The following is a 72,089-nucleotide window of genomic DNA, read 5'->3' on the forward strand; positions in this document are numbered from 1 at the left end:
AGATTTGTGAACAGCAACAACCACAATCCGTAAGGCACAAATAGCTAAATGAGAGAGCAGCAGTGTGATTCACATCAATGTGCTATGTAGATATCAATAATAAGTGATATCCGTATCGCCGTGGACTACAGCACTGCTGTCATCCTTACCTCCAAGCGTTTATTCAAGTTGGATAATCTTTGGATGCCGACAGCAGTCGCACCATTGGAAGACATAGTTTGGACTGTAGCCTAAAAAAGCCTATTCCTGCTCTTTTCCCGCGATCCATCAAACACATTTGATGTGTCATCATAGTGGTCTCTGACTTGTGGTCAGACTCACTCTTAACAAAGTTAATCTTGCTGTCACGCCCTGACCAGGTGAACTCGGGTATATTGGGTCAGGGTGTGTCATGTTAGGTATTTTTCATTGGTTTGTGTTTGGTTTACGTTTTAGCCTTGTGTAGGCTCTAGGTGGGTTATTTCTATGTTGGGTTCTGTCGATTCCCAATCAGAGACAGCTGTCGCTAATTGTCTCTGATTGGGATCACATTTAAGTTGCTGTTTTCCCCACGCTGTTTGTGGGGTGTTGTCTCTTTGTTTGAGCACGTAATGTATCTGCATTTTTCTTGATTTTTGTGTACATGTTTAATTCTAGTGTGTTGAATAAACATGTGTTCGCTCCCAGCTGCGTTTTGGTCCGCTTCCTCGTCATCAGGCGACGAACGTTACAGAACACCCCACCGAACCAGGACCAAGCAGCGGGAGGAAAAGGAGCGCGAGAGATGGGCTCGCGAGGGGAAGGAGTTCTGGACCTGGGAGGAGATCATGTCAGGGAAAGGACCCTGGCGGAAGGATTCCCAGGTCGAGGAGGTAAAGCCAGCCGGTAGACGGAGTCGCAGGCGGCGGTCGAGGAGGCCCGGAAAACACCCCCAAGAATTTTTTTTGGGGGGGCTAATGGGGTGGTCCGGAAGGGCAGAGGAAGAGCCCAGACCACTGCTCTCGTGGGGGATGACGACGGAGGAAGAGACGAAGATGATGAGGCAGTTGATTGAGGACCTGCAGAGGGAAGATCTGGAGGAGGAGCCATGGTATGCGGAGTTGCGTGCTGTGTCGCCAGTGCGCCCGCACAGCCCGGTGCGTCCGGTGGACATGCCCAGCACATGCCGTGCTAGGATGGGCATCCAGCCAGGACGAGTGGCTAAACCGGCTCCACGCTTCAGGTCACCAGTACGTGTTCACAGTCCTGTCTGGCCCGTCCCTGCTCCCCGCACCAGGTTGGTGGTGCGTGTCCCCAGTCCTGTCCGGCCCGTCCCTGCTCCCCGCACCAGGCTAGTGGTGCGTGTCCACAGTCCTGCCCGGCCCGTCCCTGCTCCCCGCACCAAGCCATGGTATGCGGAGTTGCGCGCTGTGTCGCCAGTGCGCCCGCACAGCCCGGTGTGTCCGGTGGACATGCCCAGCACATGCCGTGCTAGGATGGGCATCCAGCCAGGACGAGTGGCTAAACCGGCTCCACGCTTCAGGTCACCAGTACGTGTTCACAGTCCTGTCTGGCCCGTCCCTGCTCCCCCGCACCAGGTTGGTGGTGCGTGTCCCCAGTCCTGTCCGGCCCATCCCTGCTCCCCGCACCAAGTCAGTGGTGCATGTCCCCAGTCCTGTCCGGCCCGTCCCTGCTCCCCGCACCAGGTTAGTGGTGCGTGTCCCCAGTCCTGTCCGGCCCGTTCCTGCTCCCCGCACCAGCTTAGTGGTACGTGTCCCCAGTCCTGTCCGGCCCGTCCCTGCTCCCCGCACCAGGTTAGTGGTGTGTGTCCCCAGTCCTGTCCGGCCCGTTCCTGCTCCCCGCACCAGGTTAGTGGTGCGTGTCCCCAGTCCTGTCCGGCCCGTCCCTAGTCCCCCGCACCAGGTTAGTGGTGCGTGTCCCCAGTCCTGTCCGGCCCGTCCCTGTTCCCCGCACCAGGTTGGTGGTGCGTGTCCCCAGTCCTGTCCGGCCCGTCCCTGCTCCCCGCACCAAGTCAGTGGTGCGTGTCCCCAGTCCTGTCCGGCCCGTCCCTGCTCCCCAATCCTGTTCTGGTCGACGGCTCCGCTCCGGAGCCTGAGCATGCCGCTCCACAGTGGTCCAGTCCGGGCCAGAGGGGTAGGGTTTAGGTGAAGGCGGGGAGAGAACACGCCCGGGGCCAGAGCCTCCACCGAGGGTGAGGCGCCCACCCGGTCCCCCCTAATAGACTTAAGTTTGGGGCGCCGGGAGTACGCACCGTTGGGGGGGGGGGGGTTCTGTCACGCCCTGACCAGGTGAACTCGGGTATATTGGGTCAGGGTGTGTCATGTTAGGTATTTTTCATTGGTTTGTGTTTGGTTTACGTTTTAGCCTTGTGTAGGCTCTAGGTGGGTTATTTCTATGTTGGGTTCTGTCGATTCCCAATCAGAGACAGCTGTCGCTAATTGTCTCTGATTGGGATCACATTTAAGTTGCTGTTTTCCCCACGCTGTTTGTGGGGTGTTGTCTCTTTGTTTGAGCACGTAACGTATCTGCATTTTTCTTGATTTTTGTGTACATGTTTAATTCCAGTGTGTTGAATAAACATGTGTTCGCTCCCAGCTGCGTTTTGGTCCGCTTCCTCGTCACCAGGCGACGAACGTTACACTTGCGCCTTTTTTCAATGCTGATTTGAATGTCAAACATTTTTTTTTCTCGCAAACTTCCTTTCTGAATTTAAAATTAATCCTCAAAATAATCATCTAGTTTTTCTGTACATCTGATTACATTATTTATGCTGGTAACGTAATGGATTACAGTTACCGTTTTTTGTTGTCATCCCTTACATGTAACAGATTACATGTAATCCGTTGCTCCCCAAGACTGAATGTGATATTGTACCCCCAACTGTCCTTTATATATACTTGTATTCCCCCATATACTTTTTCAATTGATTTGTTGATAATAATAAATACAAAAAATGAAATGAATTACATTTTTCTTCCCTCACCCATTGCCCTGCAACTCATCATATGTCATGATAGGTTCAATGCATGAAGTGAACAGCTTTGATTTTTCAGAGCAGGGCACTGGTAGAATGTGTTATTTCTGGTGTCCGGTTGGACATTGATAATCAATATCTTAGGCTAAACATTACAGGAGTAGTTCATGCACGTTGATTGACCCGTATGGAGAACGGCGGAAAAGGAGCTATGTGGATCTGTATTATTCATGTTCTAAAGTTGGGATATAAAGAAGAAATGCTGTAAGAGCGGAAGGGCTAGAGAGGTAGCGAGAGAGATGAAGACAAGGCCCCCTATTCATGTCCCCTCTCCCCACCCTCCTCCCCCTTCTCTCCCCCACCCTCCTCACCTTCTCTCCCCCACCCTCCTCCCCCTTCTCTCCCCCACCCTCTGATGCAATTCAAGATTTGTAAAAAGTTTTGCCACGTGTCAAGTGTTTGCAGATGGAAGGATTATGTTATTGAAGAGTCTGAATGTAAAATGTTGCAACTGTGGTGGGGGTCATATTTTCCAAATTCCCTGAGTGACCTGTTAGGGGGAAAGAGGTTGAGGTGTCAAGGATCAGGGATGTACAGCAAATCTCCTATGTGGAGGTGGTGAAGAGCATGGAAGAGGCCACAGTTCTGAGGAAGACATTGTGGTGGATGCACTGCAACCAGTTGAAAATGTTATACACCAATCAAGTGATCTGGATACACTTACTGTGAAGAAGGTGGATTTTGTAGCATTTATAAATCAAATCAAATGTTATTGGTCACATACACATGGTTAGCAGATGTTAATGCAGGTGTAGCGAAATGCTTGTGCTTCTAGCCACAGTTATTAGTTGTACTGCACCAAGTGTCCAATAAGTCGAAGAAGCCGAGAAGTTTTTGGGCCTCCAAGAAGCACTGCAAGGACTACTGTCTCCTGGAAATGTCCCTCCATCACAGGATCCTTCTGAGCCTGTTTAGGGACCTGATTAAAACAGAAAAACAGGCTGATTTAGTTTAATTAACATTTCGTTACTGATAGTTTGTATATATACTGCTCAAAAAAATAAAGGGAACACTTAAACAACACAATGTAACTCCAAGTCAATCACACTTCTGTGAAATCAAACTGTCCACTTAGGAAGCAACACTGATTACCAATAAATTTCACATGCTGTTGTGCAAATGGAATAGACAACATGTGGAAATTATAGGCAATTAGCAAGACACCCCCAATAAAGGAGTGGTTCTGCAGGTGGTAACCACAGACAACTTCTCAGTTCCTATGCTTCCTGGCTGATGTTTTGGTCACTTTTGAATGCTGGCGGTGCTTTCACTCTAGTGGTAGAATGAGACGGAGTCTACAACCCACACAAGTGGCTCAGGTAGTGCAGCTCATCCAAGATGGCACATCAATGCGAGCTGTGGCACGAAGGTTTGCTGTGTCTGTTAGCGTAGTGTCCAGAGCATGGAGGCGCTACCAGGAGACAGGCCAGTACATCAGGAGACGTGGAGGAGGCCGTAGGAGGGCAACAACCCAGCAGCAGGACCGCTACCTCCGCCTTTGTGCAAGGAGGAGCAGGAGCAGCACTGGCAGAGCCCTGCAAAATGACCTCCAGCAGGCCACAAATGTGCATGTGTCTGCTCAAACGGTCAGAAACAGACTCCATGAGGGTGGTATGAGGGCCCGACGTCCACAGGTGGGGGTTGTGCTTACAGCCCAACACCGTGCAGGACGTTTGGCATTTGCCAGAGAACACCAAGATTGGCAAATTCGCCACTGGCTCCCTGTGCTCTTCACAGATGAAAGCAGGTTCACACTGAGCACATGTGACAGACGTGACAGTCTGGAGACGCCGTGGAAAACGTTCTGCTGCCTGCAACATCCTCCAGCATGACCGGTTTGGCGGTGGGTCAGTCATGGTGTGGGGTGGCATTTCTTTGGGGGGCCGCACAGCCCTCCATGTACTCGCCAGAGGTAGCCTGACTGCCATTAGGTACCGAGATGAGATCCTCAGACCCCTTGTGAGACCATATGCTGGTGTGGTTGGCCCTGGGTTCCTCCTAATGCAAGACAATGCTAGACCTCATGTGGCTGGAGTGTGTCAGCAGTTCCTGCAAGAGGAAGGCATTGATGCTATGGACTGGCCCGCCCGTTCCCCAGACCTGAATCCAATTGAGCACATCTGGGACATCATGTCTCGCTCCATCCACCAACGCCACGTTGCACCACAGACTGTCCAGGAGTTGGCGGATGCTTTAGTCCAGGTCTGGGAGGAGATCCCTCAGGAGACCATCTGCCACCTCATCAGGAGCATGCCCAGGCATTGTAGGGAGGTCATACAGGCACGTGGAGGCCACAAACACTACTGAGCCTCATTTTGACTTGTTTTAAGAACATTACATCAAAGTTGGATCCGCCTGTAGTGTGGTTTTCCACTTTAATTTTGAGTGTGACTCCAAATCCAGACCTCCATGAGTTGATAAATTGGATTTCCATTGATTATTTTTGTGTGATTTTGTTGTCAGCACATTCAACTATGTAAAGAAAAAAGTATTTAATAAGATTATTTCATTCATTCAGATCTAGGATGTGTTATTTTAGTGTTCCCTTAATTTTTTTGAGCAGTGTATATATATATATATATATATATATATTATTTTTTTTACACCACATTGTTTTCCTTTTTGGATCCTTCTTATCGACCTGTACAGTTGGTGGCGGAATGCACATATCATTGTTGCGAACGCCATTATACCAAAGAAGAAGAAGAAAAGGGTGCGTCTTTTACCTGTTTGGACCGCAACCTGTGAGTTACCTAATACATATTGAAAGTTAAAGTAAAAAGCACCTATGAGGCCGCCATTTGTAGACAACTGGATCATGAAGGTAGCTAACATTTTTGTTTTAATTTAAGATAACAAATATCGTGGTTTATTACAGGTCTAGAGACAAATTGGTTTACATGAGTATAATAATTTCGACAGAACTCAGTGCAGGTTTATTTCTATGGACATGTTATAACGACGTAACGTTGGAAACAAAAGTCTGAGCGAGGCCATGGGCTGCGGACTATATTGAATCAAGATAATTAATGTAAAGTTGTATAAAGGCTGTCATATTCTTAAAGTTATAACATTAAATATAGCTTGTAACCCACAAAAGCTGTAGGCATTTAACTAGTCTACATTTCAGTAAACCACTGTAGCCGAGTTTAGGTTACTATCTAATCTGCGGATGGGAAGCCAACGCATGGTTTTAGAAATAAACACAGCTATAGGCCACATATTTAGGCAATGGTTTGCATACAATAAAAGCCTAATATACTGGCAATTACAGAGAACAAATTAGTTTTGTTATTTATTAACTGCCCCTTAGTGTGTGAAATCATGTAATGTTAGGCCTTTAGTATCCTTTAGTCATGTATCCTATCGATTCCATGTTTTCTACATTTAGGAGGCCATATCTGAACGTCAACAACATCGTAGGATTCCTACTATTTTATATTATTTTATTTAAATCGCTGACTTCTGTTTTTCCACAATAGGAGAACAATCTATGTCTTTCTGTGAAATATGTTGAGCAACAGTAAACTGCCTTGGACTTTCATCCGCCGTCATTTCTGAGGAACCGATGGAAATCTCCTGACGGCCTGGGGAGAGTGAAGAAAATATGGAGGAAGACAGGTAAATTACTCTGACATTAGGCTTATCTGTATTGTTAGTTTATTTCATAATGTCTGTGAAATGTGTCCATTTCAAGTGCAGCTGTTCCAATAATTATAAAACAGCTCGAGGTGTGACACAGCTGGGTGTATTCATTAGGAACCAAACAAGCAAACGGGAAGGGATTTACATGAATATGTCCATTGGGAAACTGTCGTTTGTTGCAAAACGTTTTTCTACGGTGTGTTCTAATTCATACACCCCTGGCAGGTACCGTTGTAGCACACCTGCTGGTGATTACTGCAACACTGTCCCGTTCAGTAGCCAAACGTTGCCTATAGAAATGCCACCAGTAGCCAAGAGTCGACGCTATTTCACATGCTTACTGCGGTCCAAAACGTTTTTTTTTATATACATGGAAGTATAAGTGAAATACATCTACACACGAGCTAACGAGAGGGACCTACCTGTATTCGACCAATAGAAACTCTTGTTTTCTTTGCAAAACGTTTTTCTGTTGGTACTGTGTGCACTACTGAATACACCCCTTTTCAGTGGCGTTGATGCACAGCGAGCTCAGCCCCTGAGTGGATGAGTTCAGACTAGAAAATTGGCTCAACTGTCGCAACACTTTTCATAAATTTTGTCAACTTATTTTGTTCAGAAAAGCTAATTTGTATGTATATGTCTACCTGGTTTATGGGTTGTAGAAGGGTCAATATACTGCCAGACAGGTTGGTAGTAGGTATATATCTACCTGGTTTATGGGTTGTAGAAGGGTCAATATAATGCCAGACAGGTTGGTAGTAGGTACAGTATATATCTACCTGGTTTGTGGGTTGTAGAAGGGTCAATATACTACGAGACAGGTTGGTAGTAGGTATATATCTACCTGGTTAATGGGTTGTAGTAGTGTTGGGGCACTGGTGTCGAGGTAATTGAGGTAATTATGTACATGCAGATAATAACAGAGAGTAGCAGCAGTGTGGGGGGTGCAGATAGTCTGCGTAGCCATTTTGATTAGCTCTTCAGGAGTCTTATGGCTTGGGGGTAGAAGCTGTTTAAAAGCCTCTTGGACCCAGACTTGGCGCTCCGGTACCGCTTGCCGTGTGGTAGCAGAGAGAACAGTCTATGACTAGGGTGGCTGGAGTCTTTGACAATTTTAAGGGGATTCAAGTATAGGTTTGCTAGCTAGGCCTGTAATAGGACTATATTACTAGTGATATGGACTGGAATAGGACTATATTACTAGTGATATGGACTGGAATAGGACTATATTGCTAGGGATATGGACTGGAATAGGACTATATTACTAGTGATATGGACTGGAATAGGACTATATTACTAGTGATATGGACTGGAATAGGACTATATTACTAGTGATATGGACTGGAATAGTCATATATTACTAGTGATGTGGACTGGAATAGACCTATATTACTAGTGATGTGGACTGGAATAGACCTATATTACTAGTGATGTGGACTGGAATAGGACTATATTGCTAGGGATATGGACTGGAATAGGACTATATTACTAGTGATGTGGACTGGAATAGGACTATATTGCTAGTGATATGGACTGGAATAGGACTATATTACTAGTGATGTGGACTGGGATAGGACTATATTACTAGTGATGTGGACTGGAATAGGACTATATTACTAGTGATAGGGACTGGAATAGTCATATATTACTTTTTGAAGTAGGCTAATGAGCCCATATGCTAAATCAACACTGTCAAAAAGGATAAGGAGCTGAAGACCTCTCCTGCTTCCCCAAATCGGTTTTGTGCAGAAGTTGCAAAAATATAGACACTACTGTCATTTAATTCAGTTTGGAATAGCTCATGTTAGGTAATTAAGGGTTAAAATAACTTGAAACCACATCATGATTTAGCCACATTGTTCCATCATCTCTCTAACTGTTATTAGTTGGTCTGCAGACATATAATCTCTAACTGTTATTAGTTAGTCTACAGACCTATGTCCTACTGGTTATACTGTGTAATGTAATTTACTGGAATGATTTTAATATTTACCTGAATACTATACTCTGTGTCTGAAAGGCTATTGGGAGCAGCATCTCCTGCTCCAAGCCAACTCTCCTTGAGAAGTGACCATTCCATGTATCGACCAATCGGATTTACAAATGGTGATCTCAGGTACAGTACCAGTCAAAAGTTTGGACACACCTACTCATTCAAGGATTTTTCTTTATTTTGTATTAATTTCTACATTGTAGAATAATAGTGAAGATATGAACATAAAATAACACGTGGAATCATGTAGTAACAAAACATGTTAAACAAATAGGCCTATATTACTAGTGATGTGGACTGGAATAGGACTATATTACTAGTGATGTGGACTGGAATAGGACTATATTACTAGTGATGTGGACTGGAATAGACCTATATTACTAGTGATGTGGACTGGAATAGACCTATATTACTAGTGATGTGGACTGGAATAGGACTATATTACTAGTGATGTGGACTGGAATAGGACTATATTACTAGTGATGTGGACTGGAATAGACCTATATTACTAGTGATGTGGACTGGAATAGGACTATATTACTAGTGATATGGACTGGAATAGGACTATATTACTAGTGATATGGACTGGAATAGGACTATATTACTAGTGATATGGACTGGAATAGGACTATATTACTAGTGATATGGACTGGAATAGGACTATATTACTAGTGATGTGGACTGGAATAGGACTATATTGCTAGTGATGTGGACTGGAATAGGACTATATTGCTAGTGATGTGGACTGGAATAGGACTATATTGCTAGTGATGTGGACTGGAATAGGACTATATTAGTAGTGATGTGGACTGGAATAGGACTATATTACTAGTGATGTGGACTGGAATAGGACTATATTACTAGTGATGTGGACTGGAATAGGACTATATTACTAGTGATGTGGACTGGAATAGGACTATACTACTAGTGATGTGGACTGGAATAGGACTATACTACTAGTGATATGGACTGGAATAGGACTATATTACTAGTGATGTGGAATGGAATAGGACTATATTACTAGTGATGTGGACTGGAATAGGACTATATTACTCGTGATGTGGACTGGAATAGACCTATATTACTAGTGATGTGGACTGGAATAGGACTATATTACTAGTGATGTGGACTGGAATAGACCTATATTACTAGTGATGTGGACTGGAATAGGACTATATTACTAGTGATGTGGACTGGAATAGGACTATATTACTAGTGATGTGGACTGGAATAGGATTATATTACTAGTGATGTGGACTGGAATAGGACTATATTACTAGTGATGTGGACTGCAATAGGACTATATTACTAGTGATGTGGACTGCAATAGGACTATATTACTAGTGATGTGGACTGCAATAGGACTATATTACTAGTGATGTGGACTGGAATAGGACTATATTACTAGTGATGTGGACTGGAATAGAATTATATTACTAGTGATGTGGACTGGAATAGGACTATATTACTAGTGATGTGGACTGGAATAGGACTATATTACTAGTGATGTGGACTGGAATAGGACTATATTACTAGTGATGTGGACTGGAATAGGACTATATTACTAGTGATATGGACTGGAATAGGACTATATTACTAGTGATAGGGACTGGAATAGTGATATATTACTTTTTGAAGTCGGCTAATGAGCCCATATGCTAAATCAACACTGTCAAAAAGGATAAGGAGCTGAAGACCTCTCCTGCTTCCCCAAATCGGTTTTGTGCAGAAGTTGCAAAAATATAGACACTACTGTCATTTAATTCAGTTTGGAATAGCTCATGTTAGGTAATTAAGGGTTAAAATAACTTGAAACCACATCATGATTTAGCTACATTGTTCCATCATCTCTCTAACTGTTATTAGTTGGTCTGCAGACATATAATCTCTAACTGTTATTAGTTAGTCTACAGACCTATGTCCTACTGGTTATACTGTGTAATGTAATTTACTGGAATGATTTTAATATTGACCTGAACACTATTCTCTGTGTCTGAAAGGCTTTTGGGAGCAGCATCTCCTGCTCCAAGCCAACTCTCCTTGAGAAGTGACCATTCCATGTATCGACCAATCGGATTTACAAATGGTGATCTCAGGTACAGTACCAGTCAAAAGTTTGGACACACCTACTCATTCAAGGGTTTTTCTTTATTTTGTATTAATTTCTACATTGTAGAATAATAGTGAAGATATGAACATAAAATAACACGTGGAATCATGTAGTAACAAAACATGTTAAACAAATAGGCCTATATTACTAGTGATGTGGACTGGAATAGGACTATATTACTAGTGATGTGGACTGGAATAGACCTATATTACTAGTGATGTGGACTGGAATAGACCTATATTACTAGTGATGTGGACTGGAATAGGACTATATTACTAGTGATGTGGACTGGAATAGGACTATATTACTAGTGATATGGACTGGAATAGGACTATATTACTAGTGATATGGACTGGAATAGGACTATATTACTAGTGATGTGGACTGGAATGTACCTATATTACTAGTGATGTGGACTGGAATAGACCTATATTACTAGTGATGTGGACTGGAATAGGACTATATTACTAGTGATGTGGACTGGAATAGACCTATATTACTAGTGATGTGGACTGGAATAGGACTATATTACTAGTGATGTGGACTGGAATAGGACTATATTACTAGTGATGTGGACTGGAATAGGACTATATTAATAGTAATGTGGACTGGAATAGGACTATATTACTAGTGATATTGACTGGAATAGGACTATATTACTAGTGATATTGACTGGAATAGGACTATATTACTAGTGATGTGGACTGGAATAGGACTATATTACTAGTGATGTGGACTGGAATAGGACTATATTACTAGTGATGTGGACTGGAATAGACCTATATTACTGGTGATGTGGACTGGAATAGGACTATATTACTAGTGATGTGGACTGGAATAGGACTATATTACTAGTGATGTGGACTGGAATAGGACTATATTACTAGTGATGTGGACTGGAATAGGACTATATTACTAGTGATGTGGACTGGAATAGGACTATATTACTAGTGATGTGGACTGGAATAGGACTATACTACTAGTGATATGGACTGGAATAGGACTATATTACTAGTGATGTGGAATGGAATAGGACTATATTACTAGTGATGTGGACTGGAATAGGACAATATTACTAGTATTGTGGACTGGAATAGACTATATTACTCGTGGTGTGGACTGGAATAGGACTATACTACTAGTGATGTGGACTGGAATAGGACTATACTACTAGTGATGTGGAATAGGACTATATTACTAGTGATGTGGAATGGAATAGGACTATATTACTAGTGATGTGGACTGGAATAGGACTATATTACTAGTGATGTGGACTGGAATAGGACTATATTACTAGTGATGTGGACTGGAATAGGACTATATTACTAGTGATATTGACTGGAATAGGACTATATTACTAGTGATGTGGACTGGAATAGACCTATATTACTAGTGATGTGGACTGGAATAGGACTATATTACTAGTGATGTGGACTGGAATAGGACTATATTACTAGTGATGTGGACTGGAATAGGACTATATTACTAGTGATATTGACTGGAATAGGACTATATTACTAGTGATGTGGACTGGAATAGACCTATACTACTAGTGATGTGGACTGGAATAGGACTATACTAGAAGTGATGTGGACTGGAATAGGACTATATTACTAGTGATGTGGAATGGAATAGGACTATATTACTAGTGATGTGGACTGGAATAGGACTATATTGCTAGTGATGTGGACTGGAATAGGACTATATTACTAGTATTGTGGACTGGAATAGGACTATATTACTCGTGGTGTGGACTGGAATAGGACTATACTACTAGTGATGTGAACTTGAATAGGACAATACTACTAGTGATGTGGACTGGAATAGGACTATATTACTAGTGATGTGGAATGGAATAGGACTATATTACTAGTGATGTGGACTGGAATAGGACTATATTACTAGTGATGTGGACTGGAATAGGACTATATTACTAGTGATGTGGACTGGAATAGGACTATATTACTAGTAATGTGGACTGGAATAGGACTATATTACTAGTGATATTGACTGGAATAGGACTATATTACTAGTGATATGGACTGGAATAGACCTATATTACTAGTGATGTGGACTGGAATAGGACTATATTACTAGTGATGTGGACTGGAATAGGACTATATTACTAGTGATGTGGACTGGAATAGGACTATATTACTAGTGATGTGGACTGGAATAGGACTATATTACTAGTGATGTGGACTGGAATAGGATTATATTACTAGTGATGTGGACTGGAATAGGACTATATTGCTCGTGGTGTGGACTGGAATAGGACTATATTGCTCGTGGTGTGGACTGGAATAGGACTTTATTGCTCGTGGTGTGGACTGGAATAGGACTATATTGCTCGTGGTGTGGACTGGAATAGGACTATATTGCTAGTGATGTGGACTGGAATAGGACTATATTACTAGTGATGTGGACTGGAATAGGACTATATTACTAGTATTGTGGACTGGATTAGGACTATATTACTCGTGGTGTGGACTGGAATAGGACTATACTACTAGTGATGTGTCACGGTTGTCGTCGGTGAAGGAGGACCAATACGCAGCAGGTACGTGTATGCTCATCTTGAGAATTTATTAACTTCAAAAAATGAACGTACAAAATCACAAAACAAAAAGAACGAACGAACAACTACAAACAGTCTGGCTAGCATAGGCTCAACACAGAACAATCACCCACCAATAACACATACAAACACACCCTAATATATGGGACTCTCAATCAAAGGCAGATAGACAACACCTGCCTTCAACTGAGAGTCCCAACCCCGATCAACCAAACATAGAAACACACACACTAGACTAACCATAGAATTAACTAAACATAAACCAAAACCCGGAAATACTAAATCAAACACCCTTTACACAAACACACCACCCCGAACCACATAAAACAAATACCCCCTGCCACGCCCTAACCAAACTACAAAACAATTAACCTTATATACTGGCCAGGACGTGACATGATGTGAACTGGAATAGGACTATACTACTAGTGATGTGGACTGGAATAGGACTATATTACTAGTGATGTGGAATGGAATAGGACTATATTACTAGTGATGTGGACTGGAATAGGACTATATTTGATTTGATTTGAATTTGATATTACAAGTGATGTGGACTGGAATAGGACTATATTACTAGTGATATTGACTGGAATAGGACTATATTACTAGTGATGTGGACTGGAATAGACCTATATTACTAGTGATGTGGACTGGAATAGGACTATATTACTAGTGATGTGGACTGGAATAGGACTATATTACTAGTGATGTGGACTGGAATAGGACTATATTACTAGTGATGTGGACTGGAATAGGACTATATTACTAGTGATGTGGACTGGAATAGGACTATATTACTAGTGATGTGGACTGGAATAGGACTATATTACTAGTGATGTGGACTGGAATAGGATTATATTACTAGTGATGTGGACTGGAATAGGACTATATTGCTCGTGGTGTGGACTGGAATAGGACTATATTGCTCGTGGTGTGGACTGGAATAGGACTATATTGCTCGTGGTGTGGACTGGAATAGGACTATATTGCTCGTGGTGTGGACTGGAATAGGACTATATTACTAGTGATGTGGACTGGAATAGACCTATATTACTAGTGATGTGGACTGGAATAGGACTATATTACTAGTGATGTGGACTGGAATAGGACTATATTACTAGTGATGTGGACTGGAATAGGACTATATTACTAGTGATGTGGACTGGAATAGGACTATATTACTAGTGATGTGGACTGGAATAGGACTATATTACTAGTGATGTGGACTGGAATAGGACTATATTACTAGTGATGTGGACTGGAATAGGACTATATTACTAGTGATGTGGACTGGAATAGGACTATATTACTAGTGATGTGGACTGGAATAGGACTATGTTACTAGTGATGTGGACTGGAATAGGATTATATTACTAGTGATGTGGACTGGAATAGGACTATATTGCTCGTGGTGTGGACTGGAATAGGACTATATTGCTTGTGGTGTGGACTGGAATAGGACTATATTGCTCGTGGTGTGGACTGGAATAGGACTATATTACTAGTGATGTGGACTGGAATAGGACTATATTACTAGTGATGTGGACTGGAATAGGACTATATTACTAGTGATGTGGACTGGAATAGCACTATATTACTAGTGATGTGGACTGGAATAGGACTATATTACTAGTGATGTGGACTGGAATAGGACTATGTTACTAGTGATGTGGACTGGAATAGGACTATATTTGATTTGATTTGAATTTGATATTACAAGTGATGTGGACTGGAATAGGACTATATTACTAGTGATATTGACTGGAATAGGACTATATTACTAGTGATGTGGACTGGAATAGACCTATATTACTAGTGATGTGGACTGGAATAGGACTATTTTACTAGTGATGTGGACTGGAATAGGACTATATTACTAGTGATGTGGACTGGAATAGGACTATATTACTAGTGATGTGGACTGGAATAGGACTATATTACTAGTGATGTGGACTGGAATAGGACTATATTACTAGTGATGTGGACTGGAATAGGACTATATTACTAGTGATGTGGACTGGAATAGGACTATATTACTAGTGATGTGGACTGGAATAGGACTATATTACTAGTGATGTGGACTGGAATAGGACTATATTACTAGTGATGTGGACTGGAATAGGACTATATTACTAGTGATGTGGACTGGAATAGGACTATATTGCTCGTGGTGTGGACTGGAATAGGACTATATTGCTCGTGGTGTGGACTGGAATAGGACTATATTGCTCGTGGTGTGGACTGGAATAGGACTATATTGCTCGTGGTGTGGACTGGAATAGGACTATATTACTAGTGATGTGGACTGGAATAGACCTATATTACTAGTGATGTGGACTGGAATAGGACTATATTACTAGTGATGTGGACTGGAATAGGACTATATTACTAGTGATGTGGACTGGAATAGGACTATATTACTAGTGATGTGGACTGGAATAGGACTATGTTACTAGTGATGTGGACTGGAATAGGACTATATTACTAGTGATGTGGACTGGAATAGGACTATGTTACTAGTGATGTGGACTGGAATAGGATTATATTACTAGTGATGTGGACTGGAATAGGACTATATTGCTCGTGGTGTGGACTGGAATAGGACTATATTGCTTGTGGTTTGGACTGGAATAGGACTATATTGCTCGTGGTGTGGACTGGAATAGGACTATATTACTAGTGATGTGGACTGGAATAGGACTATATTACTAGTGATGTGGACTGGAATAGGACTATATTACTAGTGATGTGGACTGGAATAGGACTATATTACTAGTGATGTGGACTGGAATAGGACTATATTACTAGTGATGTGGACTGGAATAGGACTATGTTACTAGTGATGTGGACTGGAATAGCTTGTAAATGCTTCATGAGCTCAGTTCAACTGTCTACTCCATCAGAAACCAAAATATAAGCTTGTTTTACTCCAATGTTTGTTAACAACTGAATCGTCAACAAACATTGTGTAGCTTCATAATATGGTTAACTTTCATTTTGATGTCATGGATGGTCAGTCCAGTCCATATTTCTTCAACCCCATCCCTAAATTGTTCGTCCAAAAACTGTGTCAGCTTTCTTGTTGTTTGAACTACAGATTCTCCCTTTAAAAATTTAGATCCTGTCAGGAATCATGTTAAAACCTGTTTTAAGACTAAAAATAACTAGGTTTTAGGATGATGTTAAGACACTGCTCAGACAAGCTCTGAGCCAGGAGTAAAATTAACTAATATAAGTTTATCTCAGCTGATAATCACAACAGTTTGAGGTACTGCAAAGGAAAGATGGTGATGACACTTATTGACATTGTTGCAAATGATGAGGAATAACCAATCAGGATGAGGCATCGCCAACTGTGAACTCTACAGCACACTTTAGACAACCACAATGAATGTGACTGGACATCAAATGTTTGATATAATTTTCTCCTGACACGATAACTTTGCCTACTCTTAATTATTGTCTAATATGTTTCCATGAATAACCTTTTTTTAACCAATTCTGATGGTTGTTAAAAGCAGAATTTTGACAATATTACCGTTATACATCACTCCCGTTTAACAACACCAAATAGCTTGGGCACAGTAGGCATCAAGCCACTTACCGATTAATTTTGCGTACAATGTTTGAAAGGTATATTAGCATAAGCCCTAGATTCCTTCAATTGCCCAAATTAGACATATTTTTTAACATTGCGATGTTGCTCTCCAAATGGATAACTTGAAGTCACATGATGTAAGTAATTCAATAATCCAAGGAAAATTTGGTTTATTTATCAGCCTAGTGGTTATAAGTATTTAGGCATCATGTGAAATCATTCTCAAAAGCGCAAGTAGTTCTGTATTCTGTATTATTTATGGATCGATCATATAGAAATATCCAAATATTTGTGTTTCTGTCCATTTAGAAATATACAAACAGTCAACATGAAAGATGGATAGGTATTACATTCTGCATATTCACACAATGACAAAACCCTCCTTGATCTTTCCACAGTGGTAAACAGGAGAGGGTGGGGTCACCGTGTCTGTCCATGAAGAGTGATTGGTCCATGGACAGGCCCATTATGTTTGGAAAAGGTGCCAGGTAAGTGAAGAACCTGACATAGAAATAACAGCCGATAGAAGATTAGTGTTCTACAAACAATGATGAATAAGTAATTGGGGTTCAAAATGAAAGAAAGAACAACATTTATCATTCATAAACAAAATCCTTCTCGGGATACAGTACTGGTAGCTACCTTAACAATACTTTACCTTCTAGACAGACAGTACTGGTAGCTACCTTAAAAATACTTTACCTTCTAGACAGACAGTACTGGTAGCTACGTTAACAATACTTTACCTTCTATAAATATACAAATATTTATGTTTCTGTCCATTTAAAAATATCAACATAAACTCAGCAAAAAAAACATCCTCTCACTGTCAACTGTGTTTATTTTCAGCAATATTAACATGTGTAAGTAGTTGTATGAACATAACAAGATTCAACAACTGAGACATAAATTGAACAAGTTCCACAGACATGTGACTAACAGAAATGGAATAGTGTGTCCCTGAACAAAGGGGGGTGGGGGGGGTCAAAATCAAAAGTAACAGTCAGTATCTGGTGTGGCCACCAGCTGCATTAAGTACTGCAGTACATCTCCTCCTCATGGACTGCACCAGATTTGCCAGTTCTTGCTGTGAGATGTTACCCCACTCTTCCACCAAGGCACCTGCAAGTTCCTGGACAATTCTGGAGGGAATGGACCTAGCCCTCACCCTCTGATCCAACAGGTCCCAGATGTGCTCAATGGGATTGAGATCCGGGCTCTTCGCTGGCCATTGCAGAACACTGACATTCCTGTCTTGCAGGAAATCACACATGGAACGAGCAGTATGGCTGATGACATTGTCATGTTGGAGGGTCATGTCAGGATGAGCCTGCAGGAAGGGTACCACATGAGGGAGGAGGATGTCTTCCCTGTAACGCACAGCATTGAGATTGCCTGCAATGACACCAAGCTCAGTCCGATGATGCTGTGACACACCGCCCAAGATCATGACACCTCCACCTTCAAATCCATCCCGCTCCAGAGTACAGGCCTCGGTGTAAAGCTCATTCCTTAGACGATAAACGCGAATCCGACCATCACCCCTGGTGAGACAAAACTGCGACTCGTCAGTGAAGAGCACTTTTTGCAGGTCCTGTCTGGTCCAGCGATGGTGGGTTTGTGCCCGTAGACGACGTTGTTGCCAGTGATGTCTGGTGAGGACCTGCCTTACAACAGGCCTACAAGCCCTCAGTCCAGCCTCTCTCAGCCTATTGCGGACAGTCTGAGCACTGATGGAGGGATTGTGTGTTCCTGGTGTAACTCGGGCAGTTGTTGTTGTTGCCATCCTGTATCTGTCCTGCAGGTGTGATTTTCGGATGTACCGATCCTGTGCAGGTGTTGTTACACGTGGTCTGCCACTGCGAGGATGATCAGCTGTCTGTCCTGTCTCCCTGTAGCGCTGTCTTAGGGGTCTCACAGTACGGACATTGCAATTTATTGCCCTGGCCACATCTGCAGTCCTCATGCCTCCTTGCAGCATGCCTAAGGCACGTTCATGCAGATGAGCAGGGACCCTGGGCATATTTATTTTGGTGTTGTTCAGAGTCAGTAGAAAGGCCTCTTTAGTGTCCTAAGTTTTCATAACTGTGACCTTAATTGCCTGCCGTCTGTAAGCTGTTAGTGTCTTAACGACCGTTCCACATGTGTATGTTCATTAATTGTTTATGGTTCATTGAACAAGCATGGGAAACAGTGTTAAAACCCTTTACAGTGAAGATCTGTGAAGTTATTTGGATTTTTACGAATTATCTTTGAAAGACAGGATCCTGAAAAAGGGACGTTTCTTTTTTTGCTGAGTTTTATTTGTGTTTCTTTCCATTTAGAAATATGCAAATATTTATGTTTCTGTCCATTTAGAAATATACAAACAGTCAACATGAAAGATGGATAGGTATTATATCCTGCATATTCACACAATGACAAAACCCTCCTTGATCTTTCCACAGTTGTAATCAGGAGAGGGTGTGGTCACCGTGTCTGTCCATGAAGAGTGATTGGTCCATGGACAGGCCCATTATGTTTGGAAAAGATGACCGGTAAGTGAAAATTAGCTTCCACATTCCTGTAAATCTTGTAGGTTAGCCCCTGTATAATAGTGAGTCTTTAAAACAGCTTCTATATTCCTGTAAATCTTGTAGGTTAGCTCCTGTATAATAGTCTTTAAAACAGCAACCACATTCCTGTAAATCTAGTTGGTTCGATCCTGTATAATAGTCTTTAAAACAGCAACCACATTTCTCTACCACATTGTGTACAGTGAGCTGACAGCCAGTCTACTGACAGAGGACCACTTCAGATGTTCAGTGTGTACAGAGGTTCTCAAAGAGCCAGTCTCCATCCCATGTGGACACAGTTACTGCAGACAGTGCATTGAGACCTACTGGAACCAGCCTGACCAGACAGGAGAGTACGACTGCCCCCAGTGCAGCAAGAGATTCAGAACACGTCCTGACCTCCTCACTAACTCAGCCTTGGAGAAGGTGATTGAGAAACTCCACCAGGCAAGGTTCAAGGTCCCTGCTCTTCCCAAGTACTGCTACGCTGGACCTGGAGATGTGGCCTGTGATCTCTGCACTGAGAAACAGCTCAAAGCTGTGAAGTCCTGTCTGACCTGCACTGCCTCCTACTGTGAGAGCCATGTCAGACATCACTACACCGTAGCAGCTCTGCAGAGACACACCCTGGTGGAGGTGACTGGAAACCTGGAGCAGAAACTGTGCCAGCTGCACCACAGAGCTCTGGAGGTCTTCTGTAAGACAGACCAGGTTTCTGTTTGTCTGGTGTGTGCCTTGCAGGACCACAGAAACCATGATGTCATAAAGAATGAGAGAGATACTGAAGAGGTGGGTGTGTCTATAGTCTGGACCAGTGTGTGGTAGATAGTGAAGAGGTGGGTGTGTCTGTAGTCTGGACTAGTGTGTGGTAGATACTGAAGAGGTGGGTGTGTCTATAGTCTGGACCAGTGTGTGGTAGATAGTGAAGCGGTGGGTGTGTCTATAGTCTGGACTAGTGTGTGGTAGATAGTGAAGAGGTGGGTGTGTCTGTAGTCTGGACCAGTGTGTGGTAGATAGTGAAGAGGTGGGTGTGTCTATATTCTGGACCAGTGTGTGGTAGATAGTGAAGAGGTGGGTGTGTCTGTAGTCTGGACCAGTGTGTGGTAGATAGTGAAGAGGTGGGTGTGTCTATAGTCTGGACCAGTGTGTGGTAGATAGTGAAGAGGTGGGTGTGTCTATAGTCTGGACCAGTGTGTGGTAGATAGTGAAGAGGTGGGTGTGTCTATAGTCTGGACCAGTGTGTGTTAGATAGTGAAGAGGTGGGTGTGTCTATAGTCTGGACCAGTGTGTGTTAGATACTGTAGAGGTGGGTGTGTCTATAGTCTGGACCAGTGTGTGGTAGATAGTGAAGAGGTGGGTGTGTCTATAGTCTGGACCAGTGTGTGGTAGATACTGAAGAGGTGGGTGTGTCTATAGTCTGGACCAGTGTGTGTTAGATAGTGTAGAGGTGGGTGTGTCTATAGTCTGGACCAGTGTGTGTTAGATAGTGTAGAGGTGGGTGTGTCTGTAGTCTGGACCAGTGTGTGGTAGATAGTGAAGAGGTGGGTGTGTCTATAGTCTGGACCAGTGTGTGTTAGATAGTGTAGAGGTGGGTGTGTCTGTAGTCTGGACCAGTGTGTGGTAGATAGTGAAGAGGTGGGTGTGTCTATAGTCTGGACCAGTGTGTGTTAGATAGTGTAGAGGTGGGTGTGTCTGTAGTCTGGACCAGTGTGTGGTAGATAGTGAAGAGGTGGGTGTGTCTATAGTCTGGACCAGTGTGTGTTAGATAGTGAAGAGGTGGGTGTGTCTATAGTCTGGACCAGTGTGTGGTAGATACTGAAGAGGTGGGTGTGTCTATAGTCTGGACCAGTGTGTGTTAGATAGTGTAGAGGTGGGTGTGTCTATAGTCTGGACCAGTGTGTGTTAGATAGTGAAGAGGTTGGTGTGTATAGTTTCTTCTTGCCACCAGGACATTGGACAGTATATTAAACATAGTGAGGCAGTGGGTTAAAAAGTGACATGTTTCAGTTTTATTTTGCATTTTATTTTATTCAATTTTAACAAGCTCAAGTTGAATGTGCCTTTCCTGTCTTTCAGTAAGTTTTAGTTTAATATAATATATTATATTAATGTTGGCTGTAATTGTCTATCAAGGAAACCACCAAAACTCAGGAGGAACAGATTGCCTCCAGGCTGGAAGCTAGACTCCAGAGAGAGATCACGATTCTACAACATAATACAGAGGAGCTTCCTGCTGACAACTCTGAGCAGGTACCATTTAGTGTCAATACTTTACCTTCTAGACATACAGTACTGGTAGCTACCTTAACTATACTTTACCTTCTAGACAAACAGTACTGGTAGTTACCTTAACAATACTTTACCTTCTGGACATACAGTACTGGTAGCTACCTTAACAATACTTTACCTTCTAGACATACAGTACTGGTAGCTACCTTAACAATACTTTACCTTCTGGACAGACAGTACTGGTAGTTACCTTAACAATACTTTACCTTCTAGACAGACAGTACTGGTAGTTACCTTAACAATACTTTACCTTCTAGACATATAGTACTGGTAGCTACCTTAACAATACATTTTACATTTACATTACATTTTTAGTCATTTAGAGACGCTCTTATCCAGAGCGACTTACAGTAGTGAATGCATACATTTCATTTCATGCATATTTTTTTTGTACTGGCCCCCCGTGGGAATCGAACCCATAACCCTGGCGTTGCACACACCATGCTGGCGTTGCAAACACCATGCTCTACCAACTGAGCCACAGGGAAGGCCGATATACGTACACGTTTGTCATGGTTGTCGAAAGGAGCAGACCAAAGTGCAGCGTGGTTGTAGTTCCACATTTTATTCAATTCGTGAAACTTTGCAATACATAAATAACTGAATTGACAAAACAATAAACCATGACGCAGAGAGAAACAAACACTACTCAAAATATAATAACCCACAAAACCCAGGAAGAAAAACCCTACTTAAATATGACCTCCAATTAGAGACAACGAGGACCAGCTGCCTCCAATTGGAGATCACCCCAAAAAACAACAACATAGACATAGAAAACTAGAACTAAACATAGATATGGAAAACATAGAACAAAACACACCCCTTGTCACGCCCTGACGTACTCTACCATAGAAAATAACATCTTACTATGGTCAGGACGTGACAACTTTACCTTCTAGACATATAATACTGGTAGCTACCTTAACAATACTTTACCTTCTAGACAGTACTGGTAATTACCTTAAACAATACTTTACCTTCTAGACAGTACTGGTAACTACCTTAACAATACTTTACCTTCTAGACATACCGTACTGGCAGCTACCTTAACAATACTTTACCTTCTAGACATATAGTACTGGTAGCTACCTTAACAGATTAAAATAATAACTATTTATATCATCTCAACATAACTATTTTTGTGCCTGTTGTAACTGGTAGCACCGCTACTTTGATACACTTTCCTCTTAACTTTCCTGTCAACTCTCAACTATTTCCGTCTGTTCTTATCATTTTAATATCAGTTCAATAAAATACAGAAAAGTGTAATCTCCCACTATCCTTTATTGAGTAACTTCAAGTGATGACGTGTTCCTCAGAACGTCAAGAACACTACCATTGAGCTGAACAATCCTGCCAAGCATTTCTGCAGAGGTCTGACTGAAGGTGAGTTACATTACTGCTGCTGAATGACTACCTTTAATGATCTGTACCACAACATGTTATCATGTGTTTTCTGTGATTGTCAGACTGGACAGCAGACAGTGTTGTGGTGGCTGCCCTCGGTCGTCCTTTAGACCTGTACCACAACATGTTATCATGTGTTTTCTGTGATTGTCAGACTGGACAGCAGACAGTGTTGTGGTGGCTGCCCTCGGTCGTCCTTTAGACCTGTACCACAACATGTTATCATGTGTTTTCTGTGATTGTCAGACTGGACATCAGACAGTGTTGTGGTGGCTGCCCTCGGTCGTCCCTTAGATCTTGGGATGTTGTATGACTGCCGCAGTGACTCATTTTGTTCAGGTACCGTATGCTTTTCCAGTTTAAAGACTGGATGTAGTTATTGTTTAGCTCATGTACCATATGTGTGTAGAGTGCATAGTTTAAAGACAACTGTTTTATCTAATGTTTAAAAGCATGGACTGAGTCAGCGCTGGGCTAGCAATGGTATCCATTTTGTTGAGTGCTGGACTTTATAGTTTGTCTTGTGAATAGTTCATATTGTGAAATATGTATTATGATATATTGTGAAGTCCTGCAGTGAATGTAATATTGTTTTATCTCCTTAGATGTCAGTCTTTGGGATAACAGTACAATAGCCTTCATGCGTCAGTCTCTACCGCGGCCTCTCACAGAGGTGAAGTGTATTGAAGGAGACTCCCTTCAGGACAGATTCAGGGCTCTGGATGTGACCACTCCTCTCAGAGCCAGTGTCCTGTCTGGACTGGTGGAGGTTGGTGGTGCTGCTGGATACCTGAACCATCCTGTTCAGTCCACACTGCAGGACCGGGTCACTCTACAGTACAGAACCACTACCAGACTGGACATGCTCAGTCACAGGGTGCTTCAGGAGGAGACAGACAGAACACAACGAAAGGCAACTCATGTGGTCATGGCTGTCCTCTATGGAGCTCAAGCATTCTTTATCTTTGACAGCAAACAGATCAGCGGACAACACAGTGGTGCAGGAGAGGCGGATATGCACAATGTTGTGAAGAGGATGATGCCCACCTTCAGTGCAGATCAGATCTTTTCCGGCTTGAGTGACGATGAAAAACCAAACAGTTTGTTGTATCAGTGTACTCTCTACAGTGATGTAGACCATATCAATGGCTCCATGACGTGTGACAGAGCTCTGCAAGTCTATGAAACTCTCCCGAAGCACCTTGGACAGCAAGGAGAGAAAGCAGTGCCTCTGTACGCATGGCTCTATCCTCTGAAGAATCTGGGACATTCAGTTGAAATCATGCTCCTATTGTTCACCAAGGCAGAGTGTGTGCTGGACCATCTGAGGCAGGCCACCATGAGATGCCAGGAGATAATGACAGACTCCACCAATAGTTGTGTGATGAAATGGTTTCCTGATCTGACGTATAAACTGTCTAGATTATCAGAGCTTCTGCAGAAGTACTGGTCAGAGTTTAAGAGAGAGCTGTCCATGGCAGTAAAGACCATGAGAGAGAGTGAAGGGGTGGATGAAAACCGACTGAGAGACATTCTCCAGAACCATGACCAGTCTCCGTTCTGTCCTCAGTCCGTACAACTGTGGCTAAACAACAAGGCAGCGGAGGTGAAGGCTCTGAATGTCTGTAAAACAAGAAACATCCCCATAATGAAATCACAGGAAGAGCTGGACGGTGTCCTCAGATCCTTAAAGGACAGGATACTGTGTTTCACTCTGACCTCCCTGGAGGATGAAGATCCATTCCTCTCCACCATGGAGCAGCACAAACACTCTGTACCAGAGAACACAATGAACCAATCTGATCTCACTGGACAGCAGGAGACACACTATGTACAAGAGAACATCGTGAACCAATCTGATCTCACTGGACAGCAGGAGAAACACTATGTACAAGAGAACATCGTGAACCAATCTGATCTCACTGGACAGCAGCACAAACACTCTGTACAAGAGAACACCGTGAACCAATCTGATCTCACTGGACAGCAGGAGACACAGCGACCGTTCAAACCTCCAGATTTAACTCAGAAATTTAAATCTGACCTCCGCTTGTTCACCAAATCCTATGAAGACAGAAGAGATGGAGAGAACATCAAGTTCATTGCAGCAGTTATACCAGATATCAGTGCTCCTGGATCCTCCATTCGTCTGTATCAACAAGGCAGTCTCATCACCACCAACTTCCTGCTGGGATTAAAACCTGATCCAGTCCAGGTAGCAGAGATAAAACAGAGCTGTGTCCTCCTGAAGTTTCCACAGTCAACCATCAGAAGACCTGAGAGATACAGAGTAGAGTACAGAGTCATGACTACTGGTCTTATCAAGGTTAGCAAACGGCCATGGAATGAGGTAGTGACCCTGGCTCCTGCAGAAACCTGTGTAGTGCCTGGTTTGAAACCGTTCACACTGTACCAGATCAGGTACTCTGTTATAGAACACTCTGGTATGAGTGACTTCAGCAAGGTCATTGAGGTCAAGACCCTGAGATCCCCACCTGAACATCTGTATGTGAGCCGGCTGCTGAACAAAACAAAGGAAACCATCAAAGTGACTTGGCTCCAGCCTGAGTGTAATGATGGTGCCTCTGTACTCCACTACAAAGTGGACTATAAGGAGGCAGGACTGGAGGGCTGGTCTACCATGGTAACAGAGGGACCTGAATGTAAATGCATCATATCTCTGAACCTCAGTACCTGCTACAGAGTCAGAGTGTCAGCTGTCTATGGAGAAGGAGACACCAGTGAAACCAGCAGAGAGACAGATGTCCCAGTCAATGGTGAGCTACATCAAGTCAATCTATCTTGACATGCATGTGAAAAATATTTTAATATTTAAGACATCGTTCTGGCTGAAATTAAATGAAAATAATGAGTTGTCGATCTGTGAAGTATATTGGACTATCATAGATCGATAATCACTGTTACATAGTGTCTATCATTGTTATAACATCACATCATTACTGGTGTTACATAGGGACATTTATTTCGCTAGTTTGTTAATACCCTGACCAAATATTTAGGTACACAGGTATTTTAATCAACAATTTACTTCTTAGTCTGGTACATAGACCTCTCAGAGAGAAAGGCCTCCATCCTCCTAGAAGTGCTGAAACTCCAACCAGAGAAGAAACCAGTAGAGCTGAAGGGCTGGTCAGATGAAGAGAGTGAAGTGAGGAGTTTCCTTCAGTGTCTGTCCTACATCTCACAGCTGAGGTGAGTCTGAACATGTGTGGTGGTTAGTGATTATGTGATGCTAGTTGTTATTATCTTGTAGAAACATTTGACATATAAAACTACAAGTGTTTGTAAATCTTGTAGCGGTATTGTTAGAGAGGGGTGAAGGTAAAGATTTTGTTGGGGCGCCAGGCAGGTATTAACCCTGCAGAAAGGAAAAGAGTAGGATAGAGAGAGACCCACTACCAGACACACACACATCAGCAGAAGAGACTGTCTAGAGTGTAGCCTGTTAGCCAGATAGCCAGTGGAGAGAAAAGATAAGACACACCATATAAAACACCCATCACAGCACAGGGGAAACCCCACCAATAATACCTCATACAATAATGATGGCAGAGCAATTTAACGGCAACTTCATAGAAACAATTTACAAGAAAGGACCCAGTCATCAACATTAGAGGATTTGTAATAATCTGTATTACCTCCCAGTGGAGGAGTGCAGAGTGTATGAATGGTGGGGGGTCATAGACAAACAAAGGCCTTAAAATGTCCACAATCTTCTGGGCCACATGTCATTAGTACCACATCAATACAGTTCAAATAATAAGATACAATAAACTGGCAAGCAACCTCCCTTTAACCTCTCTAGGGTAGGGGGCAGTATTTTGACGTCCGGATGAAGAAGGTGCCCAGAGTAAACTGCCTGCTACTAAGGCCCAGAAGCTAAGATATGCATATTATTAGTGGATTTGGATAGAAAACACTGAAGTTCCTAAAACTGTTTGAATGATGTCTGTGAGTATAACAGAACTCATATGGCAGTCAAAAACCTGAGGAAATATCCAACCAGGAAGTGTGGAAATCTGAGGTTTGTAGTTTTTCAAGTGATTCCCTATCTAGTATACAGTGTCAGTGGGGTCATTTTGCACTTCCCAAAGGCTTCCACTAGATGTCAACAGTCTTTAGAACGTTGTAACATGCTTCTACTGTGAATGGGGAGAGAATAAGAGCCATTGGAATCAGATGACGGAGAAAATGACATGAGCTCAGTGGCGCGAACTCACGTGAGATTTAGCTGTGTTCCTTTTCTTTTTTGAAGACTAAGGAATCGTCCGGTTGGAATATTATGGAAGATTTATGATAAAAACATCCTAAAGATTGATTCTATACATCGTTTGACATGTTTCTACGAACTGTAATGTAACTTTTTTGACTTTTTGTCTCAGCTCACTGCGTGAGCACAGTGGATTTGGATTACTCGACTGAAGCGCGAACATAAAAGGAGGTATTTGGACATAAAGGATGGACTTTATCGAAACAAATGAACATTTATTGTGGAACTGGGATTCCTGGGAGTGCATTCCGATGAAGATCATCAAAGGTAAGTGAATATTTATAATGCTATTTCTGAGTTTTGTTGACTCCATAAAATGGCTGATTTGGTTTTGTGACTGAGCGCCGTACTCAGGTTATAGCAAAGTTTGCTTTCGCTGTAAAGCTTTTTTGAAATCTGACACAGCGGTTGCATTAAGGAGAAGTGTATCTATAATTCTTTGAATAACAGTTGAATATTTTATCAACGTTTATGATGAGTATTTCTGTAAATTGATGTGCTCATTAACCGGAAGTTTTGGGAGGCAAAACATTTCTGAACATTACACGCCAATGTAAAATGGGGTTTTTGGATATAAATATGAACTTTATCGAGCAAAACATACATGTATTGTGTAACATGAAGTCCTATGAGCGCCATCTGATGAAGATCATCAAAGGTTAGTGATTTCATTTTAGCTGCATTTCTGGTTTTTGTGACTCCTCTCCTTGCTTGGAAAATGGCTGTGGTTTTTCTTGCTTCGGCGCTGTCCTAACATAATCTAATGTTATGCTTTCGCCGTAAAGCCTTTTTGAAATCGGACAATGTGGTTGGATTAACGAGAAGTGTATCTTTAAAATGGGATATAATAGTTGTATGTTTGAGAAATTTGAATTATGAGATTTTTGTTGTTTTGAATTTGGCGCCCTGCTATTTCACTGGCTGTTGAATAGTGTGTCCTGCTAGCGACGCTAGCGTCCCACATACCCCAGAGAGGTTAACTAAAATGTCAACCTAAATAAGTCTGGCAGGGCAATAATAGTCCAGCAATGCTGAACCTCAAAAGGAAGAGCATTGAAAACAATAATAAAGTCTGCTGCAGTGTAAAGCACTGGAGAGAGAGGGGAGAGAGAGAGAGGAGGGGGGGACAGACGGCGGGGGGGAGAGAGGGGAAGAGAGAGAAAGAGAAAGAGAGGGAAGAGGGAAAATAAACCAGAGTTCTGCAGCACACTATCAAACTGCTCCCCAGAGAGCTTCCTTTCTGACTGCTGATGCAAAGTGGGAGTGGTGAAGGCTCCATATAAAACTACACATGTTGGTGAATCTGGGAACATTTATCAGCCCATTTCCTGACATAACTAATGTTGCATTACTAAATGTCACAGATAAATCATGTGAATGTCTCTAAAATTAAATACTTTAACATATAACCAAAGCACATTATGTAAATGTATAACTACTTCATATATCTCTAACTATGACTGGTTTCATGTGTTCATCCATTTCTGAATCAGCTGTTTACTGTCCTTGTTGCAGATTCTATCCAGACTGGTCTGATCCCTCAAAGCAGATCAAGTTCCTGGTGGATCTCCTGTCTCAAGCAGCAGAGTGGGAGGAGCAGACAGGAGAGAAGACACTGAAGCTGGTATCATCAGTGTGGACTTACAACACTTTCCCCTTCTGTGACTCGTATTATGATGATGATGAGATCAAGGAATATCAATGTGATTTCCTGCTGGATCTGTACTCACATGTGAAGGACTATCAGACTCAAAAAGGCAGGAGTGTCCTTCCAGCATTACAGCCAGTTTACCAGTCAGCCAGTCCTGCAGTCTGGTCCATAGACCTCTCAGAGAGAAAGGCCTCCCTCCTCCTAGAAGTGCTGAAACTCCAACCAGAGAAGAAACCAGTAGAGCTGAAGGGCTGGTCAGATGTAGAGAGTGAAGTGAGGAGTTTCCTTCAGTGTCTGTCCTACATCTCACAGCTGAGGTGAGTCTGAACATGTGTGTTGGTATATCTGTTTTTTTATACATGTTTTATATATTTTTATTTTATTTATACGAAGATTTGTTGACATAACACATGTTGCGTTAGTATTCAGAATATGACTGAGGTTAAAGGTCAAACTGTCAGCTTTGTCAGGGCATTTTCACCGAGCCAAAACAACAACGAATGTGTCACTGTCCCAATACATTTGGACGTCACTGTCTCCTAAATGTCTGATTTGATGTCCCACATGTTTTGCAGTTTCAGCTGTGATGATGACAGGTTCTTCCAGACTGTGTGTGAATCCATCCCTGTGAGGTCCAGAGAGGAGGACCAGCAGTTGGCCTCTCTCCTCCAGGCCTTGGGCTCCACCCTGTCACTGGGAGGAGAGTTACCCAGGAAAACCTGCAGGTCTGTGGGGAGAGTCCTGGGTCTCTGTGCCTCCAGAGTGGACCTCACTCTCACCCCCAGCAAGATCTCTCTCCAAGGAGCCTTACTTCTTTTGAGACATGAGTCAAAGCTGCACAAGCTCAGGTATGTTCAGTAAGACAGCTTTTACAGGTCTATTGAACAGTTGATTTTCCTACTGAGTATTTATCTGACAAGGTTTCTCTGTTTCAAGTAACTTAAGGTTTGTCTTTTCATTCCAGGCTGAATGTGGGTATGGCAGTGAAACTGTCCAGACTGGTTATGAGGACAGAGAGAGGTGCTCCTCCACTGACTGTCCCAGAACTCTCCCTGGTCCTAAAGAGCAGCCAGCCACCAGAGAGAGTGTTATCCAGGGCTCTGAGTAGTGTGGCGTCCCTGCTGAGACTCTGGAGGGTTCAGTGTCTGGACCTGACTGATTTCTGGATCCAGGGTCACTCTCTCATCACACTGCTGTGTCACCAGGGACCTCTCTCTCTCAGGTCAGTCTGAAGCTGATGTTTTTAAATAGAAATAGTAACTTCATTCATGTGTTTTTCTTCATATTTCTGACTGCCTGTATGTTCCAACCTCCTAGACTGAACTCAGACACTCTGCAGCAGCTGACTGTAGTTGTGTATGAAGCTCAGGACAAGGACTTGACTCAGTGGTTCCTGGAGAAGGTTGGTGGAGACCTGACCTCCTGCAGGCTGGACTGGGAAGTGCTTCTCTCTCTGCTGCAGCATTCAACCCACAACATCACTGTGGACCTCAGGAAGAACCGGCTTCTAGAGAAGAACATCTCAGATCTTCTCCCCTTTCTGGGAAGAGTTACTCTCAAGAGGTGGGAGAACTTCTTTCTCTATTCGGACTTTCTGGAAATAATAAAATAACTATTTGTATCCAGTGACATGTTGTTCTGAGTTGTCCTCTGTAATATCATTATGGTTTTATTCAAGAGGTGGGAGATCTTTATTCAATATTTATAGACGTTAATTATTAATGTCCTATCCAGCCAGTTGTTACTATGTAAGTTATTCTTTATAAAACCTTGACATAACCACAACAATCCATTCTCCATGTTTGTTCAGGTCCAGTTCCAGCTTTGTAAAGTCCTCCATCACACAGATCTATGACAGTAGAGCCAGTGACTGTGTGTCCAGTTTGTTGAGGTCTTCAGACCATTGGATCAACCTGAACAGCAGAGAGCTGGACAGAGTGGACTGTACTGCTCTGTGTTTTACCCTGCAGCACAGCCTCCAAGTCAAAGTCAACCTGCTGTGGACCTCCATACCACCGGGGAGATAGAGAGCATCCTGCCTCTTCTGGACAGAGTCTCCCAACTCAGGTTTAGTTGACACTCTATGACCCTGCTAGAATGGATAGAACTATGAGGCTTTCCACTTCTTGACTGATTTAACCTCTAACCCTAAACTTAGTGTAATGTACTATCCTTAACATTATCCAAAATGGCATAGCAGTCGGATGTGTGTTTTGTCTTGTCCCATGTAAATATCATTTTTTTTCCTCTTTTGTTTTTCATATTTATATCTTAATCTCACTTTCCTTCAACGGACTGAATATACTCTCCTGCAACCCTCCTCACCCAATGTGGTACGGATCTGCTATTTGTATTCTCTAGAACTGGAACCCCCATCAGAAGCTAGCCAGCTGACTTGCTACTAGTAGACAGTTAGCCACTGCTAGCCGTCTTCACCGTTACTCTTGTTCACCAGCAAGCCTCAGCTCGGTCAATACCTGCCAGTCTGCACAGCGCGATATCAACCCAGAGCATATCGGACTGCTTTTTCTCTACCACATCTCCGGATTCCTACCGCAAGCTGTGAACCTCTACACTGGATCATCGCAGCTAGCTAGCTGCTGTCCGAGTGGCTACTCCTGGCTAACGTCGCTGTCCCGAAGCAAGCACCAGTTAGCCTTGAGCTAAGCTCGAGCTAGGCCCATCTCCCGGCTAGCCGAAGTGGTCCACCAGCCAATTCTTGCGCTACAATACCTATTTTGCCAATTGGCCTGGACCCTTTACTGCTGACACGAAGCCCCACCGATCCATCACGACTACAACCCTAAATCCGTAACCATGGGCACCCTCTTAGATATCATCCTGACCAACTTACCCTCTAAATACCCCTCTGCTGTCTTCAACAAGGATCTCAGTGATCTCTGCCTCATCGCCTGCATCCGTAATGGGTCCGCGGTCCAACGACCACCCCTCATCACTGTCAAACCAATATACACAGTCAGTTAGGAAAACTAAGGCTAGCTTTTTCAAACAGAAATTTGCATCATGTAGCACTAACTCCAAAAAGTTTTGGGACACTGTAAAGTCCATGGAGAATAAGAGCACCTCCTCCCAGCTGCCCACTGCACTGAGGCTAGGAAACACTCACCACGGATTAATCTACTATAATCGATAATTTCAATAAGCATTTGTCTACTGCTGGCCATGCTTTCCACCTAGCTACCCCTACCCCCAAATCCAGACGGCTGGTGTTCTGAAAGAGCTGCAAAATCTGGATCCCTACAAATCTGCCGGGCTAGACAATCTGGACCCTCTCTTTCTAAAATTATCTGCCGAAATTGTTGCAAGCCCGTTCAACATCTCTTTCGTATCGTTTGAGATCCCCCTCTTCAAAGGGGGATAAACTCTCGACCCAAACTGTTATAGACCTATATCCATCCTGCCCTGCCTTTCTAAAATCTTTGAAAGCCAAGTTATCAAACAGATCACCGACCATTTCGAATCCCACCGTACTTTCTCCACTGTGCAATCTGGTATCCGAGCTGGTCACGGGTGCACCTCAGCCACGGTCAAGGTCCTAAACGATATCATAACCTACATCGATAAAAGACAGTACTGTGCAGCCATCTTACTTCGACCTGGCCAAGGCTTTCGACTCTGTCAATCACCGCATTCTTATCGGCAGACTCAATTGCCTTGGTTTCTCAAATGACTGCCTCGCCTGGTTCACCAACTACTTCTCAGATAGAGTTCAGTGTGTCAAATCGAAGGGCCTGTTGTCCGGACCTCTATGGGGGTGCCACAGGGTTAAATTCTTGGGCTGACTCTTTTCTCTGTATATATCAATGATGTCGCTCTTGCTGCTGATGATTCTCTGATCCACCTCTACGCACACAACACCATTCTGTATACATCTGGCCCTTCTTCGGACACTGTCTTAACAAACCTCCAAACAAGCTTCAATGTCATACAACATTCCTTCCGTGGCCTCCAACTGCTTTTAAATGCTAGTAAAACTAAGTGCTGCCCGCACCTGCCTTCCCGACTAGCATCACTACTCTGGACGGTTCTGAATATGTGGACAACTACAAATACCTAGGTGTCTGGTTAGACTGTAAACTCTCCTTCCAGACTCATATTAAGCCTCTCCAATCCAAAATTAAATCTAGAATCAGCTTCCCTATTTCACAACAAAGCCTCCTTCACTCATGCTGCCAAACATACCCTCATAAAACGGACTATCCTACCGATCCTTGACTTCAGTGATGTCATTTACAAAATAGCCTCCAACACTCTACTGTAGTTTATCACAGTTCCATCCGTTTAATTACTAAAGCCCCATATACTACCCAACACTGCGACCTGTATGCTCTCGTTGGCTGGCCCTCGCTTCATATTCATTGCCAAACTCACTGGCTCCAGGTCATCTATAAGTATATCCTAGGTAAAGCCCCACCTTATCTCAGCTCACTGGTCACCATAGCAACGCCCACCCGTAGCACGTGCTCCAGCAGGTATATTTCACTGGACATCCCCAAAGCCACCACTTTTTTTGGCCGCCTTTCCTTCCAGTTCTCTGCTGCCAATGACTGGAACGAATTTCAAAAATCACTGAAGCTGGAGACCCATATCTCCCTCTCTAACTTTAAACATCAGCTGTCAGAGCAGCTTATCGATCACTGTACCTGTACACAGCCCATCCGTAAATAGCCCATCCAACTACCTCATCCCCATATTATTATTTATTTTGTTGCTCTTTTGCACCCCAGTATCTTTATTCGCACATCATCATCTGCACATCTATCACTCCAGTGTTTAATTGCTTACATTTTAATTATTTTTGCCTCTATGGCCTATTTATTGCCTTACCTCCCTACTCTTCTACTCTTCTACATTTGCACACACTGTACATAGATTTTTCTATTGTGTTATTGACTGTACGTTTGTTTATGTGTAACTCTGTGTTGTTTTTGTCACACTGCTTTGCTTTATCTTGGCCAGGTCACAGTTATAAATGAGAACTTGTTTTCAAATGGCCTACCTGGTTAAATAAAGGTGAAATTAAAAATAAAAATAAAGTAGGGGCTAGGGATCAACTGGCTTTAGAGGAAGTAGGGGCTAGGGACCAACCGGCTATAGAGGAAGTAGGGGCTAGGGACCAACCAGCTATAGAATAAGTAGGGGCTAGAGTCCAACCAGCTATAGAGGAAGTAGGGGCTAGGGACTAACCAGCTTTTGAGGTTAAATAAAGGTGAAATATAATTCAAATTTAAAATATATTTAAAAAAAATGTAATTATAAGGGAAAAATTATAACATTTGTTGAAGATGAATGAAAAATAAAACACCAATATAATAAAAATAAATAAATAAATAACCAAAATAAAATAATACCTCAGCTAGGGGTGGAATGGTAAACATGATAAACAGAGTTGTAGTTTATCAGTGTTGTGATGTGTAAATAAGTCTGTCTGTTTCTCTGTCTCTCTCTCTCTGTAGTGTTGACAGGAAGTTACTGCTGAGTTTCCTCCAGTGCTGTGCTGCCTCTCAGATCCAGCAGGGGGCACCATCACCACCACAAACAGCAGTATGGCTGCTCAGGTCTCTGCACTACAGGCTGGACTTCTCCTACTCCTCCTCTGTGGACCTGTCAGCTCAGGACCAGGAGAAGGCTCTGTGTCTGACCACTGACCACTGCAGGGCCATCAGCTCTGTTCTGAAGCAGAACCAACACAGCACCCAGCTGGTCCAGAACCAGGTCCAGCTCATCCTAAGAGACTGTGAGGTGGAGGACAGAGCACTGAGAGAGCTGCTTCCCATCCTGCATATTGTCAAGCTGAGGTTAGACACACAAAGACAAACATTTGACCAACTAGTTTATCAGTAGGAGTTAGACCTACTCTGTGTCATAATGTTGTCTCTGCTTCTTGTCCTCTCAGCCCCAGCAAAGCTCTGCTACTTCAGCTGCTGGACCTTGTGTGTGAGGGGATTGAAGAGGGGCTGCTGAGGCACACAGAGTCCCTGTGCAGAGCCCTGGATGGGGAGCTGGACCTCAGTGAGACCAGGCTGGACCAGAAGGCCGTGTGGATCTCTGGCCCTGGTTCTGGAACACTCAGAGGGTCTGTCAGAACTGGACCTCAGCCACTGTCAACTCACAGACCACCACCTACAGCCCCTGATCACACACCTGCATAAAGTACAAGTCCTGGAGTGAGTGGCTTTCAGTGTGTGTGTGTGTGTGTGTGTGTGTGTGGATGTGTTTAACTATACTTTTGGGGACCAGAATAGAATAGTAAACAAACAAAAATTTGACCAACTGGGGACATTTTGTTGGTCCCCACAAGGTCAAATGCTATTTCTAGGGGGTTTAGGATTATTAAGGTTAGAATTAGTGTTAGAATTAGGATTAGGATCTATGGTTAGGATTAGGATCTAGGGTTAGGTTTTTATTTAAGGTACGGGTTAGGGTCTGAATTGTATGTCCCCACAAGGTTATTTGTACAAGACTGTGTGTATGTCACTACATGATAAATGTCCGATCTCTCCCTCTCTCCCTCTCTCTCTGTGTCTCTCGCTCGCTCGCTCCCTCTCTCTCTGTCTTTCTCTCTCTCCCTGTCTCTCCCTCTCTCTCTCGGTGTCTCTCTCTCGCTCTGTCCCTCTCTCTCTGTCTCTCTTGTAGCCTGAGTCACAATGACATCACTGATGCTCTGACTGACAGAATACTCCAACTGGTCTCTACCAACACTTCAATACACACCGTACGGTAAGGGTGTGTGTGACGGTGAGCAGAGCATGTGTGTGTGTGAGATCATATGGGTGTGTCTGTTGCTGAGGACAACTGTTGGAGGATAATAATAACAACATTCAAATAATAATAATAATGCTTTTTTTCTCTACAGACTCTTCAACAACAGAATCATGAACAGAACCGCTTTCCTGACAGACAAGAGGTTTGAGATCTGATTAAACATCAGGTCTTAGTCCAGGAAGAGGAAGAGATGGCTGTTAGGTCTTAGTCCAGGAAGAGGAAGAGATGGCTGTTAGGTCTTAGTCCAGGAAGAGGAAGACATGGCTGTTAGGTCTTAGTCCAGTTAGAGGAAGACATGGCTGTTAGGTCTTAGTCCAGGAAGAGGAAGACATGGCTGTTAGGTCTTAGTCCAGGAAGAGGAAGAGGTGGCTGTTATGTCTTAGTGAGGAAGAGGAAGAGGAAGAGATGGCTGTTAGGTCTTAGTCGAGGAAGGGGAAGAGGAAGAGATGGTTGTTATGTCTTAGTCCAGGAAGAGGAAGAGATGGCTGTTATGTCTTAGTCGAGGAAGAGGAAGAGATGGCTGTTAGGTCTTAGTCGAGGAAGAGGAAGAGGAAGAGATGGCTGTTAGGTCTTAGTCGAGGAAGGGGAAGAGGAAGAGATGGCTGTTATGTCTTAGTCCAGGAAGAGGAAGAGATGGCTGTTATGTCTTAGTCGAGGAAGAGGAAGAGGAAGAGATGGCTGTTAGGTCTTAGTCCAGGAAGAGGAAGAGATGGCTGTTAGGTCTTGGTCCAGGAAGAGGAAGAGATGGCTGTTAGGTCTTAGTCCAGGAAGAGGAAGAGGAAGAGATGGCTGTTAGGTCTTAGTCGAGGAAGAGGAAGAGGAAGAGATGGCTGTTAGGTCTTAGTCCAAATCAAAATAAAATGTTATTGGTCAGATACACATGGTTAGCAGATGTTATTGTGAGTGTAGTGAAATGCTTATGCTTCTAGATCCGCCAGTGCAGCAGTATCTAACAGGTAATATCTAACAACTCCACAACAAAACCTAATACACACAGTCTTATAAAGGAATGAGATGAGAATATAAATATATAATATATGGATGAGCAGTGACAGAGCGGCTAAGATGCAATAGATAGTAAAGAATAGATAGTGAAGGATACAGTATATACATATGAGATGAGTAATGTGAGATATGTAAACATTCTTAAAGTGGCATTATTAAAGTGGCTAGTGTTCCATTTATTAACGTGGCCAATGATATCAAGTCTGTAGATAGGCAGCCACCTCTCTGTGCTAGTGGTGGCTGTTTAACAATCTGATGGCCTTGAGACAGAAGCTGTTTTTCAATTTTTCTGTCCCAGCTTTGATGCACCTGTACTGACCTCGCCTTCTGAGGTGAACAGGCAGTGGCTCGGGTGGTTATTGTCCTTGATGATCTTTTTTGCCTTCCTGTGACATCGGGTGTTGTAGGTGTCCTGGAGGGCAGATAGTTTGCCCCTGGTGATGCGTTGTGCAGACCGCACCACCCTCTGGAGAGCCCTGCGGTTGCGGGCAGTGCAGTTACCGTACCAGGCGTTGATACATCCCAACAGGATGCTCTCAATTGTGCATCTGTAAAAGTTAGTGAGGGTTTTAGGTGACAAGACATTTTTTTTCAGCCTCCTGAGGTTGAAGAGGTGCTTCTTCACCACACTGTCCATGTGCGTGGACCATTTCAGTTTGTCCGTGACATGTACACCGAGGAACTTAAAACTTTCCACCTTCTCTACTACTGTCCCGTCAATGTGGATAGGGGGGGTGCTCCCTTTGCTGTTTCCTGAAGTCCATGATCATCTCTTTTGTTTTGTTGACATTGAGTGAGAGGTTACTTTCCTGACACCACACTCCGAGGGCCTCACCTCCTCCCTGTAGCCTGTCTCGTCGTTGTTGGTAATCAACTGTAGTGTCGTCTGAAAACTTGATGATTGAGTTGGAGTGTGGTGCAAACTTGATGATTGCATGGCCACACAGTCGTGGGTGAACAGGAGAGGGCTGAGAACGCACCCTTTTGGAGATGTTGTTTCCTACCTTCACCACCTGGGGGGCGGCCCGTCAGGAAGTCCAGGACCCAGTCGTACAGGGCTGAGTCGAGACCCAGGGTCTCAAGCTTAATGATGAGTTTGGAGGGTACTATGGCAGAGGAATAGATGGTTGATAGGTCTTAGTCCTGACAGAGGAAAAGAAGATGGATGTTAGTTCTTAGTCCAGACAGAGGAAAAGAAGATGGATGTTAGGTCTTCGTCCAGACAGAGGAAGAGAAGATGGATGTTAGTTCTTAGTCCAGACAGAGGAAAAGAAGATGGATGTTAGGTCTTCGTCCAGACAGAGGAAGAGAAGATGGATGTTAGGTCTTTGTCCAGACAGAGGAAGAGAACATGAATGTTAGGTCTTCTTCCAGACAGAGGAAGAGAAGATGGATGTTAGGTCTTCGTCCAGACAGAGGAAGAGAAGATGGATGTTAGGTCTTAGTCCAGACAGAGGAAGAGAAGAAGGATGTTGAACATGGACAGAGTAGTAGGCAAGGCCCAGTTCTGTAACATTGTAGTAACAGAGGAACATGGGTAGGAAGGCCCCAATCACTCTCTCTCTCATTCTCACACACTCATAGAAGGTTCAGTCTCACCCACATGTGGAACACAAAGAAGAATGAAGATTGAGAGAGAATTGACATTGATTAAAGAAAATAATAATAATAAGAAGAAATGAATTGGGAATTTATGAATATAATAATGAAAGGTTAAATATGTTAAATGTTGAAAGCCTGGGGAAACATATAGTGGGAGATATTAAAAGGTGATTCAAGTAATGCAGTAAAATGGTTCAGAATGTTTTAATGTTGGTTGCTTTAAGGTACGATGCTTGTAGACTGTGTTGGTAGGTTTAAAGGACAAGGCCTTATGGTCTGTAGGAGGTTGGTAATGACATGTTATAATGATGAAATGGTATAATGTTGAAGGGTTTTAAAAATGTTGATTGTTTAGGAAGTAATGGGAAGAATAGGTTCGAGTGGGATTATAATTGAGAAGGGAATGTTAATGTTTAAAAATGAATGTTTAGAAATAAATGTTTTAAAAGTTAATGATAATGGAGTGTACTGAGGGTGCTATCTTGCTTTGGGAATCCCCGGTCAGAGCAGCCAGGAGGAGTCATCCTGTCTAGACGTCCTGCCTATGTGAGGAAAGATGGGGGTTAGTGGGTGCTGAAAGAGCACCTTTTTGAGTGATGGCCACATTAGGTGCTAACCACTGAATGCATCATTGGAGCAGGTGTTAGCCACAATGAGTTAACAGAAAGGAAGATGGAGGGTATAAAGGAGGCATCATTCTGGAGAAGGGTACGACTCTCTATTAGCTTCAACAACCTGTGGACTGATGGAAGAAGATTTCTGCTGTAGCTTTTTAGCTTGAAATGTATTTTTATATATATTAAACTCATATTTAGATTTATATTATACTCATATTTAGATTTGTATTATACTCATATTTAGATTTATATTATACTCATATTTAGATTTATAGCTTGAAATACATTCAGTTTTTTATTATTCTCATATTTAGATTTGTATTATTCTCAGTTAAAGTAAAATTCTAGGAGGGATCCTTAAGGTTTCCTCATTGATAGAAGTGTGTTAAAGTAGCTGGTAGAGTTTTTAGATGCCAACTGAGGGACTGATCATCCTGAGGGGGGAGATAAAAAACAGTATATAAAGTTGTAGAAGGTAAGAACCTGTTTTTCTATATATTAATTACTGTGCTTCTCATAAAGTTGTAAAAATACAAAACATATTGTATTGGCAATAAAGGTATAGTTAAGGGCGTTGAAGGTGTCTATCAATTTAATTTACTGTTGATGTTGCTTATCATTGATTGGCGATGTTAATTTGTGATTGACTGATTGATCTGGAATATTTTATCCATGTTTCTGGAATGTTGAATAAAGTTGCTTTATTGTTCTGAAACCCTGTGTCATCAGAGTCATACAAGTTCATGTCGTTTTACTTTCAGTTTCTGAAATAGACTTAAATAATTGAGGATTTTTTGCATCTGGTTAGTTAGTCTAGAGGAGACCTGAGTAGCTGGTATAAATAAAATACAATTTGATTGGTCACATACACATATTTAGCAGATGTTATTGGAGGTGTAGCGAAATGCTTGACAGAGTCGTAAGAGGGGTGATTCTGGGCTAAATCAACCCAGTTTACAGGGGGCACCCCGTCATAGTGCTCTACAGCAGAAACTCGGTCCTGGATCATCCTGAAGAGGTGCAGGGTTTATAGAGTGAGGGCGAGGCAGCATAGGCATTAGGCTCTGAAGATAGCCCACTTTACTGTAAGGCCCTTACTGTTGATTCTGAGGATAGCCCACTTTACTGTAAGACCCTTACTGTTGATTCTGAGGATAGCCCACTTTACTGTAAGACCCTTACTGTTGATTCTGAGGATAGCCCACTTTACTGTAAGGCCCTTACTGTTCAGTCTGAGGATAGCCCACTTTACTGTAAGACCCTTACTGTTGAGTCTGAGGATAGTTCACTTTACTGTAAGACCCTTACTGTTGAGTCTGAGGATAGCCCACTTTACTGTAAGACCCTTACTGTTGATTCTGAGGATAGCCCACTTTACTGTAAGACCCTTACTGTTGAGTCTGAGGATAGCCCAATTTACTGTAAGACCCTTACTGTTGAGTCTGAGGATAGCCCACTTTACTGTAAGGCCCATACTGTTGAGTCTGAAGCACAGTCCCTAGCTGTAGATTAGCTCAGTGGTAACGCAGAGCAGCAGATCTGTAGGGGTTAATGACAAGGAATTACTGGACTGCAATTGGGTACGCAGGGTAGAGTTGAGTGGTTAATCCTGCAGACAATTTGGGGGCTCGTCTGGGATTGATTCGTGGGAATCAGGATTATCCTGGGAATATTTCGGGATATAGGAAATATCCAGAATAGTGGAGAACTCAGGAGATATTCTTATAACTTTGTGGAAGCTTTGTAGGTGATCTATTTAATTATTCATTATCCATGCTACATAACTACTAGTTAATAATGGATTATTGATTCATTTACCTTTATTAGATAATTCTCTTATCACACACTGAAACGTGCACTCATGGCTTCAGCAAAGAGAGAACTGGGGGACTGTCATCTGCAGCACCTTTATAACCTCTGACTGCATTCCCCATTAGTAAACAATGTTTTCAAGAAATGTTGATTCTGTCTGAAATTGTGTTTATTTTGTCTGTGAACTTGAGTCATGTGTGGGGTCATGGAGGGAAGATTCTGCACATGCACAATAAAGTGTTAGTTTTGTCTGAGTTCAATCAGTAGCACACATCTCAACTTCTCATTGTGTGTGTGTGTGTGTGTGTGTGTGATTTTTGTGGTATGTAAATTATTTTATAACTGCCTGGTGAAAAATGACCATAAGACAATCTTTGTACCCTGGTGGTGTACAGCTTTCATGGAAATATGAACAAAGGTGATGTTTCACTTTTTGTAATGTTGGGGTCACTCTAGGAAAAGTCATCACATTTCACGTTGAAAAATATCATTTAGGGGGGTTTACTCTGCTGTTAAACAGAGCAGCGGGTCATTTTTACCCTCAAGACAACACAAGGGTTAAATAGAGGGAGAGATGTCAGATGTATTTAAACATTACATTTGTGTTTGTCATATTGGTTTATGGGAGATGTTCATGGGCAGATCATTGTAGTTCAGATGGTACTGAAGTGAAGCTGCCTGATGGATGTCCAGCTGTTTATTTTCTATAAAGTGAAGTGAACTTATTCCTGTCTCCTGCCTGCATTATTCCCAACCCTATCCTGAGTGACTAAGAACCCATTTTTCCTCTTACAGTATCAAACATAGCAAACTACAATATTTGATCCAACATATTTGTGTTTAGTCCTTGACAGTGTCATCAACAAAACTGATTGAATGTTCAACCAACTATTTTTCTCCAGAGTCTGTGCGGCTTGTGGATGGAGCTGGTCTCTGCTCTGGGAGAGTGGAGGTGAAGTCCAATCAGTCCTGGGCCTCAGTGTGTGAAGCTGACTTTGACCGGCAGGATGCAGAGGTAGTCTGTGGAGAGCTTGGCTGTGGGGCTCCTGCAGCTTTACAGGGGGGCCTCTATGGAGAAGGTGAGGGTCAGACCTGGGATAAAGACTTCCAGTGTAAAGGCAAAGAGACCCTTCTCCTGGACTGTGACACCTCAGACAGAGAAAACAACACCTGCCTACCTGGTAATGCTATTGGACTCACCTGCTCAGGTAAGAAACAGTTTGTCACTCAAACAATATTGTTTCTCACCTGGAGTGAAGAACATGAGAGACAATATAGGTGTGTTTTAGTGAGAAAATAGTAAGATTACTGTCTCTCTCTTTTCTTTTCTCAGAGCCTGATGGTGTGAGGCTGGTGGGAGGAGGCAGTCGCTGTGCTGGTGGAGTGGAGCGGTACGACCAGGGAGAGTGGAGGACTGTGGGAGCTGAAGACTGGGACAAGACCAGGACTAATGTAGCTGCAGTAGTGTGTAGACAGCTGGGTTGTGGCTCCACTGTTTCAGCACTACCTGGAAACACCACTAGAGGGAATAACATTATATGTTATGGATCTGAGCCTTCACTGAGGGATTGTTATAGAATGTATGATATCCTTCCTGGACTCACAGTGATATGCTCAGGTAATAACAAGATATTATAATTACATTCAACTTATTTCCTTCATTCATACAACTTCCTCTGCACCTCTCATGATGACTGTTTAGATTGTAAATCTGCTTTGCTAAATAGATCATTCATTCAAGTAGGAATCAAATACAACTTAAATATCCCAGAATGCTTTTGTATTTGAGTGTTATCTCAGTGACTGCCTCTACTCACTACCACTGTCACATGTCATGTTATAGTCATATCTATATTGGGAAAGTAGTTGAGGAGCTACGTTTTCTTTTTCTCTCCTCTTGTTCCAGATGTCCTGCTTAAGCCTGATATCAACATATGTTGTCTCAGTGACTGTAGGCCCACTACTCATGTTGCCCTGTGAGGGAGGGTGGCTAGCACTGTTACATGCTGATGTTATTGTCATATCTATAGGAAACTAGTTGAAGAGGTTTTTGTTCTCTTTGATTGTTACAGATCTCCTGGTCCAGCCTGATATCTCCCTGACTGACTCAATGGGAGGGGTCTCCAGGGGCCACCAGGGGCCCGAGGTGTTCAGGGACTACAGCTTCACCATCACCTGCTCCACTCAGCCACAGTACCCAGGAGGCTCCTTCCTCCTCACGTTCACCGGCTCCAACAGAACCCAGGCCCAGCCAGCTATCAATCACTCTGCTGCCTTCCTCTTCCCTGCTGCAGATGACTCCCACCAAGGGAACTACAGATGTGTTTATGAGAATTATGTTTTCTCTCATAACTTCTCCTCTGAGAGTGAGCTCCTCACCCTCACCATCACAGGTAACTGAACATGAACCAGACTTATAACTTTGTCATTGACAGTTTTCCCACAGATATATCTGATGATGATCAGTCCCCTCATCAAAGGTGTTTCTGTTTGCAGCCTCTCCTCTGCCAGCCTTCATCATCAGACACGTTGTAGTGCTGCTGATCCTACTGACAGCCATCACCACCTCCTACTTGTACTACAAGGTAAAGACATTTACTCAGATGTTACAAGTCATTTAAACTAGAGGGAGAGGGTGAGGGGGAGAGGGAGGGAGAGAGAATGGAGATACTAGAGAGTAAATGTCTGACTGTTGGTGCTGTGTCTCCCTAGCCCACCAGGAGGCAGAAGAGAGTGAACAGGGTGAGCAGCATGGATCTTTATGTCAATGCCATGGAGATGGTCTCTCTGAGCTCCAGAGCTGAAGCTGGACCGGGAGAGGAGAGAGCAGCCCAGGGGATGGAGTAGGAGTAGAATGAACCTGATCCTACATGCTGATCTTAGGTCAGTTTTGTGTTTTAAATCGATGGTCAGCAGTGGACTGGTGTTTAAAATGTGGTGACAAACCTGAAGTGGTTCTAATTTTAATAATAAGTTCAGAATTAGTTAATCTTTCTAGAACCTTGGAAGAAATCTAAAAGGAGTGACTGTAACCACAATTATTCCTTTTAGTTCGATTTTACCACCAGAGAAACATGGGGTTCTGGGTAACATGGGGTTTGGGGTAACATGGGGTTTGGATAACATGGGGTTTTGGGAAACATGGGGTTTTGGATAACATGGGGTTTGGGTAACATGGGGTTTTGATTATTTTAAGAGAGTTGCTTAATTAAGTCTGTTTTGTATTCCAGAATGTATTACTTCTTGATTTTGTCTTCATGTCTTTATCTTATTTAGTGTCACTTAGATTCTTTATCTTATTTAGTGTCTCTTAGATTCTTTATCTTATTTAGTGTCTCTTAGATTCTTTATCTTATTTAGTGTCACTTAGATTCTTTATCTTATTTAGTGTCTCTTAGATTCTTTATCTTATTTAGTGTCTCTTAGATTCTTTATCTTATTTAGTGTCTCTTAGATTCTTTATCTTATTTAGTGTCTCTTAGATTCTTTATCTTATTTAGTGTCTCTTAGATTCTTTATCTTATTTAGTGTCTCTTAGATTCTTTATCTTATTTAGTGTCTCTTAGATTCTTTATCTTATTTAGTGTCTCTTAGATTCTTTATCTTATTTAGTGTCTCTTAGATTCTTTATCTTGAAGTGTTTCCATTATTAGTCCATGTATTATTATAATCATCTGTTCATTCTTTGTATTTAGATTTTTTTTAAATAAAGGGGGTTGTTGTTGTTTACCTCTCACGTTATTGATTATAAATGTTATAATATTGATTATGATACAGATTGTTATGATGTTAGTAGTATATAGAACATGATGTAATTCTCTTATGATCTGTGTGTTACAGAGAATATACATTAGATTGTGTGGATATGTTCCAGATGAAGACCTGTTGTTCTCTAAACTGTCATGTAATCACTGAATGCTTTTAATAAACTCACAGGCTGTCAGTTTTGTGTGATTTCCCCTCCAGTTTTTTATTTCACGTGGTCAAGGGGTTATTGATCATTAGTGATACCATCAGTGACACCAGAAATCAGCTCAGCCCAGAGGTCCAGCTCAGCACCTTGACCCTTAGTGACCTCTCCCCCAGACAGACAGACAGACAGACAGACAGACAGACAGACAGACAGACAGACAGACAGACAGACAGACAGACAGACAGACAGACAGACAGACAGACAGACAGACAGACAGACAGACAGACAGACAGACAGACAGACAGACAGACAGACAGACAGACAGAGGCAGAATTCTGCATTTTCATATCACAATAACAGCTTTCTAATGCAACTGGAGGTGTTCTGAATATCAGTACACAGGACAACAACTCCCATTGTTAGAGACATAGACATGAGCATCTTGTCACTATATACAGATGACAACACGCATGACTAAAGACAGTGCAGTATGGGGAACGATCTAAACAGGATGACTAAAGACAGTGCAGTATGGGGAACTATCTAAATAGGATGACTAAAGACAGTACAGTATGGGGAACGATTTAAATAGGATGACTAAAGACAGTGCAGTATGGGGAACTATCTAAACAGGATGACTAAAGACAGTGCAGTATGGGGAACTATCTAAACAGGATGACTAAAGACAGTGCAGTATGGGGAACGATCTAAATAGGATGACTAAAGACAGTGCAGTATGGGGAACTATCTAAATAGGATGACTAAAGACAGTGCAGTATGGGGAACTATCTAAATAGGATGACTAAAGACAGTACAGGATGGGGAACTATCTAAATAGGATGACTAAAGACAGTGCAGGATGGGGAACGATCTAAACAGGATGACTAAAGACAGTACAGGATGGATGGGGAACTATCTAAATAGGATGACTAAAGACAGTGCAGGATGGGGAACTATCTAAACAGGATGACTAAAGACAGTGCAGTATGGGGAACTATCTAAACAGGATGACTAAAGACAGTGCAGGATGGGGAACGATCTAAATAGGATGACTAAAGACAGTGCAGTATGGGGAACTATCTAAACAGGATGACTAAAGACAGTGCAGTATGGGGAACTATCTAAATAGTATGACTAAAGACAGTGCAGTATGGGGAACTATCTAAATAGGATGACTAAAGTCAGTGCAGGATGGGGAACTATCTAAACAGGATGACTAAAGACAGTGCAGGACGGGGAACGATCTAAATAGGATGACTAAAGACAGTGCAGGATGGGGAACGATCTAAATAGGATGACTAAAGACAGTGCAGGACGGGGAACTATCTAAACAGGATGACTAAAGACAGTGCAGGATGGGGAACGATCTAAATAGGATGACTAAAGACAGTGCAGTATGGATGGGGAACGATCTAAATAGGATGACTAAAGACAGTGCAGTATGGGGAACTATCTAAACAGGATGACTAAAGACAGTGCAGTATGGGGAACGATCTAAACAGGATGACTAAAGACAGTGCAGGACGGGGAACTATCTAAACAGGATGACTAAAGACAGTGCAGGACGGGGAACTATCTAAACAGGATGACTAAAGACAGTACAGGATGGATGGGGAACGATCTAAATAGGATGACTAAAGACAGTGCAGTATGGGGAACTATCTAAACAGGATGACTAAAGACAGTGCAGGATGGGGAACTATCTAAACAGGATGACTAAAGACAGTGCAGGACGGGGAACGATCTAAATAGGATGACTAAAGACAGTGCAGGATGGGGAACTATCTAAATAGGATGACTAAAGACAGTGCAGTATGGGGAACGATCTAAATAGGATGACTAAAGACAGTGCAGTATGGGGAACTATCTAAACAGGATGACTAAAGACAGTGCAGTATGGGGAACGATCTAAATAGGATGACTAAAGACAGCACAGGATGGATGGGGAACGATCTAAATAGGATGACTAAAGACAGTGCAGTATGGGGAACTATCTAAATAGGATGACTAAAGACAGTGCAGGACGGGGAACTATCTAAATAGGATGACTAAAGACAGTGCAGTATGGGGAACTATCTAAACAGGATGACTAAAGACAGTGCAGTATGGGGAACGATCTAAATAGGATGACTAAAGACAGCACAGGATGGATGGGGAACTATCTAAATAGGATGACTAAAGACAGTGCAGGATGGATGGGGAACGATCTAAATAGGATGACTAAAGACAGTGCAGTATGGGGAACTATCTAAACAGGATGACTAAAGACAGTGCAGTATGGGGAACGATCTAAATAGGATGACTAAAGACAGTGCAGTATGGGGAACTATCTAAATAGGATGACTAAAGACAGTGCAGTATGGGGAACTATCTAAACAGGATGACTAAAGACAGTGCAGTATGGGGAACTATCTAAACAGGATGACTAAAGACAGTACAGGATGGGGAACTATCTAAATAGGATGACTAAAGACAGTGCAGGACGGGGAACTATCTAAATAGGATGACTAAAGACAGTGCAGTATGGGGAACTATCTAAACAGGATGACTAAAGACAGTGCAGTATGGGGAACGATCTAAATAGGATGACTAAAGACAGTGCAGTATGGATGGGGAACTATCTAAACAGGATGACTAAAGACAGTGCAGTATGGGGAACGATCTAAATAGGATGACTAAAGACAGTGCAGTATGGATGGGGAATGATCTAAATAGGATGACTAAAGACAGTGCAGGATGGGGAACTATCTAAACAGGATGACTAAAGACAGTGCAGTATGGATGGGGAACTATCTAAATAGGATGACTAAAGACAGTGCAGTATGGGGAACTATCTAAACAGGATGACTAAAGACAGTGCAGGATGGGGAACTATCTAAATAGGATGACTAAAGACAGTGCAGTATGGGGAACTATCTAAATAGGATGACTAAAGACAGTACAGGATGGATGGGGAACGATCTAAATAGGATGACTAAAGACAGTGCAGTATGGATGGGGAACTATCTAAATAGGATGACTAAAGACAGTGCAGTATGGATGGGGAACTATCTAAATAGGATGACTAAAGACAGTGCAGTATGGGGAACTATCTAAACAGGATGACTAAAGACAGTGCAGTATGGATGGGGAACTATCTAAATAGGATGACTAAAGACAGTGCAGTATGGGGAACTATCTAAACAGGATGACTAAAGACAGTGCAGGATGGGGAACTATCTAAATAGGATGACTAAAGACAGTGCAGTATGGGGAACTATCTAAACAGGATGACTAAAGACAGTGCAGTATGGGGAACTATCTAAACAGGATGACTAAAGACAGTGCAGTATGGATGGGGAACTATCTAAATAGGATGACTAAAGACAGTGCAGTATGGATGGGGAACGATCTAAATAGGATGACTAAAGACAGTGCAGTATGGGGAACTATCTAAACAGGATGACTAAAGACAGTACAGGATGGGGAACGATCTAAATAGGATGACTAAAGACAGTGCAGTATGGGGAACGATCTAAATAGGATGACTAAAGACAGTGCAGTATGGGGAACTATCTAAACAGGATGACTAAAGACAGTGCAGTATGGGGAACTATCTAAACAGGATGACTAAAGACAGTGCAGTATGGGGAACTATCTAAACAGGATGACTAAAGACAGTGCAGTATGGGGAACGATCTAAACAGGATGACTAAAGACAGTACAGGATGGATGGGGAACTATCTAAATAGGATGACTAAAGACAGTGCAGTATGGGGAACTATCTAAACAGGATGACTAAAGACAGTGCAGTATGGATGGGGAACTATCTAAACAGGATGACTAAAGACAGTGCAGTATGGGGAACGATCTAAATAGGATGACTAAAGACAGTGCAGTATGGGGAACTATCTAAATAGGATGACTAAAGACAGTGCAGTATGGGGAACTATCTAAACAGGATGACTAAAGACAGTACAGGATGGGGAACTATCTAAATAGGATGACTAAAGACAGTACAGGATGGGGAACTATCTAAATAGGATGACTAAAGACAGTGCAGTATGGGGAACTATCTAAATAGGATGACTAAAGACAGTGCAGTATGGGGAACGATCTAAATAGGATGACTAAAGACAGTGCAGTATGGGGAACTATCTAAACAGGATGACTAAAGACAGTGCAGTATGGGGAACTATCTAAATAGGATGACTAAAGACAGTGCAGGATGGGGAACGATCTAAATAGGATGACTAAAGACAGTACAGGATGGGGAACTATCTAAATAGGATGACTAAAGACAGTGCAGTATGGATGGGGAACTATCTAAACAGGATGACTAAAGACAGTGCAGTATGGATGGGGAACTATCTAAATAGGATGACTAAAGACAGTGCAGTATGGGGAACTATCTAAACAGGATGACTAAAGACAGTGCAGTATGGATGGGGAACTATCTAAACAGGATGACTAAAGACAGTGCAGTATGGATGGGGAACGATCTAAATAGGATGACTAAAGACAGTACAGGATGGGGAACTATCTAAACAGGATGACTAAAGACAGTACAGGATGGGGAACTATCTAAACAGGATGACTAAAGACAGTACAGGATGGGGAACTATCTAAATAGGATGACTAAAGACAGTGCAGTATGGGGAACTATCTAAACAGGATGACTAAAGACAGTGCAGTATGGGGAACTATCTAAACAGGATGACTAAAGACAGTGCAGTATGGATGGGGAACTATCTAAATAGGATGACTAAAGACAGTGCAGTATGGATGGGGAACGATCTAAATAGGATGACTAAAGACAGTGCAGTATGGGGAACTATCTAAACAGGATGACTAAAGACAGTACAGGATGGGGAACGATCTAAATAGGATGACTAAAGACAGTGCAGGATGGGGAACGATCTAAACAGGATGACTAAAGACAGTACAGGATGGGGAACTATCTAAATAGGATGACTAAAGACAGTGCAGTATGGGGAACTATCTAAATAGGATGACTAAAGACAGTGCAGTATGGGGAACGATCTAAATAGGATGACTAAAGACAGTGCAGTATGGGGAACTATCTAAATAGGATGACTAAAGACAGTGCAGTATGGGGAACTATCTAAACAGGATGACTAAAGACAGTACAGGATGGGGAACGATCTAAATAGGATGACTAAAGACAGTGCAGTATGGGGAACGATCTAAATAGGATGACTAAAGACAGTGCAGTATGGGGAACTATCTAAATAGGATGACTAAAGACAGTGCAGTATGGGGAACTATCTAAACAGGATGACTAAAGACAGTGCAGTATGGGGAACGATCTAAATAGGATGACTAAAGACAGTGCAGTATGGGGAACTATCTAAATAGGATGACTAAAGACAGTACAGGATGGGGAACGATCTAAACAGGATGACTAAAGACAGTGCAGTATGGATGGGGAACGATCTAAACAGGATGACTAAAGACAGTGCAGTATGGGGAACTATCTAAACAGGATGACTAAAGACAGTGCAGTATGGGGAACGATCTAAATAGGATGACTAAAGACAGTGCAGTATGGGGAATGATCTAAATAGGATGACTAAAGACAGTGCAGTATGGGGAATGATCTAAATAGGATGACTAAAGACAGTGCAGTATGGGGAACTATCTAAATAGGATGACTAAAGACAGTGCAGTATGGGGAACTATCTAAATAGGATGACTAAAGACAGTGCAGTATGGATGGGGAAACGATCTAAATAGGATGACTAAAGACAGTGCAGTATGGGGAACGATCTAAATAGGATGACTAAAGACAGTACAGGATGGATGGGGAACTATCTAAACAGGATGACTAAAGACAGTGCAGTATGGGGAACTATCTAAACAGGATGACTAAAGACAGTGCAGTATGGGGAACGATCTAAACAGGATGACTAAAGACAGTGCAGTATGGGGAACGATCTAAATAGGATGACTAAAGACAGTACAGGATGGGGAACTATCTAAACAGGATGACTAAAGACAGTGCAGTATGGGGAACTATCTAAATAGGATGACTAAAGACAGTGCAGTATGGGGAATGATCTAAATAGGATGACTAAAGACAGTACAGGATGGGGAACTATCTAAACAGGATGACTAAAGTCAGTGCAGTATGGGGAACTATCTAAACAGGATGACTAAAGACAGTGCAGTATGGGGAACTATCTAAACAGGATGACTAAAGACAGTGCAGTATGGGGAACTATCTAAACAGGATGACTAAAGACAGTGCAGTATGGGGGAACTATCTAAACAGGATGACTAAAGACAGTACAGGATGGGGAACTATCTAAATAGGATGACTAAAGACAGTGCAGTATGGGGAACTATCTAAATAGGATGACTAAAGACAGTGCAGTATGGGGAACTATCTAAACAGGATGACTAAAGACAGTGCAGTATGGGGAACTATCTAAACAGGATGACTAAAGACAGTGCAGTATGGGGAACTATCTAAACAGGATGACTAAAGACAGTGCAGTATGGGGAACTATCTAAATAGGATGACTAAAGACAGTGCAGTATGGGGAACTATCTAAATAGGATGACTAAAGACAGTGCAGTATGGGGAACGCTCTAAATAGGATGACTAAAGACAGTGCAGTATGGGGAACTATCTAAACAGGATGACTAAAGACAGTGCAGTATGGGGAACTATCTAAATAGGATGACTAAAGACAGTGCAGTATGGGGAACTATCTAAATAGGATGACTAAAGACAGTGCAGGATGGGGAACTATCTAAATAGGATGACTAAAGACAGTGCAGTATGGATGGGGAACGATCTAAATAGGATGACTAAAGACAGTGCAGTATGGGGAACTATCTAAATAGGATGACTAAAGACAGTACAGGATGGGGAACTATCTAAATAGGATGACTAAAGACAGTGCAGGATGGGGAACGATCTAAACAGGATGACTAAAGACAGTACAGGATGGATGGGGAACTATCTAAATAGGATGACTAAAGACAGTGCAGGATGGGGAACTATCTAAACAGGATGACTAAAGACAGTGCAGTATGGGGAACTATCTAAACAGGATGACTAAAGACAGTGCAGGATGGGGAACGATCTAAATAGGATGACTAAAGACAGTGCAGTATGGGGAACTATCTAAACAGGATGACTAAAGACAGTGCAGTATGGGGAACTATCTAAATAGTATGACTAAAGACAGTGCAGTATGGGGAACTATCTAAATAGGATGACTAAAGTCAGTGCAGGATGGGGAACTATCTAAACAGGATGACTAAAGACAGTGCAGGACGGGGAACGATCTAAATAGGATGACTAAAGACAGTGCAGGATGGGGAACGATCTAAATAGGATGACTAAAGACAGTGCAGGACGGGGAACTATCTAAACAGGATGACTAAAGACAGTGCAGGATGGGGAACGATCTAAATAGGATGACTAAAGACAGTGCAGTATGGATGGGGAACGATCTAAATAGGATGACTAAAGACAGTGCAGTATGGGGAACTATCTAAACAGGATGACTAAAGACAGTGCAGGATGGGGAACGATCTAAATAGGATGACTAAAGACAGTGCAGTATGGGGAACTATCTAAACAGGATGACTAAAGACAGTGCAGTATGGGGAACTATCTAAATAGTATGACTAAAGACAGTGCAGTATGGGGAACTATCTAAATAGGATGACTAAAGTCAGTGCAGGATGGGGAACTATCTAAACAGGATGACTAAAGACAGTGCAGGACGGGGGAACGATCTAAATAGGATGACTAAAGACAGTGCAGGATGGGGAACGATCTAAATAGGATGACTAAAGACAGTGCAGGACGGGGAACTATCTAAACAGGATGACTAAAGACAGTGCAGGATGGGGAACGATCTAAATAGGATGACTAAAGACAGTGCAGTATGGATGGGGAACGATCTAAATAGGATGACTAAAGACAGTGCAGTATGGGGAACTATCTAAACAGGATGACTAAAGACAGTGCAGTATGGGGAACGATCTAAACAGGATGACTAAAGACAGTGCAGGACGGGGAACTATCTAAACAGGATGACTAAAGACAGTGCAGGACGGGGAACTATCTAAACAGGATGACTAAAGACAGTACAGGATGGATGGGGAACGATCTAAATAGGATGACTAAAGACAGTGCAGTATGGGGAACTATCTAAATAGGATGACTAAAGACAGTGCAGTATGGGGAACTATCTAAATAGGATGACTAAAGACAGTGCAGTATGGATGGGGAACGATCTAAATAGGATGACTAAAGACAGTGCAGTATGGGGAACGATCTAAATAGGATGACTAAAGACAGTACAGGATGGATGGGGAACTATCTAAACAGGATGACTAAAGACAGTGCAGTATGGGGAACTATCTAAACAGGATGACTAAAGACAGTGCAGTATGGGGAACGATCTAAACAGGATGACTAAAGACAGTGCAGTATGGGGAACGATCTAAATAGGATGACTAAAGACAGTACAGGATGGGGAACTATCTAAACAGGATGACTAAAGACAGTGCAGTATGGGGAACTATCTAAATAGGATGACTAAAGACAGTGCAGTATGGGGAATGATCTAAATAGGATGACTAAAGACAGTACAGGATGGGGAACTATCTAAACAGGATGACTAAAGTCAGTGCAGTATGGGGAACTATCTAAACAGGATGACTAAAGACAGTGCAGGACGGGGAACGATCTAAATAGGATGACTAAAGTCAGTGCAGGATGGGGAACGCTCTAAATAGGATGACTAAAGACAGTGCAGTATGGGGAACTATCTAAACAGGATGACTAAAGACATTGCAGTATGGGGAACTATCTAAACAGGATGACTAAAGACAGTACAGGATGGGGAACTATCTAAATAGGATGACTAAAGACAGTACAGGATGGGGAACGATCTAAATAGGATGACTAAAGACAGTGCAGTATGGATGGGGAACTATCTAAACAGGATGACTAAAGACAGTGCAGTATGGATGGGGAACTATCTAAACAGGATGACTAAAGACAGTACAGGATGGGGAACTATCTAAATAGGATGACTAAAGACAGTGCAGTATGGGGAACTATCTAAATAGGATGACTAAAGACAGTGCAGTATGGGGAACTATCTAAACAGGATGACTAAAGACAGTGCAGTATGGGGAACTATCTAAACAGGATGACTAAAGACAGTGCAGTATGGGGAACTATCTAAACAGGATGACTAAAGACAGTGCAGTATGGGGAACTATCTAAATAGGATGACTAAAGACAGTGCAGTATGGGGAACTATCTAAATAGGATGACTAAAGACAGTGCAGTATGGGGAACGCTCTAAATAGGATGACTAAAGACAGTGCAGTATGGGGAACTATCTAAACAGGATGACTAAAGACAGTGCAGTATGGGGAACTATCTAAATAGGATGACTAAAGACAGTGCAGTATGGGGAACTATCTAAATAGGATGACTAAAGACAGTGCAGGATGGGGAACTATCTAAATAGGATGACTAAAGACAGTGCAGTATGGATGGGGAACGATCTAAATAGGATGACTAAAGACAGTGCAGTATGGGGAACTATCTAAATAGGATGACTAAAGACAGTACAGGATGGGGAACTATCTAAATAGGATGACTAAAGACAGTGCAGGATGGGGAACGATCTAAACAGGATGACTAAAGACAGTACAGGATGGATGGGGAACTATCTAAATAGGATGACTAAAGACAGTGCAGGATGGGGAACTATCTAAACAGGATGACTAAAGACAGTGCAGTATGGGGAACTATCTAAACAGGATGACTAAAGACAGTGCAGGATGGGGAACGATCTAAATAGGATGACTAAAGACAGTGCAGTATGGGGAACTATCTAAACAGGATGACTAAAGACAGTGCAGTATGGGGAACTATCTAAATAGTATGACTAAAGACAGTGCAGTATGGGGAACTATCTAAATAGGATGACTAAAGTCAGTGCAGGATGGGGAACTATCTAAACAGGATGACTAAAGACAGTGCAGGACGGGGAACGATCTAAATAGGATGACTAAAGACAGTGCAGGATGGGGAACGATCTAAATAGGATGACTAAAGACAGTGCAGGACGGGGAACTATCTAAACAGGATGACTAAAGACAGTGCAGGATGGGGAACGATCTAAATAGGATGACTAAAGACAGTGCAGTATGGATGGGGAACGATCTAAATAGGATGACTAAAGACAGTGCAGTATGGGGAACTATCTAAACAGGATGACTAAAGACAGTGCAGGATGGGGAACGATCTAAATAGGATGACTAAAGACAGTGCAGTATGGGGAACTATCTAAACAGGATGACTAAAGACAGTGCAGGATGGGGAACGATCTAAATAGGATGACTAAAGACAGTGCAGTATGGGGAACTATCTAAACAGGATGACTAAAGACAGTGCAGTATGGGGAACTATCTAAATAGTATGACTAAAGACAGTGCAGTATGGGGAACTATCTAAATAGGATGACTAAAGTCAGTGCAGGATGGGGAACTATCTAAACAGGATGACTAAAGACAGTGCAGGACGGGGAACGATCTAAATAGGATGACTAAAGACAGTGCAGGATGGGGAACGATCTAAATAGGATGACTAAAGACAGTGCAGGACGGGGAACTATCTAAACAGGATGACTAAAGACAGTGCAGGATGGGGAACGATCTAAATAGGATGACTAAAGACAGTGCAGTATGGATGGGGAACGATCTAAATAGGATGACTAAAGACAGTGCAGTATGGGGAACTATCTAAACAGGATGACTAAAGACAGTGCAGTATGGGGAACGATCTAAACAGGATGACTAAAGACAGTGCAGGACGGGGAACTATCTAAACAGGATGACTAAAGACAGTGCAGGACGGGGAACTATCTAAACAGGATGACTAAAGACAGTACAGGATGGATGGGGAACGATCTAAATAGGATGACTAAAGACAGTGCAGTATGGGGAACTATCTAAATAGGATGACTAAAGACAGTGCAGTATGGGGAACTATCTAAATAGGATGACTAAAGACAGTGCAGTATGGATGGGGAACGATCTAAATAGGATGACTAAAGACAGTGCAGTATGGGGAACGATCTAAATAGGATGACTAAAGACAGTACAGGATGGATGGGGAACTATCTAAACAGGATGACTAAAGACAGTGCAGTATGGGGAACTATCTAAACAGGATGACTAAAGACAGTGCAGTATGGGGAACGATCTAAACAGGATGACTAAAGACAGTGCAGTATGGGGAACGATCTAAATAGGATGACTAAAGACAGTACAGGATGGGGAACTATCTAAACAGGATGACTAAAGACAGTGCAGTATGGGGAACTATCTAAATAGGATGACTAAAGACAGTGCAGTATGGGGAATGATCTAAATAGGATGACTAAAGACAGTACAGGATGGGGAACTATCTAAACAGGATGACTAAAGTCAGTGCAGTATGGGGAACTATCTAAACAGGATGACTAAAGACAGTGCAGGACGGGGAACGATCTAAATAGGATGACTAAAGTCAGTGCAGGATGGGGAACGCTCTAAATAGGATGACTAAAGACAGTGCAGTATGGGGAACTATCTAAACAGGATGACTAAAGACATTGCAGTATGGGGAACTATCTAAACAGGATGACTAAAGACAGTACAGGATGGGGAACTATCTAAATAGGATGACTAAAGACAGTACAGGATGGGGAACGATCTAAATAGGATGACTAAAGACAGTGCAGTATGGATGGGGAACTATCTAAACAGGATGACTAAAGACAGTGCAGTATGGATGGGGAACTATCTAAACAGGATGACTAAAGACAGTACAGGATGGGGAACTATCTAAATAGGATGACTAAAGACAGTGCAGTATGGGGAACTATCTAAATAGGATGACTAAAGACAGTGCAGTATGGGGAACTATCTAAACAGGATGACTAAAGACAGTGCAGTATGGGGAACTATCTAAACAGGATGACTAAAGACAGTGCAGTATGGGGAACTATCTAAACAGGATGACTAAAGACAGTGCAGTATGGGGAACTATCTAAATAGGATGACTAAAGACAGTGCAGTATGGGGAACTATCTAAATAGGATGACTAAAGACAGTGCAGTATGGGGAACGCTCTAAATAGGATGACTAAAGACAGTGCAGTATGGGGAACTATCTAAACAGGATGACTAAAGACAGTGCAGTATGGGGAACTATCTAAATAGGATGACTAAAGACAGTGCAGTATGGGGAACTATCTAAATAGGATGACTAAAGACAGTGCAGGATGGGGAACTATCTAAATAGGATGACTAAAGACAGTGCAGTATGGATGGGGAACGATCTAAATAGGATGACTAAAGACAGTGCAGTATGGGGAACTATCTAAATAGGATGACTAAAGACAGTACAGGATGGGGAACTATCTAAATAGGATGACTAAAGACAGTGCAGGATGGGGAACGATCTAAACAGGATGACTAAAGACAGTACAGGATGGATGGGGAACTATCTAAATAGGATGACTAAAGACAGTGCAGGATGGGGAACTATCTAAACAGGATGACTAAAGACAGTGCAGTATGGGGAACTATCTAAACAGGATGACTAAAGACAGTGCAGGATGGGGAACGATCTAAATAGGATGACTAAAGACAGTGCAGTATGGGGAACTATCTAAACAGGATGACTAAAGACAGTGCAGTATGGGGAACTATCTAAATAGTATGACTAAAGACAGTGCAGTATGGGGAACTATCTAAATAGGATGACTAAAGTCAGTGCAGGATGGGGAACTATCTAAACAGGATGACTAAAGACAGTGCAGGACGGGGAACGATCTAAATAGGATGACTAAAGACAGTGCAGGATGGGGAACGATCTAAATAGGATGACTAAAGACAGTGCAGGACGGGGAACTATCTAAACAGGATGACTAAAGACAGTGCAGGATGGGGAACGATCTAAATAGGATGACTAAAGACAGTGCAGTATGGATGGGGAACGATCTAAATAGGATGACTAAAGACAGTGCAGTATGGGGAACTATCTAAACAGGATGACTAAAGACAGTGCAGGATGGGGAACGATCTAAATAGGATGACTAAAGACAGTGCAGTATGGGGAACTATCTAAACAGGATGACTAAAGACAGTGCAGTATGGGGAACTATCTAAATAGTATGACTAAAGACAGTGCAGTATGGGGAACTATCTAAATAGGATGACTAAAGTCAGTGCAGGATGGGGAACTATCTAAACAGGATGACTAAAGACAGTGCAGGACGGGGAACGATCTAAATAGGATGACTAAAGACAGTGCAGGATGGGGAACGATCTAAATAGGATGACTAAAGACAGTGCAGGACGGGGAACTATCTAAACAGGATGACTAAAGACAGTGCAGGATGGGGAACGATCTAAATAGGATGACTAAAGACAGTGCAGTATGGATGGGGAACGATCTAAATAGGATGACTAAAGACAGTGCAGTATGGGGAACTATCTAAACAGGATGACTAAAGACAGTGCAGTATGGGGAACGATCTAAACAGGATGACTAAAGACAGTGCAGGACGGGGAACTATCTAAACAGGATGACTAAAGACAGTGCAGGACGGGGAACTATCTAAACAGGATGACTAAAGACAGTACAGGATGGATGGGGAACGATCTAAATAGGATGACTAAAGACAGTGCAGTATGGGGAACTATCTAAACAGGATGACTAAAGACAGTGCAGGATGGGGAACTATCTAAACAGGATGACTAAAGACAGTGCAGGACGGGGAACGATCTAAATAGGATGACTAAAGACAGTGCAGGATGGGGAACTATCTAAATAGGATGACTAAAGACAGTGCAGTATGGGGAACGATCTAAATAGGATGACTAAAGACAGTGCAGTATGGGGAACGATCTAAATAGGATGACTAAAGACAGTACAGGATGGGGAACTATCTAAACAGGATGACTAAAGACAGTGCAGTATGGGGAACTATCTAAATAGGATGACTAAAGACAGTGCAGTATGGGGAATGATCTAAATAGGATGACTAAAGACAGTACAGGATGGGGAACTATCTAAACAGGATGACTAAAGTCAGTGCAGTATGGGGAACTATCTAAACAGGATGACTAAAGACAGTGCAGGACGGGGAACGATCTAAATAGGATGACTAAAGTCAGTGCAGGATGGGGAACGCTCTAAATAGGATGACTAAAGACAGTGCAGTATGGGGAACTATCTAAACAGGATGACTAAAGACATTGCAGTATGGGGAACTATCTAAACAGGATGACTAAAGACAGTACAGGATGGGGAACTATCTAAATAGGATGACTAAAGACAGTACAGGATGGGGAACGATCTAAATAGGATGACTAAAGACAGTGCAGTATGGATGGGGAACTATCTAAACAGGATGACTAAAGACAGTGCAGTATGGATGGGGAACTATCTAAACAGGATGACTAAAGACAGTACAGGATGGGGAACTATCTAAATAGGATGACTAAAGACAGTGCAGTATGGGGAACTATCTAAATAGGATGACTAAAGACAGTGCAGTATGGGGAACTATCTAAACAGGATGACTAAAGACAGTGCAGTATGGGGAACTATCTAAACAGGATGACTAAAGACAGTGCAGTATGGGGAACTATCTAAACAGGATGACTAAAGACAGTGCAGTATGGGGAACTATCTAAATAGGATGACTAAAGACAGTGCAGTATGGGGAACTATCTAAATAGGATGACTAAAGACAGTGCAGTATGGGGAACGCTCTAAATAGGATGACTAAAGACAGTGCAGTATGGGGAACTATCTAAACAGGATGACTAAAGACAGTGCAGTATGGGGAACTATCTAAATAGGATGACTAAAGACAGTGCAGTATGGGGAACTATCTAAATAGGATGACTAAAGACAGTGCAGGATGGGGAACTATCTAAATAGGATGACTAAAGACAGTGCAGTATGGATGGGGAACGATCTAAATAGGATGACTAAAGACAGTGCAGTATGGGGAACTATCTAAATAGGATGACTAAAGACAGTACAGGATGGGGAACTATCTAAATAGGATGACTAAAGACAGTGCAGGATGGGGAACGATCTAAACAGGATGACTAAAGACAGTACAGGATGGATGGGGAACTATCTAAATAGGATGACTAAAGACAGTGCAGGATGGGGAACTATCTAAACAGGATGACTAAAGACAGTGCAGTATGGGGAACTATCTAAACAGGATGACTAAAGACAGTGCAGGATGGGGAACGATCTAAATAGGATGACTAAAGACAGTGCAGTATGGGGAACTATCTAAACAGGATGACTAAAGACAGTGCAGTATGGGGAACTATCTAAATAGTATGACTAAAGACAGTGCAGTATGGGGAACTATCTAAATAGGATGACTAAAGTCAGTGCAGGATGGGGAACTATCTAAACAGGATGACTAAAGACAGTGCAGGACGGGGAACGATCTAAATAGGATGACTAAAGACAGTGCAGGATGGGGAACGATCTAAATAGGATGACTAAAGACAGTGCAGGACGGGGAACTATCTAAACAGGATGACTAAAGACAGTGCAGGATGGGGAACGATCTAAATAGGATGACTAAAGACAGTGCAGTATGGATGGGGAACGATCTAAATAGGATGACTAAAGACAGTGCAGTATGGGGAACTATCTAAACAGGATGACTAAAGACAGTGCAGGATGGGGAACGATCTAAATAGGATGACTAAAGACAGTGCAGTATGGGGAACTATCTAAACAGGATGACTAAAGACAGTGCAGTATGGGGGAACTATCTAAATAGTATGACTAAAGACAGTGCAGTATGGGGAACTATCTAAATAGGATGACTAAAGTCAGTGCAGGATGGGGAACTATCTAAACAGGATGACTAAAGACAGTGCAGGACGGGGAACGATCTAAATAGGATGACTAAAGACAGTGCAGGATGGGGAACGATCTAAATAGGATGACTAAAGACAGTGCAGGACGGGGAACTATCTAAACAGGATGACTAAAGACAGTGCAGGATGGGGAACGATCTAAATAGGATGACTAAAGACAGTGCAGTATGGATGGGGAACGATCTAAATAGGATGACTAAAGACAGTGCAGTATGGGGAACTATCTAAACAGGATGACTAAAGACAGTGCAGTATGGGGGAACGATCTAAACAGGATGACTAAAGACAGTGCAGGACGGGGAACTATCTAAACAGGATGACTAAAGACAGTGCAGGACGGGGAACTATCTAAACAGGATGACTAAAGACAGTACAGGATGGATGGGGAACGATCTAAATAGGATGACTAAAGACAGTGCAGTATGGGGAACTATCTAAATAGGATGACTAAAGACAGTGCAGTATGGGGAACTATCTAAATAGGATGACTAAAGACAGTGCAGTATGGATGGGGAACGATCTAAATAGGATGACTAAAGACAGTGCAGTATGGGGAACGATCTAAATAGGATGACTAAAGACAGTACAGGATGGATGGGGAACTATCTAAACAGGATGACTAAAGACAGTGCAGTATGGGGAACTATCTAAACAGGATGACTAAAGACAGTGCAGTATGGGGAACGATCTAAACAGGATGACTAAAGACAGTGCAGTATGGGGAACGATCTAAATAGGATGACTAAAGACAGTACAGGATGGGGAACTATCTAAACAGGATGACTAAAGACAGTGCAGTATGGGGAACTATCTAAATAGGATGACTAAAGACAGTGCAGTATGGGGAATGATCTAAATAGGATGACTAAAGACAGTACAGGATGGGGAACTATCTAAACAGGATGACTAAAGTCAGTGCAGTATGGGGGAACTATCTAAACAGGATGACTAAAGACAGTGCAGGACGGGGAACGATCTAAATAGGATGACTAAAGTCAGTGCAGGATGGGGAACGCTCTAAATAGGATGACTAAAGACAGTGCAGTATGGGGAACTATCTAAACAGGATGACTAAAGACATTGCAGTATGGGGAACTATCTAAACAGGATGACTAAAGACAGTACAGGATGGGGAACTATCTAAATAGGATGACTAAAGACAGTACAGGATGGGGAACGATCTAAATAGGATGACTAAAGACAGTGCAGTATGGATGGGGAACTATCTAAACAGGATGACTAAAGACAGTGCAGTATGGATGGGGAACTATCTAAACAGGATGACTAAAGACAGTACAGGATGGGGAACTATCTAAATAGGATGACTAAAGACAGTGCAGTATGGGGAACTATCTAAATAGGATGACTAAAGACAGTGCAGTATGGGGAACTATCTAAACAGGATGACTAAAGACAGTGCAGTATGGGGGAACTATCTAAACAGGATGACTAAAGACAGTGCAGTATGGGGAACTATCTAAACAGGATGACTAAAGACAGTGCAGTATGGGGAACTATCTAAATAGGATGACTAAAGACAGTGCAGTATGGGGAACTTTCTAAATAGGATGACTAAAGACAGTGCAGTATGGGGAACGCTCTAAATAGGATGACTAAAGACAGTGCAGTATGGGGAACTATCTAAACAGGATGACTAAAGACAGTGCAGTATGGGGAACTATCTAAATAGGATGACTAAAGACAGTGCAGTATGGGGAACTATCTAAATAGGATGACTAAAGACAGTGCAGGATGGGGAACTATCTAAATAGGATGACTAAAGACAGTGCAGTATGGATGGGGAACGATCTAAATAGGATGACTAAAGACAGTGCAGTATGGGGAACTATCTAAATAGGATGACTAAAGACAGTACAGGATGGGGAACTATCTAAATAGGATGACTAAAGACAGTGCAGGATGGGGAACGATCTAAACAGGATGACTAAAGACAGTACAGGATGGATGGGGAACTATCTAAATAGGATGACTAAAGACAGTGCAGGATGGGGGAACTATCTAAACAGGATGACTAAAGACAGTGCAGTATGGGGAACTATCTAAACAGGATGACTAAAGACAGTGCAGGATGGGGAACGATCTAAATAGGATGACTAAAGACAGTGCAGTATGGGGAACTATCTAAACAGGATGACTAAAGACAGTGCAGTATGGGGAACTATCTAAATAGTATGACTAAAGACAGTGCAGTATGGGGAACTATCTAAATAGGATGACTAAAGTCAGTGCAGGATGGGGAACTATCTAAACAGGATGACTAAAGACAGTGCAGGACGGGGAACGATCTAAATAGGATGACTAAAGACAGTGCAGGATGGGGGAACGATCTAAATAGGATGACTAAAGACAGTGCAGGACGGGGAACTATCTAAACAGGATGACTAAAGACAGTGCAGGATGGGGAACGATCTAAATAGGATGACTAAAGACAGTGCAGTATGGATGGGGAACGATCTAAATAGGATGACTAAAGACAGTGCAGTATGGGGAACTATCTAAACAGGATGACTAAAGACAGTGCAGGATGGGGGAACGATCTAAATAGGATGACTAAAGACAGTGCAGTATGGGGAACTATCTAAACAGGATGACTAAAGACAGTGCAGTATGGGGAACTATCTAAATAGTATGACTAAAGACAGTGCAGTATGGGGAACTATCTAAATAGGATGACTAAAGTCAGTGCAGGATGGGGAACTATCTAAACAGGATGACTAAAGACAGTGCAGGACGGGGAACGATCTAAATAGGATGACTAAAGACAGTGCAGGATGGGGAACGATCTAAATAGGATGACTAAAGACAGTGCAGGACGGGGAACTATCTAAACAGGATGACTAAAGACAGTGCAGGATGGGGAACGATCTAAATAGGATGACTAAAGACAGTGCAGTATGGATGGGGAACGATCTAAATAGGATGACTAAAGACAGTGCAGTATGGGGAACTATCTAAACAGGATGACTAAAGACAGTGCAGTATGGGGAACGATCTAAACAGGATGACTAAAGACAGTGCAGGACGGGGAACTATCTAAACAGGATGACTAAAGACAGTGCAGGACGGGGAACTATCTAAACAGGATGACTAAAGACAGTACAGGATGGATGGGGAACGATCTAAATAGGATGACTAAAGACAGTGCAGTATGGGGAACTATCTAAACAGGATGACTAAAGACAGTGCAGGATGGGGGAACTATCTAAACAGGATGACTAAAGACAGTGCAGGACGGGGGAACGATCTAAATAGGATGACTAAAGACAGTGCAGGATGGGGAACTATCTAAATAGGATGACTAAAGACAGTGCAGTATGGGGAACGATCTAAATAGGATGACTAAAGACAGTGCAGTATGGGGAACTATCTAAACAGGATGACTAAAGACAGTGCAGTATGGGGAACGATCTAAATAGGATGACTAAAGACAGCACAGGATGGATGGGGAACGATCTAAATAGGATGACTAAAGACAGTGCAGTATGGGGAACTATCTAAATAGGATGACTAAAGACAGTGCAGGACGGGGAACTATCTAAATAGGATGACTAAAGACAGTGCAGTATGGGGAACTATCTAAACAGGATGACTAAAGACAGTGCAGTATGGGGAACGATCTAAATAGGATGACTAAAGACAGCACAGGATGGATGGGGAACTATCTAAATAGGATGACTAAAGACAGTGCAGGATGGATGGGGAACGATCTAAATAGGATGACTAAAGACAGTGCAGTATGGGGAACTATCTAAACAGGATGACTAAAGACAGTGCAGTATGGGGAACGATCTAAATAGGATGACTAAAGACAGTGCAGTATGGGGAACTATCTAAATAGGATGACTAAAGACAGTGCAGTATGGGGAACTATCTAAACAGGATGACTAAAGACAGTGCAGTATGGGGAACTATCTAAACAGGATGACTAAAGACAGTACAGGATGGGGAACTATCTAAATAGGATGACTAAAGACAGTGCAGGACGGGGAACTATCTAAATAGGATGACTAAAGACAGTGCAGTATGGGGAACTATCTAAACAGGATGACTAAAGACAGTGCAGTATGGGGAACGATCTAAATAGGATGACTAAAGACAGTGCAGTATGGATGGGGAACTATCTAAACAGGATGACTAAAGACAGTGCAGTATGGGGAACGATCTAAATAGGATGACTAAAGACAGTGCAGTATGGATGGGGAATGATCTAAATAGGATGACTAAAGACAGTGCAGGATGGATGGGGAACGATCTAAATAGGATGACTAAAGACAGTGCAGTATGGATGGGGAACTATCTAAATAGGATGACTAAAGACAGTGCAGTATGGGGAACTATCTAAACAGGATGACTAAAGACAGTGCAGTATGGATGGGGAACTATCTAAATAGGATGACTAAAGACAGTGCAGTATGGGGAACTATCTAAACAGGATGACTAAAGACAGTGCAGGATGGGGAACTATCTAAATAGGATGACTAAAGACAGTGCAGTATGGGGAACTATCTAAACAGGATGACTAAAGACAGTGCAGTATGGGGAACTATCTAAACAGGATGACTAAAGACAGTGCAGTATGGATGGGGAACTATCTAAATAGGATGACTAAAGACAGTGCAGTATGGATGGGGAACGATCTAAATAGGATGACTAAAGACAGTGCAGTATGGGGAACTATCTAAACAGGATGACTAAAGACAGTACAGGATGGGGAACGATCTAAATAGGATGACTAAAGACAGTGCAGTATGGGGAACGATCTAAATAGGATGACTAAAGACAGTGCAGTATGGGGAACTATCTAAATAGGATGACTAAAGACAGTGCAGTATGGGGAACTATCTAAATAGGATGACTAAAGACAGTGCAGTATGGGGAACTATCTAAACAGGATGACTAAAGACAGTACAGGATGGGGAACTATCTAAATAGGATGACTAAAGACAGTACAGGATGGGGAACTATCTAAATAGGATGACTAAAGACAGTGCAGTATGGGGAACTATCTAAATAGGATGACTAAAGACAGTGCAGTATGGGGAACGATCTAAATAGGATGACTAAAGACAGTGCAGTATGGGGAACTATCTAAACAGGATGACTAAAGACAGTGCAGTATGGGGAACTATCTAAATAGGATGACTAAAGACAGTGCAGGATGGGGAACGATCTAAATAGGATGACTAAAGACAGTACAGGATGGGGAACTATCTAAATAGGATGACTAAAGACAGTGCAGTATGGATGGGGAACTATCTAAACAGGATGACTAAAGACAGTGCAGTATGGATGGGGAACTATCTAAATAGGATGACTAAAGACAGTGCAGTATGGGGAACTATCTAAACAGGATGACTAAAGACAGTGCAGTATGGATGGGGAACTATCTAAACAGGATGACTAAAGACAGTGCAGTATGGATGGGGAACGATCTAAATAGGATGACTAAAGACAGTACAGGATGGGGAACTATCTAAACAGGATGACTAAAGACAGTACAGGATGGGGAACTATCTAAACAGGATGACTAAAGACAGTACAGGATGGGGAACTATCTAAATAGGATGACTAAAGACAGTGCAGTATGGGGAACTATCTAAACAGGATGACTAAAGACAGTGCAGTATGGGGAACTATCTAAACAGGATGACTAAAGACAGTGCAGTATGGATGGGGAACTATCTAAATAGGATGACTAAAGACAGTGCAGTATGGATGGGGAACGATCTAAATAGGATGACTAAAGACAGTGCAGTATGGGGAACTATCTAAACAGGATGACTAAAGACAGTACAGGATGGGGAACGATCTAAATAGGATGACTAAAGACAGTGCAGGATGGGGAACGATCTAAACAGGATGACTAAAGACAGTACAGGATGGGGAACTATCTAAATAGGATGACTAAAGACAGTGCAGTATGGGGAACTATCTAAATAGGATGACTAAAGACAGTGCAGTATGGGGAACGATCTAAATAGGATGACTAAAGACAGTGCAGTATGGGGAACTATCTAAATAGGATGACTAAAGACAGTGCAGTATGGGGAACTATCTAAACAGGATGACTAAAGACAGTACAGGATGGGGAACTATCTAAATAGGATGACTAAAGACAGTGCAGTATGGGGAACGATCTAAATAGGATGACTAAAGACAGTGCAGTATGGGGAACTATCTAAATAGGATGACTAAAGACAGTGCAGTATGGGGAACTATCTAAACAGGATGACTAAAGACAGTGCAGTATGGGGAACGATCTAAATAGGATGACTAAAGACAGTGCAGTATGGGGAACTATCTAAATAGGATGACTAAAGACAGTACAGGATGGGGAACGATCTAAACAGGATGACTAAAGACAGTGCAGTATGGATGGGGAACGATCTAAACAGGATGACTAAAGACAGTGCAGTATGGGGAACTATCTAAACAGGATGACTAAAGACAGTGCAGTATGGGGAACGATCTAAATAGGATGACTAAAGACAGTGCAGTATGGGGGAATGATCTAAATAGGATGACTAAAGACAGTGCAGTATGGGGAATGATCTAAATAGGATGACTAAAGACAGTGCAGTATGGGGAACTATCTAAATAGGATGACTAAAGACAGTGCAGTATGGGGAACTATCTAAATAGGATGACTAAAGACAGTGCAGTATGGATGGGGAACGATCTAAATAGGATGACTAAAGACAGTGCAGTATGGGGAACGATCTAAATAGGATGACTAAAGACAGTACAGGATGGATGGGGAACTATCTAAACAGGATGACTAAAGACAGTGCAGTATGGGGAACTATCTAAACAGGATGACTAAAGACAGTGCAGTATGGGGAACGATCTAAACAGGATGACTAAAGACAGTGCAGTATGGGGAACGATCTAAATAGGATGACTAAAGACAGTACAGGATGGGGAACTATCTAAACAGGATGACTAAAGACAGTGCAGTATGGGGAACTATCTAAATAGGATGACTAAAGACAGTGCAGTATGGGGAATGATCTAAATAGGATGACTAAAGACAGTACAGGATGGGGAACTATCTAAACAGGATGACTAAAGTCAGTGCAGTATGGGGAACTATCTAAACAGGATGACTAAAGACAGTGCAGGACGGGGAACGATCTAAATAGGATGACTAAAGTCAGTGCAGGATGGGGAACGCTCTAAATAGGATGACTAAAGACAGTGCAGTATGGGGAACTATCTAAACAGGATGACTAAAGACATTGCAGTATGGGGAACTATCTAAACAGGATGACTAAAGACAGTACAGGATGGGGAACTATCTAAATAGGATGACTAAAGACAGTACAGGATGGGGAACGATCTAAATAGGATGACTAAAGACAGTGCAGTATGGATGGGGAACTATCTAAACAGGATGACTAAAGACAGTGCAGTATGGATGGGGAACTATCTAAACAGGATGACTAAAGACAGTACAGGATGGGGAACTATCTAAATAGGATGACTAAAGACAGTGCAGTATGGGGAACTATCTAAATAGGATGACTAAAGACAGTGCAGTATGGGGAACTATCTAAACAGGATGACTAAAGACAGTGCAGTATGGGGAACTATCTAAACAGGATGACTAAAGACAGTGCAGTATGGGGAACTATCTAAACAGGATGACTAAAGACAGTGCAGTATGGGGAACTATCTAAATAGGATGACTAAAGACAGTGCAGTATGGGGAACTATCTAAATAGGATGACTAAAGACAGTGCAGTATGGGGAACGCTCTAAATAGGATGACTAAAGACAGTGCAGTATGGGGAACTATCTAAACAGGATGACTAAAGACAGTGCAGTATGGGGAACTATCTAAATAGGATGACTAAAGACAGTGCAGTATGGGGAACTATCTAAATAGGATGACTAAAGACAGTGCAGGATGGGGAACTATCTAAATAGGATGACTAAAGACAGTGCAGTATGGATGGGGAACGATCTAAATAGGATGACTAAAGACAGTGCAGTATGGGGAACTATCTAAATAGGATGACTAAAGACAGTGCAGTATGGGGAATGATCTAAATAGGATGACTAAAGACAGTGCAGTATGGGGAACGATCTAAATAGGATGACTAAAGACAGTACAGGATGGGGAACTATCTAAACAGGATGACTAAAGACAGTGCAGTATGGGGAACTATCTAAATAGGATGACTAAAGACAGTGCAGTATGGGGAATGATCTAAATAGGATGACTAAAGACAGTGCAGGATGGGGAACTATCTAAATAGGATGACTAAAGACAGTGCAGTATGGATGGGGAACTATCTAAATAGGATGACTAAAGACAGTGCAGTATGGGGAACTATCTAAACAGGATGACTAAAGACAGTGCAGTATGGGGAACTATCTAAATAGGATGACTAAAGACAGTACAGGATGGATGGGGAACTATCTAAATAGGATGACTAAAGACAGTGCAGTATGGGGAACTATCTAGATAGGATGACTAAAGACAGTACAGGATGGATGGGGAACGATCTAAATAGGATGACTAAAGACAGTGCAGGATGGGGAACTATCTAAATAGGATGACTAAAGACAGTGCAGTATGGATGGGGAACTATCTAAATAGGATGACTAAAGACAGTGCAGTATGGGGAATGATCTAAATAGGATGACTAAAGACAGTGCAGTATGGGGAACTATCTAAACAGGATGACTAAAGACAGTGCAGTATGGGGAACGATCTAAACAGGATGACTAAAGACAGTGCAGTATGGGGAACGATCTAAACAGGATGACTAAAGACAGTGCAGTATGGGGAACTATCTAAACAGGATGACTAAAGACAGTGCAGTATGGGGAACTATCTAAACAGGATGACTAAAGACAGTGCAGTATGGATGGGGAACGATCTAAATAGGATGACTAAAGACAGTACAGTATGGGGAATGATCTAAACAGGATGACTAAAGACAGTGCAGTATGGGGAACTATCTAAATAGGATGACTAAAGACAGTGCAGTATGGGGAACGATCTAAATAGGATGACTAAAGACAGTGCAGTATGGGGAATGATCTAAATAGGATGACTAAAGACAGTGCAGGATGGGGAACGATCTAAACAGGATGACTAAAGACAGTACAGGATGGGGAACTATCTAAACAGGATGACTAAAGACAGTACAGGATGGGGAACTATCTAAACAGGATGACTAAAGACAGTGCAGTATGGGGAACGATCTAAACAGGATGACTAAAGACAGTGCAGTATGGGGAACTATCTAAATAGGATGACTAAAGACAGTACAGGATGGGGAACTATCTAAATAGGATGACTAAAGACAGTGCAGTATGGGGAATGATCTAAATAGGATGACTAAAGTCAGTGCAGGATGGGGAACTATCTAAATAGGATGACTAAAGACAGTGCAGTATGGGGAACGATCTAAATAGGATGACTAAAGACAGTACAGGATGGGGAACTATCTAAATAGGATGACTAAAGACAGTGCAGGATGGGGAACGATCTAAATAGGATGACTAAAGACAGTGCAGTATGGGGAACTATCTAAATAGGATGACTAAAGACAGTGCAGGATGGATGGGGAACGATCTAAATAGGATGACTAAAGACAGTGCAGTATGGGGAACGATCTAAATAGGATGACTAAAGACAGTGCAGTATGGGGAATGATCTAAATAGGATGACTAAAGACAGTGCAGTATGGGGAACGATCTAAATAGGATGACTAAAGACAGTGCAGTATGGGGAACTATCTAAATAGGATGACTAAAGACAGTACAGGATGGGGAACTATCTAAACAGGATGACTAAAGACAGTGCAGTATGGGGAACGATCTAAATAGGATGACTAAAGACAGTGCAGTATGGGGAACTATCTAAACAGGATGACTAAAGACAGTGCAGTATGGGGAACTATCTAAACAGGATGACTAAAGACAGTACAGGATGGGGAACTATCTAAACAGGATGACTAAAGACAGTGCAGGATGGGGAATGATCTAAATAGGATGACTAAAGACAGTGCAGGATGGGGAACGATCTAAACAGGATGACTAAAGACAGTACAGGATGGGGAACTATCTAAACAGGATGACTAAAGACAGTACAGGATGGGGAACTATCTAAACAGGATGACTAAAGACAGTGCAGTATGGGGAACGATCTAAACAGGATGACTAAAGACAGTGCAGTATGGGGAACTATCTAAATAGGATGACTAAAGACAGTACAGGATGGGGAACTATCTAAATAGGATGACTAAAGACAGTGCAGGATGGGGAACGATCTAAACAGGATGACTAAAGACAGTGCAGTATGGGGAATGATCTAAATAGGATGACTAAAGACAGTACAGTATGGGGAACTATCTAAACAGGATGACTAAAGACAGTGCAGTATGGGGAACGATCTAAATAGGATGACTAAAGACAGTGCAGTATGGGGAACTATCTAAATAGGATGACTAAAGACAGTGCAGGATGGATGGGGAACTATCTAAATAGGATGACTAAAGACAGTACAGGATGGGGAACGATCTAAATAGGATGACTAAAGACAGTGCAGTATGGGGAACTATCTAAATAGGATGACTAAAGACAGTGCAGTATGGGGAACTATCTAAATAGGATGACTAAAGACAGTGCAGTATGGGGAATGATCTAAATAGGATGACTAAAGACAGTGCAGGATGGGGAACTATCTAAATAGGATGACTAAAGACAGTGCAGTATGGGGAATGATCTAAATAGGATGACTAAAGACAGTGCAGTATGGGGAACGATCTAAATAGGATGACTAAAGACAGTGCAGTATGGGGAACTATCTAAATAGGATGACTAAAGACAGTGCAGTATGGGGAACGATCTAAATAGGATGACTAAAGACAGTGCAGTATGGGGAACTATCTAAACAGGATGACTAAAGACAGTGCAGTATGGGGAACTATCTAAACAGGATGACTAAAGACAGTACAGGATGGGGAACTATCTAAACAGGATGACTAAAGACAGTGCAGGATGGGGAATGATCTAAATAGGATGACTAAAGACAGTGCAGGATGGGGAACGATCTAAACAGGATGACTAAAGACAGTACAGGATGGGGAACTATCTAAACAGGATGACTAAAGACAGTACAGGATGGGGAACTATCTAAACAGGATGACTAAAGACAGTGCAGTATGGGGAACGATCTAAACAGGATGACTAAAGACAGTGCAGTATGGGGAACTATCT

At 42.3% G+C, this 72,089-nt stretch overlaps 1 protein-coding gene across 5 annotated transcripts; it reads left to right on the top strand.

The window, feature by feature from the left end:
• The first annotated feature begins 5,749 nt into the window (after positions 1 to 5,749).
• On the top strand, positions 5,750 to 36,624 carry LOC106596098 (uncharacterized). Of its 5 annotated transcripts, XM_045713684.1 has the most exons (17): positions 5,750 to 5,837; positions 6,496 to 6,634; positions 8,682 to 8,777; positions 10,655 to 10,750; positions 17,342 to 17,431; positions 19,391 to 19,480; positions 19,702 to 20,287; positions 21,632 to 21,748; positions 23,110 to 23,176; positions 23,444 to 23,536; positions 23,803 to 25,974; positions 26,254 to 26,410; positions 29,004 to 29,456; positions 29,721 to 29,987; positions 30,104 to 30,361; positions 30,457 to 30,702; positions 30,950 to 31,177. In XM_045713684.1, exons 2-17 carry the CDS (start codon positions 6,621 to 6,623, stop codon positions 31,164 to 31,166), a joined length of 5,019 nt encoding a protein of 1,672 aa, XP_045569640.1. In that variant the 5' UTR covers positions 5,750 to 5,837; positions 6,496 to 6,620; the 3' UTR covers positions 31,167 to 31,177. The 5 variants fall into 5 exon arrangements, 3 of the variants coding, with proteins under 3 accessions (XP_045569640.1, XP_045569642.1, XP_045569641.1); XM_045713686.1 differs by lacking the exon at positions 29,004 to 29,456; XM_045713685.1 differs by lacking the exon at positions 26,254 to 26,410 and having other exon boundaries at positions 29,300 to 29,456.
• The last annotated feature ends 35,465 nt before the right edge of the window (positions 36,625 to 72,089 follow it).

The sequence above is a fragment of the Salmo salar genome, unplaced genomic scaffold, assembly GCF_905237065.1.
Source record: "Salmo salar unplaced genomic scaffold, Ssal_v3.1, whole genome shotgun sequence".
NCBI lineage: Eukaryota > Metazoa > Chordata > Actinopteri > Salmoniformes > Salmonidae > Salmo > Salmo salar.

Coding starts and splice junctions, on each gene's coding strand:
- LOC106596098 (XM_045713684.1), top strand. Junction 19,481..19,701: donor ATGTTTGGAAAAGATGACCG/GTAAGTGAAAAT, acceptor CATTGTGTACAG/TGAGCTGACAGCCAGTCTAC. Junction 30,362..30,456: donor CAGGGACCTCTCTCTCTCAG/GTCAGTCTGAAG, acceptor CCAACCTCCTAG/ACTGAACTCAGACACTCTGC.